The 72,089-nt window shown below is 43.3% G+C and overlaps 3 protein-coding genes and 1 long non-coding RNA gene across 4 annotated transcripts in view; all 4 read right to left on the bottom strand.

Annotated features, from left to right (window-relative positions):
• Positions 1-4,671, bottom strand: part of LOC308365968 (zinc-binding protein A33-like) — a gene marked incomplete at its 3' end in the record, with an annotated part of 9,529 nt that extends 4,858 nt beyond the window's left edge. The window contains exons 1-5 of the mRNA XM_080839603.1: positions 4,618-4,671; positions 3,494-3,579; positions 3,055-3,312; positions 2,525-2,587; positions 2,037-2,179 (exon numbers count right to left, since the gene is read on the bottom strand). Of these exons, the coding sequence (XP_080695729.1) occupies positions 2,037-2,179; positions 2,525-2,587; positions 3,055-3,307 (459 nt within the window). The 5' untranslated portion in view covers positions 3,308-3,312; positions 3,494-3,579; positions 4,618-4,671. The remainder of the gene's footprint in view (positions 1-2,036; positions 2,180-2,524; positions 2,588-3,054; positions 3,313-3,493; positions 3,580-4,617) is intronic.
• Positions 4,672-15,752: 11,081 nt separating this feature from the next.
• On the bottom strand, positions 15,753-45,119 carry LOC308365969 (E3 ubiquitin-protein ligase TRIM35-like; the record flags this gene model as incomplete). Its single annotated transcript, XM_080839604.1, has 6 exons — positions 15,753-16,291; positions 23,099-23,217; positions 23,303-23,325; positions 24,916-25,146; positions 44,154-44,249; positions 44,739-45,119. The coding sequence occupies 6 exons, from the start codon at positions 45,117-45,119 to the stop codon at positions 15,753-15,755; spliced, it is 1,389 nt and encodes a 462-aa protein (XP_080695730.1).
• On the bottom strand, positions 35,043-35,678 carry LOC308365520 (zinc-binding protein A33-like; the record flags this gene model as incomplete). The annotated part of the gene is made up of 2 exons (XM_080838987.1): positions 35,043-35,596; positions 35,669-35,678. 2 exons carry the CDS (start codon positions 35,676-35,678, stop codon positions 35,043-35,045), a joined length of 564 nt encoding a protein of 187 aa, XP_080695113.1.
• On the bottom strand, positions 43,086-43,887 carry LOC308365745. Its single transcript, XR_013968660.1, has 3 exons — positions 43,801-43,887; positions 43,213-43,235; positions 43,086-43,127 (listed from the first exon to the last, which is right to left on the bottom strand). It is a non-coding gene; the product is annotated as an uncharacterized lncRNA (long non-coding RNA).
• Positions 45,120-72,089: the final 26,970 nt, after the last annotated feature.

Genomic DNA, 72,089 nt, shown 5'->3' on the forward strand with positions numbered 1-72,089 from the left:
GTTGACGCCAAGTATCGATTATTAATTAAAAAAAAAAAAAAAAAAATTTTTTTTTTTTTTTTTTTTTTTAATTGCATGAATTTGGTTGGCGAACATCAAGCATTTCCGGCCGCGCGATACTGCATGTTTTGTTTATGAATGACTCATAAACAAAACATGCAGTGTATCCAGTAATAATAATATTTGTGTTAAGTAACCTCCAAAAGTCGTTTAAATAAATACAGCTATGTATGAACTGAGTTGCTTTGAGTTATCAATTGAACACACTATCCAGATCATACACAGCCAGTCAGCCACTGGTAATGGCTTCATTTTTTTCTAACAGTGTTCAGTGAAAATTCGCAATGCATCGCAATGCATCGCAATAATTCAAGTATCGCGATGCATCGTGATAGAATCGCATCGTGGCATGTGAATCGTGATACGAATCGAATCGTGACTTCTTTGGCAATACCCACCCCTAGACCTGGAGCAGTTGGCAAAAGAAGAGTGGTCCGAAATTCCAGTAGAGAGGAGTGAGACACCTCATTAATGGTTACAAGAAAGCAATTGATTTCAGATATTTGTATTTCTTTATTTTTAAGGGTGTTCTACTCATTAAAAAGTTGAGGGTGCCTATAAATTTGTCCGGCCCTTTTTTGAGTTTTATGTGGAATAAAGTCAGATTTGGCATTATTTCTCAGATTTTTTGTGTTTTTCCAATGCAATCTAAGTAAATAAACATTTAAATACAAAAACATTTGTAATTGCAACACTTTTCTGGGAGTAGTGGTGCATTATCTGACATAAGTGCAGGGGTGCCAATATTTTTGTCCATGACTGTAACTATCATATCACCAGCATATCACCCTTATAAAACCAGCAGATCGGCATCATATAGCCAGCATACAACCAGCACACAGACAGCATATAACCAGCATACAACCACCATATAGCCAGCATACAACCAGCATACAACCACCATATAGCCAGCATATAACCAGCATACAGACAGCATACAACCACCATATAGCCATCATATAACCAGCATTAAACCAGCATAGAGCCATCTTACAACCAGCATACAACCACCATATAGCCATCATATAACCAGCATATAACCAGCATATCACCATTATATAACCAGCATATAGCCAGCATATAACCAGCATATCACCATTATATAACTAGCATATAACCAGCATATAACCAGCATACAGACAGCATAAAACCAGCATACAGACAGCATATAACCAGCATACAGACAGCATAAAACCAGCATATAACCAGCATATAGCCAGCATATAGCCAACATATAACCAGCATATAGCCAGCATATAACCAGCATTAAACAAGCATAGAGCCATCTTACAACCAGCATATAGCCAGCATATACCAGCATGATCACTGGTGATCAATGATCAATTTGCAAATGATCATCTACAGAACAGCAGTTGTTCAGGACTAAGGGTTAGAGCTTGTCTGGGAATTCCCCGCCCCTTCACTGCATTTCATTTGCTCAGTTAGTCTGGCGAACTCCTCAATGGAGGTCCACTTCAGTCACGTAATTGGACACTCCCTTAACCAATCAGACCAACGATACTATATAACGATACAACGATCGGTAATAAAGCAAACACATCTTTTTTCTGTATGAATTGTTCCAGGGCAAGTTTCTGTTCTATTTTCAAAGAAAACTTGCCTTTGAAATCATCCAAGACAGCCGCGAGAGCAGTATCGAAGTTTTGCTGTGCTTTTCTCTTTAATTTCGCTTTTGTTACGTAGTCGTGGATAGTTTAAATCCGCCAATGGCGTGCCAGGTAGCCAAAAGCCAGTTTGTGATTGGCCCCAAGGATCCTGAGAATGCGGAAATGAACTTCTATAGAAAGTTTGCCAGACCCACTTCTGAGGCAAAATCAAATTGGCCGTAAGAAGAGGGGCGGGACTTCCCAGACAAGGTTAGAGCCGCTTTGAGACCCATAATAGAAATACTTTATCAGCATGGAACAGGTTAGAGCCCAAACAAATAAACAAGCTAAAAATTATGGGACACTTACCTTAAGGGCAAGCACTTGTGTACTGATGGGCCTGAAGTTGTGGTTCTTATGTATTTCTGAGGTCCGACAGTTAAAACAAATAAACTCTCCATCATCTTGACAGAAGAGTTTGACCTCTTGTCTGTGCAGACTGCAGAAGGCGTCTGGAAAAGTCATGTGAGCAAGTAATGAACATGTGTGTGCAACTTCTAGAACACTTGGCTATATAACTTAAATACACACTTGGATTCATGTCTGAACACATCTGTGTTCATCAGTGCTGCTAGAAACGAACAATACTGCAACTACTGTGTACATACAGTTAATTTGCTTTCTTGACAGTCTTAAGACTATCCACCGAAATTACATCTGTTTTGTGTTCACTTCTCTTGTACTGAATTATTGTAGGTGGCTGTTGGTGATTGGTTGGTATTATTCAGAGCTTACCAACGCACAAAACAAAAAGGTTGTACCTGTCAGAGACATCAAGAGGAGGTATGATGACTCACCAGACTCTTTCTTCCTCTTAGGTCCCTCCTCCTCCTCCTGACCAACCTCCTGTAATTGTGGTTCTACATCAAAAGACATTCATGGTTATAACACATACTGATATGCTGTGGCAGGTTAATGACCTGGATAAGGCAACTCTGTTCAGAATCATGTTAAAGATTCTTGTAAAGTTTTATCAACAATCACTAATGTGTGTGTCTTCACATATCTTAAGGTGTGCAACACTAACTGCCAGCTTGAAGTGATAAATATTTGAAGTAGACATCACATTAAGATGGATAAACACCATTAACAAAACTCTTACATTTTACAAACTAATCCTCAACTTCACTTGTTGAAATGTCTAGGGGGTGTGGATGTAGGCAAAGGAAAGGCACCATCCAACACTAAACACAGTCTCACATCAACCATGCTATGATGCTGATACAAGATGATCCTATGAGCTGTATTACACCAAAAGGTTGGATGACATAAGACGAAATATTACTTCAAAGCAGCCCATGAAGGTCTCATGAAGGCTCAAACGTACCCAGTTCCTTTTCCATGTCCGTGGCAAGCTGATTCAGGTTCATCTTCCTTAAGATTGACCTTACGATTCTGCCAGAACCTTTCAGGGTGTATGCTTCTACTATTAGGTCTACAGTGTCATAAGACTCACTTTCCGCCAGTTTGCCCCATGGGATTGTGCGCTCATCCCTCAAATGGTGCTTGAACTTCTTGAACTCAGTTTTTTCAAGGTTTTCCAGAGTTTTTCTCAGTATATTCTGGATGGAGTCCATCATGGAGTCTGGTGTTTCAAAAAGTACAAGTGTGGTCAAACTCAGCACAGAGACACCAGAGAGGCTATGACTTCAGTGCATTAAAGAGTCAAATGTTAATGTTTAGAGATGAGTGTTTGGGTACATGGCAATAACTCAGCTTCACAAAAAACCTAGAATTACCCACAGTATGAACCATGGAAGAGTCACCTGGAGATTTCTTCTTCTTTCTTTCTAACTGGAATAGGCTGAGCGAATTTACTTCTCCAGCTCCAACTTTTACCACAAGAGACAAACTAAAACAGGAAGAGATCATTATCTTACCTTTGTTATAGGCCATATCTGTACAGACATCATTACAGCCCTGAAACATCATAAAACCTCCCTGGATGGATTTGGATAGATTACAGGGACAGGGCATGTTAAACTGCTGAGTGGCATATGATCAGTATGGCCGGGTTAACAATGAATAACAGGCTGCTCTTAAAGAAGACAAAATATATATTTGTTTAAATGAATAGAATAATTTACATCTATAATCAAAGCAACAAGAATTAGAATTTAATTCAGAATTGAAATTGCCGTAGCACAAACCCTTCAGCCTGCATATGACGTAATACACACAAAAAACCCAGACACTTGCATTTAAATGGAATAGGAATTCTTACCATGCTGCTAGATAAATCTTTTTTAACCCCATATACTAACTGGTAGGATACACCAATACTGAGATCTGAAGACGTTGGTCATGATTATGAGTAGGCTATTACTAATTTAGTTTGGTGAAATCTCCCCGTACATGTTTCTGTCCATACTTAACAACCAAGTTCCGTGTTTTGGAGTTACTAAAGAAGCGGGGAAAACGTAGTAGATTAATCGGAAATAATGATAATGTGTTATACAATGGTCGCTAAACAAAGGCATCCACGCAACTTCCTTCACACCAGGGAGACTCGACACGACTCAGTGACTCCGACTGGACATTCCCTTGATATTTTGGTTTCCCAGAACTGCTGCAGACAGGCTTTATAGACACTGTGACTACTGACTACATAAGAGGAAAACTGTGTTTTTGAAGATCACAGCACACAGGACAGGAGAAATCGAAATCCTCTTCGGAGAAAGGTTTCGATGCCATAGTCTTGTTACCGTTACTCTTTAGCAATGACTGCTAACACAGTTTGCTTTCACTTTCACACACACGTTTACAGTTTGAAATCATGTCTCTCTGAACAGGAAAACACAACATACTAAAGCTTCATACCCATGAATTTGAAACCAGAATGGTTGGTTTGTTTGATGAGTTTAAAAGTACACTATATAACTCGTCGTACCAGTTCAAAGTTCGCTGAAAAAGTCACAGGAGTCCGTCCGTCTCAGTTCCCCACTTCCTTACCAATGTTGAGGCGAGTCAAAGGGAGGGACTTTGGTTGAAGAACATTCCGATTGGCCAGCTCAGTTACACCTTTAGAGAGAGAGAGAGAGAGGGGGAGAGAGAGAGAGAGAACCTTTTAGTATAGGAAATAAGTGGAACAATCGTTCATTTTGTGATACAACCATGACATTTGGCATAAACATTCTTCTGGGTTATCTCTTTAACTTTACAATGCATGGTCCAATATGGCGGTCATCTTTCAAGATGGCCATCAAATCATCAAGACATAACTATATTTCTTGAATATTTTGGGAAGTATTTCACCAATTGTGTACATATTTTTTAGTTATTTTGTCTTTTTGTAATTTTTTCTTTGTTTGTCATTTATGTTGTTTTTTTTTAATCAATTTTTATAAGCGATAACTTGGCTAGAATAAGTCTGAAAATGCAATTGTTTCAGTGACAAGTCAAAAGAACCTCCTTAGGCCTCAAACGTCTCAGTGACATTCACAGCTGCACAAGGCTATACAAGACATAGTCAGACGAAAACATGTGCACCTGCCATTAGTAGCCTACAGCTGTTTTTGCATGAGCATTGTTCCTGGCAACTTGCAGCAATTGGTGGAAGTGTTGTCCAGTTCACCAATCACCTTTGTCCTTGCAGTTTCCATCCCCATTTTGCAGGACTTGGTAAAACTGGTTGAGTGACAGTTGCTTGGCCCCAGACAGCTCTTGCTTGGCCGGCTGCACGTTTAATATGTTCCTTGAGGGCTGCACTTGTTGGTGGTATGCCATCATATGGCCTTTGCTTGAGGGCGAACAGATGCAGTCGTGCATCATTCACAGATGTGGCTGCACTTGATTGGTCATACATTATGACCATAAATCTCTCCAGCCTTTGGAGGTCATCATCATCAACGGTTGTGTGAGCCAGTGACTGAGCTTGGTAAATGTCCCTGACACTTCATTACACACATGCCATGTTTGCCATACAGATTTCTTAGCCTTGCCATGGAATGCAGACAGAACGTCACACCCACTGAATGCATGGCAAAATGGTTGGCCACTGGATCCTCCTGGCCCAATTGTTGAAACGATGTCATGGATTGGAATCCATCGTGAATGGCTCCCTGACCAGAAGCAGTCCACAGCTTCTCCAGACCTATTGCTTTGAAGGATTGGAAGCAGGGTATTGCTGTAATGTATTTTGCTTTGATTGTCACTGTGCTACTTCCATTTGCTGTTGCATGTCGCATATGAACGAATATTCTCGTATCTGCCTCTTCTTGGGAGCATGGAGCCAGGTTTGTATATGGAATGAGAACAGAGGGTAGTGCTACTCCTTTTTTAGTACCAGACAGCCAATCAAATTGTTCGTTCATTCTAGTCTTTTTTGATGTCTGAAAAAGCGACCAGCAAACAAATCTAGGGATCTAGCGGGTTTGGGTTTGAAATGTTGCATGCCACAATGCAGAAAAGAAGAAGAAGAAAAAAAGCAACTAGCCACAAATCTACTATGATGGTTGTAACTGGTGTTTGAAAATGTTCAAAAACATACTGTGACTGAGTCAGATATTATTGACATCAACAAAGTATAGGCAAGGATTATGCTGAAATGCAAAATCAGTCTAACCAGGGTGGACATCTTGAAATAAATGGCGGCCATTTTGTATTTAGATTTTTGAGTGGTCCCAATTCCTAAATCGAAGAGTGACCTTCAAAGATGATTTGGGCCAAATTTCACACTTGTACCATTTTAACTATTTCCCCCAAAATATTGCTGCTATTTCCTCCACTATTTTCATGAATCCTGTTGTGACATTTGACAAGGATAAATTACTTCATGACTTGTCATCTCATACAGTTTACTCACAGGAGGGATGAGTTTCTGAAAGGCCCTCCGTCTCTACTTCAAAGTGTTTGCCATGAACAAATGAGCACAGCACACATGAACATATTTAACATGTGGAAGTGCAACGTTATTGTTCAGTCTTTTCTCATGTTGTTGTATTATATCAAATATGTCTTTACACATTTAGTTTGAAGTGCAATACATTAAAATACATTATTTCTGGAAGGAACAGTACCACAGTACACAATGTGCGTGTGTGGTGCCGCGTTTCCTAGGCACGTCCTCATCACATTCTAATGGTGGATGCAACAGACTTTTGTCATACTTTTAACAGTCAATGGAGGCTTCTGCAGTCCTTATTGTACATCCCCACATAACATTCTGAACTGGTTTACCTTGCCTGTTGTGTGTGGAAGCAAAGGGCAGCACTCTTATCGCTAACACCACGCCAATCATTTCACTTTGTTTCATTTCACGTTCATTAATTTACCGTTGATCAAAATCGCCGTTTTATTGCCCAAATGTTGTTTGTCATGTTACTGTAAAGTTGCCTTTGCTTATAGCATGTGTATAAGAATGACACAATATACATACCATGTTTGTTCAATGGACAATGTTGAATAATCACCTTGCCACCATTACATCTTCTTTGTTTAATTATGAACTGCGTTCCAAATTGTTATTGGTACCATTCTAACTTTGTTTAAGGTGAATTTCTGGAACATGGTTTTGCACTCGCAAATCAATTAATTAAGTACTTAGTTTTTGAAAGGTGAACGTGACCTGTAACTATTGTTGTCATTATTTTGAAGGCCTGACTTTGTTCAAATTATTATTGGTACCATTTTAACTTTGTTTAAGAATAACTCCTCTGCCACATGACAACACCCCTGTGCCCTGGGCATGTGGTGGTATGGGCCATATAGAGGGTGTTCAGCTAAGGGTTAGCGTGATGGGAAGCTTCTGTGGTGAGAGTTTCTTTGATGAGAGTTTGGTTGGTGAGCTATCTATGCTCTTCTCTGGTTTCCTCAGGAGTGTAAGGATGATGCCTTTGTGCTGTCTCAGTTTAGGGACATTGTGTACCACACACTGTACTCTTGACTGTAGATATACAGTTTTTTGTAAATATTTTTTGTTACCATTTATTTTCTCAGTCTTTTTGTTTATATTTTTCACATTTTTTGATTATGCACCTGGTGGAGGACAAATACATTTCCAACCAGAGTTTGTCTCCCTGATGCCTTTTGTGCCGACTCTAAAAGACCCTTGACATGGTTACCCTTTGACCCTAAAAGACCCTTGACACGGTTACCCTTTGACCCTAAAAGACCCTTGACACGGATACCCTCTGACCCTTGACACGGTTACCCTCTGACCCTAAAATACCCTTGACACCGTTACCCTTTGACCCTAAAAGAACCTTGACATGGTTACCCTCTGACCCTAAAATACCCTTGACACGGTTACCCTTTGACCCTAAAAGAACCTTGACATGGTTACCCTTTGACCCTCAAAGACCCTTGACACAGTTCCCCCGGCACACAAGTGCCCCATATTGTACCTCTTAAGCAGTTTGTTCCACACAGTAGATGCATATATATCCATTTCACATCCTATCACCAGGTATGGATGGGGCACAATACAGATGTAACCAATGACATTAGATATGGGAGGGGATGGGTGTCACTGGGGGAAGGTATCAGTTTTGAGTGGATGACTGCTAATTAACCTGGTTAGGACTCTGACCCTGATTTAATCACATTGAATAAATGCAGAGTATGCCTTTCCCACACATGGCTTCATACAAAAGGTCTGGAGGCAAGCTTGAGTATATCAAACTCACTGAGATCTACCACAGTGTAAACCCTCCCTTAGTGTAACAATGTAAACCCTCCCTTAGTGTAACAATGTAAACCCTCCCTTAGTGTAACAGTGTAAACCCTCCCTTAGTGTAACAATGTAAACCCTCCCTTAGTGTAACAGTGTAAACCCTCCCTTAGTGTAACAGTGTAAACCTTCCCTTAGTGTAACAGTGCAAACCCTCCCTTAGTGTAACAGTGTAAACCTTCCCTTAGTGTAACAGTGCAAACCCTCCCTTAGTGTAACAGTGTAAACCTTCCCTTAGTGTAACAGTGTAAACCTTCCCTTAGTGTAACAGTGTAAACCTTCCCTTAGTGTAACAGTGTAAACCTTCCCTTAGTGTAACAGTGTAAAGCTTCAGGAGACTGAGGGATGCATGTTGAATCAGTATGTTGTGTGTGCAGGGCGGTGGACTGGGAGTTCTTCACAGTAGGGACCCAGAGCTTCCTGGTGGTGGCCAACTCCTACAACGGCACATCCTACTCCCTCAAGAGCGTCATCTACAGGTCAGTGGTGGTACTGCCTGCGCAGTAGACCTGATGAATGTTTGTTGACCCTGAATTCTCTCCTTAGTTCTTCATGAGAGAACAGGCAACATTTCACACCTAATGGTCCAAATGTATGCGTGTGTGTGTGTGTGTGTGTGTGTGTGTGTGTGTGTGTGTGTGTGTGTGTGTGTGTGTGTGTGTGTGTGTGTGTGTGTGTGGTGTGTGTGTGTGTGTGTGTGTGTGTGTGTGTGTGTGTGTGTGTGTGTGGTGTGTGTGTGTGTGTGTGTGGTGTGTGTGTGTGTGTGTGTGTGGTGTGAGTGAGTGTGTGTGTGAGTGTGTGTGTGTGTGTGTGTGTGTGTGTGTGTGTGTGTGTGTGTGTGTGTGTGTGTGTGTAGGAGTGTGTGTGTGTGTGTGTGTGTGTGTGTGTGTGTGTGTGTGTGTGTGTGTGTGTGTGTGTGTGTGTGTGTGTTCTCCTCAGGTGGCAGGGCTCTGAGGGGTTTGTCTCTGCTCATGAGCTGCTGACTGTGGGCTGCAGAGACTGGGAGTTCTTCCACACCAGTGAAGGTTCCTTCCTCATATCCTCCAGCGCCACCTCAGTGCTCTCCAAAGTCTTCAGGCTCAAGACCTACTGAACACCAGACTGACAGGCTCAAGACCTACTGAAGACCAGACTGACAGGCTCAAGACCTACTGAACACCAGACTGACACTTACAGGCTCAAGACCTACTGAAGACCAGACTGACAGGCTCAAGACCTACTGAAGACCAGACTGACAGGCTCAAGACCTACTGACAGGCTCAAGACCTACTGACGCGCTAATTGTATCCTAAAACTACCGTTTGAAAGCTTCAGTTAAGACTACTATGCATCGTTCGAGTAGCACATTTCAGATCAAACCGAGTCATTATAAACATATAAAAAGTTGTGTAGATAGCTTTATTCATGTAAAATATTCCTCGCTTCAAGCAGCCATGTTTTTTTGAAAATTCCCGAGCTGGTTTCGCGGTGTGCTCTTGGATAGCCCTTGGAGGAGTAAGGTAGCTCTCCGATCATCTCAAAAACGAGGGCCATACACCCCTTAAACTTACCCCTTAATCTTGATCAAGTTGGGTATTGAGACACCACTAGCTCTCACATGAACGCGCAATTTCAAGGGTAAGGGGTAAGATAAGGGGTAAGGGGAAGTATTGAGATTGGGCCTTATTATCACTCTGTAAAATGAATAGAAAGGACATTTTATAAATATGTGTAAATCATGTTTGTAAATATAATCACCAAAATATCAAACTGCAGTGCACTTTGTGAATATGCAGCCGCGGAAAAAATTAAGAGACCACTTCAAAATTATCAGTTTCTCTGGTTTTACTATTTATTGGTATGTGTTAAAGTAAAATGTACATTTTAGTTTTATTCTATAACCCACTGGCAACATTCCTACCAAATTTCAAATAAAAATATTGTCATTTAGATCATTTATTTGCAGAAAAATGACAATTGGTCAAAATAGCAAAAAAGATGCAGTGTCTTCAGATCTCGAATAATGCAAAGAAAACAAGCTCATATTCATTTTTAAACTACACAATACTAATGCTTTAACTTAGGAAGAGTTCAGAAATCAATATTTGGTGGAATAACCTTGATTTAAAATCACAACTTTCATGTGTCTTGGCATGCTCTCCACCAGTCTTTCACATTGCCGTTGGGTGACTTTATGCTACTCCTGGCGCAAGAATTCAAGCAGCTCGGCTTCTTTTCATGGCTTGTGACCATCCATCTTCCTCTTGATCACATTTCAGAGTTTTTTTTATGGGATTCAGGTCTCGAAATTGGGCTGGCCATGACAGGGTCCTGATCTGGTGATACTCCATCCACACCTTTACTGGCCTGGCTGTGTGGCATGGAGCATTGCCCTGCTGGAAAAAACACTTCTCAGAGTTGGGGAACATTGTCAGAGCAAAAGGAAGCAAGTTTTTCTTCCGGGACAACGTTGTACTTTGCCTGGCTGAGGTTTGTAAAAGACCATAAAGATTGAACCAAAGCCGACTGGAGGGTCTCCTAGTTCGTCTTCTCTGATGAGTCCAATTTCACAGTAGGTGCAAGACTCTGTGGCTTGTAGGCCTCTCCAGGTCTCCGTCTAACCATCAGATGACCATGTGTTGGGCAAAGCTGAAAATTGGACTCATCAGAGAAAACGAACTAGGAGACCCTCCAGTCCGCTTTGGTTCAATCCTTATGGTCTTTTACAAACCTCAGCCAGGCAAAGTACAACGTTGTCCCGGAAGAAAAACTTGCTTCCTTTTGCTCTGACAATGTTCACCAACTCTGAGAAGTGTTTTTTCCAGCAGGGCAATGCTCCATGCCCAGGGGCGGACTGGGACAAAAAATCGGCCCGGGCATTTTGAACCAGACCGGCCCACTAAATTCGATAACACACCTTTTTAATCTCGAATGTCTACACCAACCAGGCTTATAGCTAGCAGGGCGTCTGCCCTATAGTCTACTAAAAAATAAGAAAAAACGGGACGCCTATACTTTTAGGCAGGACGGCCTAAAGACGCCCTATTTTTCTCCCGTTTTACCTGTTAACTTCGCTGAATGTGATCAAAATTCACCGTTTCAGTCGCTTCAGTGCTTAGCGAAGTCTAGAATCATACCGCCAATTAGAAAATACAAATAACATTGCTGTATTCCCGCTACAACAACGTTACATCATGATTCCAACGAAACATTGATTCACGGGCTCGCAGAAGCTCCAGAAGACAGCTGTCTCACCGCACGTCACTGAACCTACTACTGTATGAGTTCAACAAGAGTTTGTGTGTTAAGGTGGTGGTCTTAATTAATCTAAATGCAATACATATCATACACTTTAAAGCTTTGTTCAGAATACGGAGGTATAAGATCGGTCGATATTTTCCATGAAAATAGCGACTGAAGAACCCCCTGTTCTCGTCTCCGAGAGGACAGGCTGTATTGCTCCCTTTTCTAGAAGGGAGTCTATTTCCTCCTGTAGGAAACGCGCTTGATGAGGTGCATTAACGTTTGAACTACGCCCCTGAACTTCAGGGGGGACGGGAAAACTGGAGCGTATAACGGGCTATCATAATTCGGTATCTGGACAAATTGGCATATTTTCGGAATACCAGGGTTTGGGAATACTGGGCTTTTCGGAACAATTGACATGGCACCGCGCACCACTCAAACACACAACATAGAGTGTAGGCTAACGGCTGGCTGTTTCAGAGTACAGTAGGCTGAGGGCTAGCAACAGCTACAGACTTGTCTTGTATTTAGCTATGCAAACGAACTTGGCCATAGAACATAGGTTCTAAGTCAAACATATTTTAGAGACGTTTTAATTCATGATCAGTAAGCTTACCGTAGGTCGTTGTATCGTATCTCCCTGGCTGTAGCCACCAGCACTGTCATCCACGGGAGCTGATGGCAAAGTTTAGCTAAAGGTAGAAGGTATTTGCTGATATGATTGGACGAGACCCTAGTCACTCAAGAAGACGGCCAATGGGCCGCAGACTAGCGTGCGCGTGTCACGCATGTCAAGGCCATGGGCCACGCTGTTTACCGTCCTAATGCATTATGTAGGCAGGTCCAAATCGAAAGGGGTTTGTGTTGGGTCAGCCCAGGGGATGTGATTGGGCCAGCCCAGTGTCAGTAGGGCCGCTGATGAACTAATTTCGTGACCATTATATGGGGAAAAAAATAAAAAAATAAAATTCGGGACCATCGGCCCATATTGCACCCCGGCCCAGCGGGCAAACGCCCGGTATGCCCGATGGCCAGTCCGTCCCTGTCCATGCCACACAGCCAGGCCAGTAAAGGTGTGGATGGAGTATCACCAGATCAGGACCCTGTCATGGCCAGCCCAATTTCGAGACCTGAATCCCAAAAAAAAACTCTGAAATGTGATCAAGAGGAAGATGGATGGTCACAAGCCATGAAAAGAAGCCGAGCTGCTTGAATTCTTGCGCCAGGAGTAGCATAAAGTCACCCAACGGCAATGTGAAAGACTGGTGGAGAGCATGCCAAGACACATGAAAGTTGTGATTTTAAATCAAGGTTATTCCACCAAATATTGATTTCTGAACTCTTCCTAAGTTAAAGCATTAGTATTGTGTAGTTTAAAAATGAATATGAGCTTGTTTTCTTTGCATTATTCGAGATCTGAAGACACTGCATCTTTTTTGCTATTTTGATCAATTGTCATTTTTCTGCAAATAAATGATCTAAATGACAATATTTTTATTTGAAATTTGGTAGGAATGTTGCCAGTAGGTTATAGAATAACACTAAAATGTACATTTTACTTTAACACATACCAATAAATAGTAAAACCAGAGAAACTGATAATTTTGAAGTGGTCTCTTAATTTTTTCCGCGGCTGTATCTTTTTGTAGTTATGCATATAATATTCATTTTCTAAATCCTTTTCTAATGTGCACGTGCAGTATCCATCTTCTGGGTGCTCTGCTTTGGCAGCTGTGTACTCTACAAAGACATGTTGTAGCATCTCCCATTCAAGCTATTCAATCAAGGCCAGGTCAATTCAGAACAAATTCTGTTTTGAATTTTGTAAGTTATTTTGTTATTCTGCTAGCCAAGGTCAAAAAGTAAATCACCTGTAGGTTCATATTTTAAGCTGTTGTGACGTCATGAACTTGTTCAGTGTTTTGACCTTTGACCTTCACTCGTGGACATCTGTGTTCCACCCAGCATAAGCTACTTCACATAGCATCACTGTTTTATTAAACTATTTATTAATAATTACACTGAGTGTATTCATTTCAAACTGTTGTATTTTACAATGTGTTATACAGATATAATATATTTATTTCAATTAATTTCAGTTTGCAGTCACTGCATGATCAATAAAACCATTGATAACTATTTAATGACTGCATACTGACATTCATTTAAATACATTTAATCTTAATTTAATAGGATATTCATACATGTACTCAAAACCTTAATATGTACATATTTGTGGATATTGATAAGACATAAATACAAATCAGTTACCATTTCTCTTTCAGTAAATAGCTTCAAGTCTCTCAGCGGTCCTGTGTAGGTTCATCCCATCATTTCCAAGGTCATACCTGCAGGCACTACACTGCACCTGCCAGTAGGGGCACTGTTGGCATTCAGCACTAAACCTGATGTGCTGGATAAATACCCAGACTAAAGCCTTATGCACAATTCTCCATGATGAATAAATAACCTCCTGGCTGAATTTAGGGCTCAGAACTAATCTATTGATTACCTGAGGACGCCATTTTCTGATCAGGATCTTTGGAAACTAAGCATCAGTATGCAGGAATGTGCTACTTTTTGTCGGTGGGGTTATGCTGGATGAGGTCAGTGGGGTTATGCTGGATGAGGTCAGTGGGGTTATGCTGGATGAGGTCGGTGGGGTTATGCTGGATGAGGTCAGTGGGGTTATGCTGGATGAAGTCAGTGGTGTTATGCTGGATGAGGTCAGTGTGGTTATGCTGGATGAGGACAGTGTGGTTATGCTGGATGAAGACAGTGGGGTTATGCTGGATGAGGTCAGTGGGGTTATGCTGGATGAAGACAGTGGGGTTATGCTGGATGAAGACTAAAGGAGATCGTGTTGAAGAGTTTTGCAACAGGATCCCATTTATCAGCATCAGTGACTATTAGCCACAGCTCTAAGCAGAAAACATAAAACACAAAAGACAAATTCAATTCAATTCAATTCAATTGTATTTTATTTTTGTACAGCACCAAAAAAAATGTTGCATCAATCAAAAACAAAATCATATAATTGACAAGCCCATTCACACAGCTTTTATTAGTTTTTTCTCATCAGTGTTTGTGTTTTCTACAGACCTCAGCAGGGACGTGCACAGGAATTTTGCTCTGCCCTGGAGAAAAGGGGCAACACAATATTTTTTTTCACCGCCGCTGCCACGCCCCTCCATGTAATCGCACATTTTCAAAATATCATTTTAACCTGTCATTTACCGCGAATGCCACGCCCCCTCCATGTAATCGCAAATATTATTATTATAAAATATTTCCTTAGGAGGGGCAACTTATTTCCTTCAGAGGGGCAACTTCAGTCGAAGAGGGCAAACGGGCAGTTTCCCAAGCAACCTTAGCACACTCCTGTGCACGTCCCTGGACCTCAGAGTCTGATCAGACTAATGAAACTGAAGCTGAGCTGCTCCACTGTTTCAGGACCTTAGAGTCTGATCAGACTAATGAAGCTGAAGCTGAGCTGCTCCACTGTTTCAGGACCTCAGAGTCTGATCAGACTAATGAAACTGAAGCTGAGCTGCTCCAGGACCTCAGTTATTCAAAAGGTTGTTGTTAAACTATGGATAAATTCACCAACTTCAGGTAATGTTTGAAAAAAAATACTATTCTCTATAGAAAAAACTGTACACTCAACACAACTCATGCGCTTCAATTGGTTACAGATTCTCTGTTCCATTTATAATCATGAACACCATATTTCTGTCCGGAGTATTTGCTGTCTTCAGATCATGCGATTCTTCATCTACCTATGGGTATTCTTAAGGCGGTAGCCACAGAACAGGTATTTCAGAAATCATAATGCATGAAGACATTTTAACACCATGAACAAGTCATTATTAACCTGGAAAAAAATAACAATAATGACAAAGCTCAAACTGTTCTGCTCCACTGTCTCATTGACCTCAGTTATTCAACAGATAAACAATTTAAAAACATGACTACATTTCACCAACTTCGCACAAAGTGTGGAAAATGAAAGCAAGTAATTATTATGTTTTGGCATATTATGAATATGTTTCTGTTAAGGAATTCATAATGAATGGGGACATATTAACAGCAAGTCATCATTAACCTGACAAAGGGAAATGACATTAGCTCTATCTGAACTGCTCTACTGTTACTGAGGTCTTGACTGGTAAGATCCTCAAAGGAGAGATCCTACCGCCATTAAAGTATGGAAACACTCTCTCAGTGAAAGTGTGTGTGAGAGTGCGTAGGTGTGTGTTATTATCAGGGTCAGAGAATGACAGCTTTCCTCTGTCCCAGTCCAGCTGCACTCTGATCCTCTGGAGTTTCTGCTTCACTGTGAGGGGAGTGGAGCATGGTGTAGACCATGCTCCATATTTACCATCTTCATACTCCACATACCACGCTCCACTCATGAAGGAATAGTTTCCCTTCCTCTGGAGAGACTCTGTCATCACACCCACATTCCAACAGGGGCTCTCTCCAACCTCCACATCCCAGCAGTGAGTCCCTGAGTTAAAGCCCTCATAGCCCAGGACACTGACACCCCAATCAAACCTCTCTGGGTTATCAGGAAGCTGCTGCCTCTCATCACCACGTCTCACACTGGTCAGATCCTCAGACAGGATGAGCCATGGGTGTGCAGTGTTGGGATCCAGAGTTACAGGAGCTGCAGAGTGAGAATCACAAATGGTTTAGGTGGAAAGATCACACAAAAAGAGATACATCCACATATACAAACAAGAGGACATTATCTGTATCTGTATTTGTATCTGTTAAACCAACAAAATTATCTGTCTTTGGGTCTGGATTCAGATAGAAGGCCAGAAGTGGGTGTGGCTTATGTGAGAAGTCATGTTAAATCAGGCACATGTTGTTTTTATTTAGCCTTATATTCTATGTATACTGTATATGCAATTGGTGTACTTTCAAAGCATTAAACTGACTTATTTATTATGTCATAAATTATTAAATATATTTTCACATCCACATACTGTACTTCTCATCTCTCTCTTTATTTTTTTTATTTTAATCTGAACTAAGTTTTATGAACCCCTCAGCTTGTCCAAATGTCTGTGGTACAGTGAACCACATCACCCTCCATGCTTAACAGGGATTTCCTCACCTTTGCTTTAACATCACAGTACAGGTTTGAACCCTCAGACAGTTAGGAGCTATGAAGTCGAGTAGGGGAGATGTGTGTGTTTGTTTGTATGTGCGCCTGTGCCTGTGCCTGTGCCTGAGTCTGTGTCTGTGTCTGTGTCTGTGCCTGTGCCTGTGCCTGTGCCTGTGCCTGTGCCTGTGCCTGTGCCTGTGCCTGAGTCTGTGTCTGTGTCTGTGTCTGTGCCTGTGCCTGTGCCTGTGCCTGTGCCTGTGCCTGTGCCTGTGCCTGTGCCTGTGTCTGTGCCTGAGCAGGGACAGCATAGTAGGGGAGATGTCTGTGTGTGTGTGTTTGTGTCTGTTAACGTGTGTCTGTGTATATGTGCATATATATATGTGTGTGTGTGTGTGTGTGTGTGTGTGTGTGTGTGTGTGTGTATGTGTGTGGTCTTATGAGAACAGAAATAGAGACGCTATGAGCTCTAGTAGGGAAGATCTGTGTGTTGTGTGTGTTGTGTGTGTATGTGTGTGTGTGCGTGTGTGTGCATATAATTGTGTGTGTGTCTGTGTGTGTGAAGGCTTATGAGAACAGAAGCAGAGACACTATGAGGGAGATGTGTGAGTGTGTATGTGTTTGTGAGTGTGTATGTGTTTGTGTGTACTCCATACCTTCTCAGCTTCTGCTTCTTTCACACACACTTTTGGCAAAAACTCCTACTCACCTACATACACACTTCATGCATCCACGCATCTATGAACACCCTTAGACTTTTACTTTTGGATCAACCTTTTGTCGTTAATAATAGCCTTTTTGTTACAAGCTACATTCTATTTCATCCTTACTGACCGCTAGACGGTGCTTTCAAGCACTGGATGATCCATCTCGCGCACACGCAGATCGAGGAAAAATACCAACATCGTCACCTCGTGACCCCGATGACCCCCGGATAGTCTATATCTTCCGGTGGGGTGAGGGAAACTGTTCCTTTCATCTTCTCGCTCGCAGGTAGTTGTGTGTAAGGAAACCAAAGCTTGAATTAAGTGCTTAATCCTGTTCCGTGCCGTTGGCCTTGCGACATAGTCGGAGCTGCAAGCATTTTTCGCCCTCCAAAGGCCCCACCGATCGTATTGGAGTACTTTGATCCTTTCTCAATTTCTTGCTGGTTGCAACTATTGGCATCGCCTGCACATGCCGATAGGTATGCGAGGCCGTAATTAATTATGCTGTGGTTTAGGTAGCGTACTCGCCCCTTCCCACCACTTAGGCTGTTAAATTACGTTGCCTAACCAGCTGATGCCGCTGAAAAGTGTTGATATCGTGGTGACAGCGGTGTGTTCGCCCCTCTCCCACCATCCGTTGTATAACGTATAACGAATGCCTACTATAATTCAAATAAGTGACCCATTGAGCTGACTTAGCCCGCTGGGTAAGTCGCCAGTTACTACGCAAGCGACCAGGGGTACGCATCCCGCCCACTGGCCCAGTCTAGCGGTGGATATGGCAGTAGATTGCTTTAGTGTGGCTGAAAAGAGACTTATTGTCATAGTGGTTGTCCCACACCCATAGCCGCTGGAAGGACGCGCTATCGCTTCTTCTTCCAGTGCTCAGAGGAAACGCAATTGCAATTCCGCTAGCTGAATTACTTGCACATGGTCAACGCCTATGTGACTACAGTTAACAATTCCTCAGTGGTGCTTATCCCGCTTGGAAAGCCGCTGGTTTATCACGCCAGCGATCAGGTAAATTATTCATTAATTCAATTCATTAAAAGAAGTTCTCCCTGCAATATTGTGGGGAAGCCCAGTATTATACTGTTTTTCAGTTCATTGTGTGTGGCCATCCACCCTCTCCTGGTGAAGGCAGTGTGCTCGCTCCCCGCTCCCAGCTCAGGTGTGGTCTGTGTCAACCAGCCGATCAATTCATTGTATAGTGCTTCTCTAAATACTCGAAGACACTTTACAGAGTAGTCTGGCCTAGGCCATACATTCAGACAAACATACCAGTGGTGGTAAGCTACATCAGTAGCCACAGATGCCCTAGGGCAGACTGACGGAAGCGTGGCAGCCAGTCGGCGCCAAACGGCCCCTCCGACCCACCACCAACGTTCATCCATACCATGTTATGCATGTATTTGTAGTTGTTGGCCTGCAAATATTTTGTCGATGAAGGCAGTGGTTCCTGCTTCCCTCTCCTGGCATCTATTCTGCGCTATAGCCCCATTAAGTGTGGCCATTCCCCTCTTCTGGTGAAGGTAGTGTTTTCGCTCCCCGCTCCCAGCACAGGTGTGGTGTGCAGTTTGGCCTGCAAATATTTTGTCGGTGAAGGCAGCGGTTCCTGCTTCCCTCTCCTGGCATCTATTCTGCGCTATAGCCCCATTAAGTGTGGCCATTCCACTCTTCTGGTGAAGGTAGTGCTTTCGCTCCCCGCTCCCAGCACAGGTGTGGTGTGCAGTTTGGCCTGCAAATATTTTGTCAGTGAAGGCAGCGGTTCCTGCTTCCCTCTCCTGGCATCTATTCTGCGCTATAGCCCCATTAAGTGTGGCCATTCCCCTCTTCTGGTGGCGGTAGTGCTTTCGCTTCCCGCTCCCAGCACATTGTGGTTGACTGTTGATCTTTAATATCTGTCGGTGAGGGCAGCGGTTCCTGCCTCCCTCTCCCGGCATCTATTCTGCATCTCTATCTATATTTATGCTGATTAACCCATTGAGTTGGCTATTCCCCTCTCCTGGCCATCCACCCTCTCCTGGTGAAGGTAGTGCTCTCGCTCCCCGCTCCCAGCACAGGTGTGGTTTGTAACTGCTGGCCTGTGAATATTGTCGGTGGAGGCAGCAGTTCCTGCCCCCCTCTCCTGGCACCTAGTCTGGTCTGATTGTCCCCATTATGTTGGGACCATTATCCACTACTGAGGCTAACTATTACGGTTCTCTCTCAGTGGTGCGTGGGTTGCAGACATGGTGGGCAACCACTCTGGCGCGGCCTGCATGGCCCTCTGCAGGTGGAGGGTGGCCGTGATCGGTGCCCCTCTTGTCTCGGTGTCGAGCACCTGAGGGCAGGGCTTCAGACGGCCCCTGCATGAATTGCAGGTACATGCGCAGGCAGTGAGGGCGGCTAGATTGGCTGGGGCGGAGCAGCTGTTGGGTCTGTCACCTGAACAGCTGACAAGAGGTTGCTAGTTGGTTCCCTGTCAAAGCGCCCTTGAACTGACACTGGACCCCTGATTGCTCCTGACGTGCAGTGTGCCATCAGTGTAAATGTAGAAATGTGTATACATTGTATGTCGCTTGGATAAAAGCGTCTGCTAAATGACTGAATGTAAATATAAATGACCCCGGCCCAGCGTTGCAGCCAAGCAGCGCGCAGTCGCAGATCCACCCAAGGGGTCACTACAGGGCCCACAGCTTGTTCAGCGGCAAGGGCGGGCCTTCAGAGTCCAGAGCGACAGCCCTCGGGCCAACCTCACGCTTCGTGCGCAGCCCATCGTCCCCCCAGAGCCCCTAGGGGCGGGGGGGCAAGGCGCTGAGGCCCAGGGTCCGGCCCATCGTCCCCCCAGAGCCCCTAGGGGCGGGGGGGCAAGGCGCTGAGGCCCAGGGTCCGGCCGTTAGCTGCAGCTAAGCTTCTGGGCTGCTTCTATCAGAGACCCGGGGTGCTTTCCACCTTAACCCACTGATGCCAACTTCAGTTCCGACGCCGCCCCCCAGCCTATGGCCGGGTCAAGATGACCATCATGAAGACCCGGCGAAAGCCCGGGCCCTTACCCAGGAGCTGTCCGCCCTCCTGGACAGGGGTGCCATCGAGCCGGCAGACCCCCCTGACACAACCCGGGGGGTTCTGCTCAACCTACTTTCTAGTATCGAAGAAAGATGGCGGACTCCGTCCCATCCTCGACCTGAGGGGCCCCAACAGGTTCCCGAAGGTCTTGAGGTTCTGCATGCTGAGCATGGCGAGAGGTTCTGTGTACAATAACCAGGGGGTAGTGGCTTACATCAGTAGACCTCAAGGATGCCTACTTTCATGTACCCATAGCCCCACACCACAGACGGTTCTGCGGTTGCATTTCAGGGACATCACTTTCAGTTCAGGGAGCTCCCAGTTGGCCTCTCCCTTCCCCACGTGCCTTCATCAGGTGTGTGGCGGCAGCCCTCTCACCCCTACAGTCGTAGGGCATGACTATCTTGCCGTACCTGGACGACTGGCCCCTTGTGCCCCGTCCCCAGATGGCCCTGGACACGACGCATCTCCTTCAACTTAACAAAGAGCTGCCTGCTCCAATCGCAGATCACAATCTTCTCAGGGTGACTCTCGATTCAGTCGCCATGAGAGCTTGTCCATCACCACGGCGATTGTACGACAGCCTACACCTTCTTCCCCATTTCAGGAAGGCAGGCAGTTGCGTTACGCGGAATTCTGCGCCTTCTAGGGAAGCTGACAGCAGCTGCTACTGTGGTTCCTCTAGGCCTGCTGTCGCTACGCCCCCTCCAGTGGTGGCTTCACATTTTTCAGCTGGACGCCGAGCAGCACCGGCACAGGAGACTCAGGGTGTCACCTTGTTGATGTTCTGGGGCTGCGGGCTGTGCACAGGGCATTGCAGGCTTCTGCCCTTCTTGGAAGGCCGACACGTGCTTGTGCGGTCAGACAAGGTTTCGACCGTCTCCCATATCAATCACCAGGGAGTTGCGTTTCCGCCAATCCCGTTGATTTTTCCAACTCTACAGGGAGTTCTCCAGCAGGGCCACAGACTGCTGCTAGTAGCCCCTTCTGGCCAGGGAGGACGTGGTTCCCACTTCTGTGCAGGATGCAGCGGGATGCCGCTGCGCCTCCCCGACGGGAAGGATTTCCTGTCTCAGTTACAGGGTCGGATATGGCATCCCGACCCTCATCGGTTGCAGCTGTCGGTCTGGCTGCCGCAGGGCCCAGCCAACTGCTAACAGATGTTCGAACGTTGTCCGTAATACCATACTGAATGCCCGGGCACCCTCTACCCGGGCGCAGTATGAGAACAGGGGGCAGCTGTTTGCCGCATGGCGAGGGCCCCGTGCATTGCATGGTCCCTAGCGCCTTAGAGTTCCTCCAGTCACTCCTGGATGGGGGCCGGTCCCCGGCTACCCTGGGGGTGTATGTGCAGCTATCCTCCCGACATGCTCTGGTGGATAATGACACGGTTGGGAGCCACAGGTTGGTGTCCCCTTTTTTCTGTGGGGGGCATTACGGCTGCGCCCCCCACAAGCACGGCGCGCCCCAGCATGGAATCTGCACCTTGTGCTTGAGGCCTTGTGTTTCTCCTTTTGAACCCCTGGCTCAGGCAGCGCTAAAGTGGGTCTCTAACAAAATGGCTTTCTCGTCGCTGTCGCATTGGCGAAGCACGTTGGGAAGCTCCATGCACTGTCCATGAGCGGCCCCTGTTTAGGTGGAGCCTGGATGGCCCAGGGGTTACCCTGTGGCCGAATTCAGTTTCTTCTGAAGGTTTACACATAAAAGGTTTACTCAACCTCAATCGACCTATCCACCTGCCGCAACTTATTTCCCCTGAGGGGGAAGACAGTTGAAGTTACTGTGCCCTGTGCGGGCCCTGAGGGCATATGTGGCTGTGACCACAGGTATTCGGCGGTCGAATCAGCTTTCCTCTGCTATGGTGACCCTAAGAGGGGCTTTGCTTTTTCCAAGCAGCGACTGTCCCACTGGGTGGTGGAGGCCATCACACAGGCGTATAAAGGAAGTGGGCACCCCCTGCCATCCGGGATGAGGTGCCACTCCACCAGTGCTGTCTCGACATCCTGGGCAGCCTCGCGGGGCATTCCCCTGGAAGATGTCTGCGAGGCAGCGTCATGTACATCACCTAGTACCTTCTCCAGGTTCTACCGGGTGTATGTTGCCACTCCCCAGCCGTTGGCTGTGGTCCTGTTGCGTGACTCTGCTGCTTCCTCTCAGTAAGACAAGTGCCAGAGTTCTTCGTGACTTTGTTGGTATATGTCATCCAGTGCTTGAAAGCACTGTCTAGTGGTCAGTAAGGATGAAATAGAACGAAAGTTACGTATGTAACTACGGTTCTATGAATCACTGGATGACCGCTAGACCGTTCCGTCACTCAGAATCCTCGTGCTCTCGCGAGAAGATTGTGTAGGAACAGTTTCCCTGACCCCACCGGAAGATATAGACTATCCGGGGGTCATCGGGGTCACGAGGTGACGATGTTGGTATTTTTCCTCGACCTGCGCGTGCGCGAGATGGATTATCCAGTGCTTAGAAGCACCGTCTAGCAGTCATCCAGTGATTCATAAAACCGTAGTTACATACGTAACTTTCGTTTTATGTTGTGACCCCCAAGCCGGTCGTTACGTTGTCTGTGTAGGTGTATGTGTCTGTTTCAGTCAGTACTTACAGTTTTGGACAATCTCCTGCATCTTCTCCCAGACTCTGAACTTCAGGTTGCCCAGGTGTTTTGCCACATTGATCAGAGCTCCTGAAACCCTCTCTGGATGCTGCAGTGTGCACTGGGCTCTGGAATAACATTCAGGAGTCAGTGCTGTTGTGGGTTTGGGTTCAGAATCACAGAGAAAAGAGAGACAGGAGGCAGATCACTCACCTCTTCACTGTGCTCTTGTAGTTCTGGACAAACACCAAAAAACAAAATATGTAAACATTGCATTTACACTTGACATTAAATTATCCTACATTAACCACTTAAAGCAGCAATAAGGAGTTATTTTCCAAAACTAGCAAGCTAACTACCTAAAGGCATGCAAAAACCTTGAAAACACTACCTATAGCCCAGTTGATACTGCAAGAAGCTTGCCAACACACTAACTTGTGTCTTTTGGAAGTAAAGCTGGCAATGTCATGCTGTGAAAGTTTTTTTTTGTTTTTTTTAAAACATTTTTTTGCAGGGTGTACCAGCCCGTTACACAAAACTACAGAGGGCATATCCTGGATGGCTAGTGGGAAAGACACAGGTGTTTATCTGTCCTTTCCATGATCATATGCTACCAAAATCAATGTGAGGATGATACCAAAAATTGTTACATAGTGCTACTTTAAAGGAAACTTCAGCAAACTATTAATGCCAGTAATGCTCCCAGGATCTCAACACTATCATTAATTAATATATTAAGTAATTAAGAACTTCTAATCAGTATTACTTGCCGTCTTTATGGTTAACACTCTAAGGTCCAAGGCCTTTTAGACTTTTCTAAGTTGTCTGACATGCCTTGATGTTTTTGTACATTTTGCTTAACTCAAAACATTGATGCACAAATGGAATATATGATTCTATTCTAGAAGACCTCAGCAATAATATCATGTAAGTAAAAGGAATGTAGTAAAAAAAAGTTTAATTTAAATCAAATGTAAACATACCCTTGGAAAAACCTTGTTTCAGAGGTGCTCAGACTTTGTACAAAAACACATTGTAAAGATTTATTCAGAAGACTTTTTATTTCTGAGCCTTGTAAACATAGGTGTTGGCTAAACACATGTTAGTTTAGCATTCAGAAAGGATGTCTTGTTTCACTACCACATATTTATAATTTCAGAGTGTCCTGTGCCATTCCTAAATCTGTGCCCCTACAAATGCATATTGATGAGTTGGTGTGAACAAACCTGTGACACCTCTTGCAAAGACAAAGGCAATTTCCTAATGGCCCTAGAATGTCTTTGTGACCCAAAACCCCCGGAGTGAATCTTGCCACACCATGAACCAATGGAGATCACTGAATCACCATCCCCTTATCATATGAATAGCTGTCATTTGCTAATGGGTGGGTCCTTAGCAGCAGAAACCCCACTCAGATACTAGAAAGTGCAACACATCAGTTCTATTCCCCTGACAAAGTGCTTATTTATTTTAAAATTATGAACTGTATATATTATAAAAGAAAAGGGTTCAATGTTTCCGTGGTTGTTCTTTTTATGTCTCTAAGACGAAAACTTGCGGAGCTTAAAACAGTTTTTGACAAAAAAATAAAAATATCCCGGACGAGGGATATAGACCTTTTAGTGTTAAGTATAGAACATGTAATCCTGAATGGGTTGTTTACATAACGCATAGCTTTTTAGCAACTGACCCATCCATGGAACCCTATATTATTATCATTTCCATAGATATAGGGTATAAACATGTTCTCTTTGTGGAATCAGAAATGATTTACTCCTGTTAATGACACTGGTTTAGGAAAAAAGAAAAACAGGATTGGTTCTTACCTGCAGAACTGTGACGTCATCAGCTCTCATCTTCTCTTCTATGGCTCTGATTGTGTCTGAAAGAGATGAGATCTCTCTGCTCATCTTCTCAATCTCCTCCTTCATCATCTGACTCTTCTGCTCCTCTTCCTTCCTCAGTGCAGCTATCCTGGCTGTCTCTTCATCTCGTAGAAACTGGTGAAGCTTCTCAAACTCCTGTTTGATCATCTTCTCTGTGTGCTGGGCCTGAGTCTGGATAAGGTCAATAACAGAGAAAGTGTCTACCAGGGAATTCCTCTGGATTAACATACTTCATAAAAGCTCCTTCCAACGTCTGTAGATATTCTATTCATGCTTGTGTCCTGACTCTCACCTTAATGTGTTTTGCTGTTCCATCATAGTTGAGTTTTACTTTTTCAAAAGCCTTTAGTTTTTCCTTTAAGGGATCCACTTTGACCTTGAGCTCCTCCTGGAAGAGAGAGATAGAGTGACAGAGAGAGAGAGAGAGAGAGAGAGAGAGAGAGAGAGAGAGAGATAGAGAGGCAAAGTTGTCTTTTACATACAAATCAATTTGTGACGACCCTCAGATGTCTTGGTGACTATTACAACATTTGCCGGCACATTTATGAAAATCCTGAATGTAAAATAATGAAGACAACTTAAATCCTACATGTCAGCTATTCTTAAATGTGACTTTGGCAGAGCATGGATTGCCACCCCTAAAGCAACAAATGGATGCATTTCAGTTGGATGATTGTGAACCACTGATCTCATAAAGAAACTGGATAGCGCATTCCATGGTATCAAAGTGAGTCATTGTGGCGGCCATTTTGTAGGGACCACTTTCCTGCTTGAGACCAATGATTATGTCGGGCGATGAATATTAGATATAAGATATTTAATGAATTTGCATATTAGGCCTTATAGTAATTTCAAGTTTTCATAAACCTTGTTATATAGCTTGTGTTTGCTTGATATATATAAATATTTCAAATATTGAAACTTGTTCCTCTATCGTATTGTATTAGTGTTGATGATTAGAACCTGGCCAATTACTATAACGCTTACTATGCACATTCATTAAATAGCTTATATATAATATTCATCCCCCGTCATAATCATTGGTCTCAAGCAAGAAAGTGGTCCCTACAAAATGGCCGCCACGATTTTTCGTGTGGCCTCACTTTGAAACTGTCAGAAACCATGGGATGCGCTATCCAGTGTTGTGAACGCATTCTTGAGGGAGCAGAGGAGTGAATTGATGGTGCTGCCACCAAGTGTTGAGTTACAGTAATAACAGCAACTACAGGGGTTTTTAATTTTGTGATTATTATTTTTTATAATGAATGACTAAATATTAGGCTGTAGCTTGTTGTTAATTAGCCAATACAAAATCTTTTTCATAAATTTGTATCAAACTTACCTTACGGTCAACTGCTGCTTCAGCAATGGGACTGAACTGGTGGTTCCTGTGGAGTTTTGAGTCTCTGCACACCAGACACACAAGCTGCTGATCATCATGACAAAACAGCTTGAGTTTGTCGCCATGGAGACTACAGAGTGCTCCTCTCTGACCTCTCTCCTGTAAAAATGTCTCACACAGGTTTTTTAATGCACGGTTGGTTGGTGGCTCAGCCTTCGAGGACCTCCTCCTGCAGACTGGACATTCCCTGAATCCTTTGGTTTCCCAGAACTGCTGCAGACAGGCTTTACAGAAGCTGTGACTACATGACAGAACAACTGGGTCCTTGAAGATGTCAGTGCACACAGGACAGCAGAAATCCTCCTCTAGCTTCGAAGCCATTTTCCAAGAGTAAATATAAATCTCATGCAAGCTTCCGTCTCGTTGTAACTTTTCCCCAAACTTTACTTTCACTTTCAGGAGTTTGCCAAATCCAGTCAGTTTCTGAGTCCTCTTGTTGTTTTAACCTATGTATGCAAGCATGGCAACCTCTCCAATGTCTTTATGAAAACAATTATGTCAAGTTTGATTGTTTTTAAATTAGTCTCTCACCTGGTAGAACATTTGTAGAGGTGTAACGTGGAACAAAGCTGCCGTCTGTCTTCACTTCACTTCCTCATAGCCAGTTTCCTCTATAAAGCTGTCAGTGTTGGCTCCTCCTATCTTCTCCCACACACTCTGCTCAACCCCGCCCCCTCTCTCCCTCTGTCTGCTGTTTGGGTGTTTTTAGTAGATTCTCACCTGACCTGCTGGAGCAGTTTTGTGACGGTGTGACGGGGAACACAGCAGCCGCCCTCCACTGAGCTTCACCTCCTCCTTCAGGAAAGGAGAGTCAGAGGGAGGAATCTGGAGGAGCAGGGAGCTGATTGGTCAGGCTCACAACAGTCCTCCAATGAACAGCTCTTAAGTGCCTCCTTGTCTTGAGGATCAGAGGTCAAAGTACCTGGATGAGTGAGCTCTAACTTACTGTCATAAATAGGCTTCATGTCAGTGTTTTTCCTCCACTATCCACAGAAATGTTGTTCTGATCTTATTCCTACTGCAGAACTGTTCCTGCACAGACACACAGAGAGCTGTCTGTAATGTGAATGACACCTCCAGTGCACACACTCTCAGCACATCCACTGTGTCTGATTTTCAGTAACATCATCAAAGGAAAACATCTGTATTCTTTAACCTGGGCCCTACTAAAAGCTGACATTATTACTAAGTCATTACATTATTGCTCATGTGAAGTTTCCAATGACTGGATATACAGTATACGTATATCTATATATAGGTTTATACTGTATATGCAGTCATCGGAAGGTACTTGTACTAGGGGTTACATATCACAGAGAGGAGATCAAATACTCTCTGTGAATCCATGCTAGTGTCCTTATTGCAGTCATATTATCCTGTATGCTCGGCTCTGTTATATATTAACCCATAGATACGGACAAGCCTAGGCTGGAGCCATAAACATCGATTTCAGAGTCTTCTCTACCACAGGCAGTGACTGGTAGTCAGATAGCATAAGGATTTGCAGAAGTTGTGTGTAAACATTTGAAAGCTTGTGTTATGTCTGTTGTGGTCCTGTTCATGAATCTGTGGTGGTTTCTGCTGAAAGTGGGTCTCTGTTGGTCTCAGTCAGAGAAGTAACATAGGACAGAGTTTCAGCTTCAATTTCTGATAACACACCTGACTTTTGAAACAACATCAGAGCTCATGGCATGTGTTTTATAGCAGGGTTGGGCAAGTGTGTGTGTGTTTGTGTGTGTGTGTGTGTGTGCACGTGTGTGTTCGCGCATTTGCGTATGCACATTCTTACAACCCTGGCTCGTAGGGAAGTAACATAATGAAATCGCAAAACCCCAAAACTTAATACATATAATTCTAAATTATTACATAAAGGAAAAAGAGTGAATGGAGTGAATATAATTCTAAATTATTACACAGGGGGAAAAGGGTATGTTGGAGTGAATATAATTCTAAATTATTACACAGGGGGAAAGGATAGTTGGAGTGCCACCCGGTAAGCAGGAGCTTCACTTCTTCCTTCAGGATAGGAGAGTCTGGGAGGGATCTGGAAGAGCAGGGAGCTGATTGGTCGAAACTAAAGCTTTTTTCCTCTTCTATCCTGAGAAATGTTCCTACTGCAGAACTGATCCTTCACAGAAACACAGAGAGCTGTCTGTGCTGTGTACACACTGTCATCATACACTGTGTGTTTGAGTGCATTTGGTCTAATTGGCATCCAACCTCTTTATTCAGTTATTATTCATAGCTGTACTTATTCATTTGGGTTTTACATGACATTTGGTTTGACTAACTCTTGTAACATTTAAAGGGACGTAGATCCCATGTAATTATAGGGATCTAAAAATGCTTTCACAAGAGCAAGCATAAACTGCTAAATACCAAATTCTGATACCACATGTACAAACAGAAATTCGAAGTGCCTTCTGAATTATCTAAACGGCATTAAATGCACTAACAAGAAATATCTACTCACAGACAAATAATGTCCAAAGTTCAAGAGAACTTGATGCTCAAAAGTTCCATAACAGCTCAAGGATCATACAGGGAATAGAATTAGCAACCTTCTATTTACTATACGACCTCTCTACCTCTTTTACCACTATCGCAACATGTCCTTAATACCAGCATTGTTCAAGTACCGGAGAAAAAATGACATTCATTTAACTTCAGTTAATTTAACTAATCTGGAGAGGCACTGAGATGTAGACCTACGTTTATTAACTAGCATTAACCTGCCCCTGACAGGACAGTGTCCTAACTGTCTAGCTAGCTATCGTTAATACATGCATGCATGCGGGTGTTATCGGCAAACGTTCACATTGAAGGTTAATTAAAGGTGCATTAAGGATTAATAGCTATTTGCTAAAGGTATGCTAGCAGCTAAAACTAACGAAATCTCTTGAAATGTGCTGACTTTGACATTATGACAAACTAGTTACTCAACGACTGTCCTTACACAGTCAAACATCAATCAAGTGCAAGACAAGACTTTAGAAGAAATTAGCTACTTACTAGATCGGCAGAAGGTAATCAAAGTCAGGTCAGCGGGCTGCGGCAGGCAAAACTACAGAACGCAGTTATATGCCTATCGACCCTGCTATGCCATTGGCACGGACGCAATTCTCCATATTAAAAGTCATTGTAGCGCCCCAATTTTTTTTAAACTGTTATTTTAAGTTTAAACTGCTTATCCTAACCCTAATTCTGAAGCATAATTGTTGCATATTGCACCTTTAAACGTATACTTGTGCATATTGATTGGAACTTTGTAAATGGAGTTTAGAAAAATGTCTTCTTTACACGTTCTTACTGCGTTCGAGAATGAGATAAATCTCTTTACATTTCTTTTATCATAACGGTAGTGTTGAAGAGGACTTAACAATCTCACAACCTGACCGTATACTGGGTAGATTGACTGAAAGACGGAGCTGTCGGTATTATTTTACGTTAATAATAAGCACCGCTTGTGTCGTCGTCTGTTTATTTCATATTACTTGATTTTTCCCCCCAAAAAAATGGGGGGGGAAACCAACTTCCCGTCCCCCCCGGGATCTCCGCCTATGTTGTGAGTGTGTGATCTGTGTGCTTAAAGGCAACTCATCCACTATGCTTGTGTGTAAGAGGGCTTTTTGTGTGTTTCTGTGTATGTGTTGTGAGAGAGTGTGTGTTGTTTATATATGTGTGGAGGAGGAAGTGGCTTTTTGTGGTCACCACACAGACAAGACAAAGCCAAACAGAACTATTCACCGGAAATAAAATCTAGTTTCCAGTCACAGCGCAAGAGCAGACTGTCAGAGCTCTCTGCCAAACTCAGCCCAACCTCATTCTTCAGCCAGGGCGAGGCTTGCTCTCTCTCTCTCTCTCTCTCTCTCTCTCTCTCTTGCACCTGATTGGCCGCCTGCATTACCAGGAGGAACAATCTTTGCAGAACTGGTTATCATGTGTTTACCAGCACAGAGGGAGGGAGAGAGAGAGAAAGAGGAGAGAGAGAGAAAGAGAGAGTGGAAGGGAGAGAGAAAACTGACTGTCATTTGCTTTGCTGGAACTCAGGGCTTGTGTCATTTCCATCTTTTGAACATGTCTTAGGGGCACAGAAGTAGTTCCTCAAAACTCAAAAGCTTCCCTCTTTTTGTAACTTTTCCCCCGAACTTTAATTTTACCTTCAGGAGTTTGAGAAATGAAGTCTTGTTGGTTTAACCTATGTCTGCAAGCATAGTTACCTCTCCTACGTCTGTTTGAAAACAACTTTGTGCTGTTTTAGTGTTTTTCATTTGATTCTCACCTGACCTGCTGGAGCAGTTTTGTGACGGTGTGACGGGGAAAACAGCGGCCGCCCTTCACTGAGCTTCACCTCCTCCTTCAAGAAAGGAGAGTCAGAGGGAGGGATCTGGAGGAGCAGGGAGCTGATTGGTCAGTCTCACTGTTGTCCAATAAAAAGTTCTTTAATGCCAGAGAGAGGCACCTGATTGGCTGACCGCATTACCAGGAGGAGCAGTCTTTGCAGAACCGTGAGGGAGGGATATAGAGGACATCCAATATAGACATACTATAAGATCCACATGTATGACATCCTCAGATTGAAAAGACCTCAGTGAGACAGCCTGCATTCCTAGAAGTCTGGTGGTTGTGTGTGTATGGTGTTTTTGAATTGAACACAGCCGTTATTGGTGGTTGTGGCTGTGTATTATCCACTGCTGGGGGACCTGGGCAGACATGGTCACAAAGGGATGTTTGAGATGCATATGGTTATGCATTACCGATGTTACTAGGTGTTTCACATCCTTGCCTTATCATTGTGGGATTTGTTAACCGCTCCTGCTCTGTCACTGACCGTAGTCATTACAGGGGAGACTTTTGTTTACTGCTTCAGGGCCGATGAGTTCTATATTCTAAACGCCGTGGTTAACTCTAAAGACTAAACTCTCTTTCCCTTCCGTCTGCAGTTGATGAGTAAATAAATGGCATCTTGATTTGGTCAGAGGATTTATTATCCACACTAGTTGTACAGAGTTCAACATTACACCAACATAACTTTGCTCCGGTCGCTACAGCCTAGCTCTCCGTATGCATCACCGCTCTCTCTCTCACTCTACCACACCCACCCTGTCAAGCTGCTCTTAAAGAAGCCGCACCATTATACAACACAATGTACAATTTGCAGTTAACTTTAGTCTTATCAGCTGGGCTGCAAAGTGCTCCCAGATAGCACTTGTGGTTCGAGGGGTGCTGTATAATCAATTGCTAGGTCCTAAAATAGTGTGTGTATATATATGTGTGTGTGTGTGTGTGTGAATGTGTGTGTGTGTGTGTTTTTAGGCCTACTATTATTATAATGATATGCTATTATTCATTGGCTAGATAAGTTGTTTTTTAATCAATGACATGGTGTGAAACCTTAGCTAGCCTACTAAGGATTTTCCGGTGATGATCTTCTCCTTGAACTGATGCAGACAGTCTTTACACAGACTGTGACTGCATGAGAGGATGACAAGGTCCTTAAAGATGTCACAGCAAACTGGACAAGAGTTATCCTCTTCTGCCACTTGATGCCATTTTTTCTTTGGTGTTTATTTCCTCCTTACAATGGCTGATTATACAGTTGGCTTTTACTTTTTAAGTCACAGTTTGAAAATTATGTCAGTCTCTAAATATGAAAATGAAAATCTAGACTAAATGACTGCCTTGCTTGTTCAACATAGACATGTTACACACCAGAGAACTCTAATCACTTGGACCTCAAAGAAAAGAAAAACTGGCGCAGCTCAGTTCCACACCTCCTTGTCCAATGAGCTAGAGGGCGTGAAGAAGATTCTGATTGGTCAGTTCAACCCCTCCTTGCCCAGTCAAGGTGAACCAGAGGAAGGAAAGAAGATTCTGATTGGTCAGTGTACATAAAGTGTGTGTAAAGTTGAATGCACATTGCCATCTACTGGTGAAATGTGAGTATTGAATTTGCTACAGTAATGTGATCTGGTTGCAGAGTACACATTTAACACCAAACCATGCCCTTTCTTACGTCTGCAATAGGTTATTTCATAACTAGAGCCATTTTTTTGTGCATCTTTGAAAATGTATTCACAAATCACCCAAGCCTTTCGATCATATTCACTGTGGAACCTGAGGTCCTTATTGTCCACAGTGCAGGGAATGGATGATTGAACAAAATTAATGTTCTGCTCTGATTTTTGTCACCGTTGCTGCCACACCCCCGTCCCCTGGACGCATATTTTGCCAATATCATTTTAAACTCTCACTAACCGCCGCTGCCACTCCCCCGTCCCCTGAACGCCAATATCATTTTAAACTCTCACTAACCGCCGCTGCCACGCCCCCGTCCCATGTCCCCTGGACGCTTATTCCGTTCATTTTATATAGGCATACATGAAGTTCTGCAGCCGTAAAACTATTCTAAAAATATATATATTTCCTTCGGAGGGACAGCTTCAGTCGAGGACGGCGAACGGGCAGTTGCCCGAACAACCTTAGCCCGCTCCTGTGCACGTCCATGCTAAGAGCAATAAAAACCTGATGTAACACTAAATACTTCTTTACGTAAGAAATAGAAAAACAACATAGAAAAGAAAAAGAATTGCAAGAATGAAACTGCTGTAAGTGAAAGGTAAGCACTAGTCAAGGTGCAAGTTAGAAAGGGAGGTGCTCTCTGAAGAGTCTTCAAAAGCTTCTTGAAGTAGAGAGGGAAGCCCCTGCTCTTGTTGTACTAGGCAGTTTGTTTCACCAAGGTGAAACTACAAATGAGAATAATCTGATTTGCCGTACTTGCACAGACGGCAGTGCCAAACGACGCTCACTAGATGAGCGTAGCATCCTGGGTGTAACATTTGCCCTTACAAGAGCATTAAGGTAGGTGGGAGCAGAACCAGCAAGCCCTCTGTAGGCTAGTATAAGTGACTTGAACTTAATGCGAGCAGCTACAGGCAGCTAGTGGAGGTCAATGAGTAGCGGGGTAACGTGTGCCCTCTAAATAAGTAAATAATGAATAAATATAGATATACATAAAATTAAATCCAGTTACCATATTTTACCATATCGTAATTTATTCAGCAGTCCTGCGTAGGTTTATCTTTAATTTCCAAGCCCATACCAGCAGGCACTACACTGCACCTGCCAATAGGGGGCAGTGTTCGCATTCAGCACTAAACCTGATGTGCTGGATAAATACCCAAAATAAAGCCTTTCTAGCACAATTCTCCATGATGAAACCACCACAAATAAACACCTGGCTGAACTCAGTACTCAGAACTCATCTATTGATTACCTGAGGACGCCATCTTTTGATCAGGAGCTTTGGAAAGCATCAGTATGCAGGAAGTTGCTTCTTTTTGACAGTGTGGTTGTGCTGGATGAAGACAGTGGGGTTATGCTGGATGAGGTCAGTGGGGTTATGCTGGATGAGGTCAGTGGGGTTATGCTAGATGAGGTCAGTGTAGTTATGCTGGATGAGGTCAGTGGGGTTATGCTGGATGAGGTCAGTGGGGTTATGCTGGATGAGGTCAGTGGGGTTATGCTGGATGAGGTCAGTGGGGTTATGCTGGATGAGGTCAGTGGGGTTATGCTGGATGATGATAGTGTGAATATGATGGATGAGGTCAGTGGGGTTATGCTGGATGATGATAGTGTGAATATGATGGATGAGGTCAGTGGGGTTATGCTGGATGATGATAGTGTGAATATGATGGATGAGGTCAGTGAGGTTATGCTGGATGAGGTCAGTGGGGTTATGCTGGATGAGGTCAGTGAGGTTATGCTGGATGAGGTCAGTGGGGTTATGCTGGATGAAGACAGTGTGGTTATGCTAGATGAGGTCAGTGGGGTTATGCTGGATGAGGTCAGTGTGGTTATGCTGGATGAGGTCAGTGGGGTTATGCTGGATGAGGTCAGTGGGGTTATGCTGGATGAGGTCAGTGTGGTTATGCTGGATGAAGATTAAAGGAGATTGTGTTGAAGAGTTTTGCCACAGGATCCCATTTGTCAGCATTAGTGTATTTTAGCCACATTCTCTAACCAGATGTCATAAAACACGAAAGACAATATTGGCCTTTTCAAATCATTTCAATTTTATTTTATTTTTGTACAGTGCAGAAACAATAAAATTGTCTCAAGGCGCCACATTCAAGATAACAACAAAGAAAATCATCATATAAATGACAAACCCATTTAAACTGTTTTTCTTTTTCTTTTTCTAATACAGTCCTGAAGCTGAGCTGCTCCACTGTTTCAGGAGGGACCTCAGTTATTCAAAAGTTTGTTAGTAAACTATGGCTACATTTACCAACTTCAGTTACTGTTTAGAAAATAAAGTACAATATTATTCCCTTTAGAAAACCATGATGAATTAAACTACTCTCAACACAACCCATGGATTATGGCAGTTGGCGTACCACATCAGATTCTCCATTCCATTTTTAATTAAGAAAAATAATAATATTATTTATATAATATTTCTGTCTGGAATATTTACACACTTCAGATAATGTGATTATTCATCTACTTATGGATATGCTTAAGGCACAGAACAGGTCATCAGAAATCATAATGCATGCAGACATTTTGCTGTATGCAAATAAAATGACAATAAAGGCTTTTCTACTCTATTTCTATCGATTCTAGTTTAAAGTCATAATTAACCTGCCAAAAGGAAGTGACATCATCTCTTGCTATGCTGCTTTACTTTCACTGAAGCTCTCACTGGTAACATCCTCAAAGGAGACAGTTTACAGCCAACATAAAAGTATGGAAACACTCTCTCAGTGAAAGTGTGTTTGAAAGTGTGTATATGTGTGTTATTATCAGGGTCAGAGAATGACAGCTTTCCTCTGTCCCAGTCCAGCTCCACTCTGATCCTCTGGAGTTTCTGCTTCACTGTGAGGGGAGTGGAGGGCTGTGGTGGAGACCATGCTCCATATGTACCATTACTATGCCAAACATACCACAGTCCACTCATGGACATAATGTCTCCCTTCCTATGGAGAGACTCTGTCATCACACCCACACAACACAATGAGTTCTTTCCAACCTCCACATCCCAGCAGTGTGTCCCTGATTTAAATCCCTCAGAGCCCAGGACACTGACAAACTGTCCCTCAAATCTCTTTGGGTTATCAGGAAGCTGCTGTCTCTCATCACTGTATCTCACACTGGTCAGATCCTCAGACACGATGAGTTGTAGGTGTGCAGTTTTGGGATCCAGAGTCACAGGAGCTGCAGAGTGAGACACACAAATCGTTAAGGTAGAAAGAGCACACAAAAAGAGATGTATACAAATATACAAACCTGAGGCCATTATCTGTATCTGGATTTGTATCTGTTAAACCAACAAAATGGTCTGTCTTTGGGTCTGGATTCAGATAGAAGGCCATAAGTGGGCGTGGTCTATATCAGAAGTCAGGCCATTTCATTTTTTAGCCTTAATTCATTTGTAATATAATTGGTGTGCTTTTAAAGATTCATTGCATGTGTGTGTGTGTGTATTCGTGTGCTTGCTGGCCTTATGAGAAAAGGAGCAGAGACGCTATGAGCTCAAGTAGGGGATACGTGTGTGTGTGTGTGTGTATGTATGTCTTGTGGATGCACCCGGTTTTCTCTACGTGCCTAGGGGTGAAACACACCCAGGCAGCGCTGGATAACACCGGTTCATGCGAACACTGTGTCCGGTTCACGGCAAAAACCCTGCACCGTAGGCTAGCCCGCCAGGCTAGTCTATCAGGCAACGAGCCTCTTCTGTCAACGGCTACCTATGCCCAGATTACCGCCCAGCAGACAGCAATGTCTCAGCAGCAGCAGCCCGCCACGGCTGCCCCGAGCTGGAGCGAGCAGGTGGATGCCTACGACCCCCTGTCGCAAGACGTGGAGGAAGTGGCGTGGGAGGATGGTGACGACTACGAAGGAAACTCGGACCTACTCGTCTCCGACGATGAGGACGATTTCGATGACGTACCTTTCCTACCGAGCGCACAGGCGCTTCATCCCTCATCTACCCAGGCTTCAGAGAAGGAGGCACCATCCTCCCCATTGCTCAGTCTAGTGCAGGACGTGTGCAAATGCCCAGCAGACAAGCTGGCAATTCCGTGGCCGACGGTTACCGCAGAGGCTGTGAAGTCGCGGTATGAGGGGAAGAGGCTGCCTACGGCGAAACGTTCGGCGAGACAGCTCCTACCGATTTTCCCGGAACTATTGGAGGAGCTCTCGGTAACGTGGACGCAGTGCATTTTCACCCGCGACGCCCTTCCACGGCTACCCCAACGCTGCCCTCCAAAGCAGAACGCCTGCAGTCAAGCCTGTCTGAGAGGGCGTACAAGGCTGTGGCGCTGTCTGCAAGAGCCCTGAATGTCATCTCGATCCTGACAGCCTACCAGGCGGAGATGCAAGAAGAGATGACTGCGAGCCCAGGGCATGTGTTATCACGGACCTATCTCTGCTGGAAGAGCCATGGCCACGATGGTGGTTCAAGAGCGTGCCCGCTGGCTGAACCTTGCCAACCTCTCTGACCGGGAGAAGGAGGCCATAATGGACGCACCTATCGTCTCCGACGGCGTTTTTGGCACGGCCCTGGCACACATGCAAAAACGATGCGAAGATAAGAAAAGAGACGACGAGGCCCTGCAACTGTGTCTTCCGAGAATGCCACAGCCAGCCCCCTCTGCGTTCCCTCGCCAGAACTTCGCTCAGGAGGCTGCACGCCCGGCCCCAGGCTATCGTTACCAGAAACGACCCAGGCCACAGGTAGCGACCCCCACCCAGGGCACCCCGCAAGAGGTGAAGCAGGCTTGGAGAAAGAAGCCCGCTCCACAAGCAGCCCTGCCAGCTGGCCAGTCTTCCCCCCCACCCCAACCCCGGGGCTAGGAGGAAGAAGAAACCTGCCTGACCTCGCCAGGGCTCAGGGAGGAAACGGGAGCCCCCGTGTTCACTGTCCCCCGTCCTCCATCCCACGTTCAGCCTGGGATTTTATGTGGCAAACCCCAATGTTCAAAATGGCTAACAGGGCAAGTGCTGTCCGAGGAACCCGGTCCTGTAAAAAGAAAAATTGTTTGTACTCCTTTAATAAAAAAATGTACTTATTTTTCTTGTGCCCAAAACAAAATAAAAGCACCCAATGTTGCAAAACAAAACATAAAGCACCCAATGTTGCAAAACAAAACATAACTCTGCATGAAAATGTGGGATTTAGGACAGTCTTCGACCCTGTGAATTGCCGTAGAAGCCCACATCGATTTTGTCTAAAGCAACTGCCTTTCTATTAGGCCTACTATGATTATGATTATTTAAAGGATTAATAAGAAATTAATTAATTTCATATATAACCATTATCATAATATTATTAAACATAAATTATTAATTTCGTTTTTATGAGGCAATAGCTGTTAATGGGAGGGGCTACGATTTTGTCAGTTGAAAGTTGACCAATAGGGAAGAATCTCTTTCCCAAATCACAAGACGGTTACATTTTAAATCATGGTCATTTTCAACCAATGGCTGCATTGTGTGTGAGGCTACAGTCAATATGCTAATAAGAGCCTTTCACACCTCTGTCAGCGGGAGGTGAGAAGTTAACACATCGCCCCCCTCTCCCCTCTTGGTCTGTATGCGGGAAATTCCGTGAATTTGCGGCAGACGGAAATTTCGGGGGAATGTCCGATATCAACCAGGAATGCTTATCATTCGCGGCAGTATCACAGCGCTTACGCGCCCGATAATATTGCTTTTCGTGCAGTGTAAAGCACCCAATGTTGAAAAACAAAACGTGCACAGACATAACATCTCCTCCAAGAGATGGGTCACATAAGTGCCAGCTGGGCGCAATGGCACCGGGTGGCGACAGAGCCAAGCACATGAAAGCCTGGGAGGCGTGCGTGAGGTCAAAATGGGTCCTACGCACAATCCAACAGGGCTACAGGCTGCAGTTTCGCACCACTCCTCCCATGTTCAGGGGAATAATTTATTCACATGCCCGGGGAGAAGCAGCCAAAATATTACAAGGGGAAATTGCCACACTGCTAATGAAAGGCGCTGTCAGAATAGTTCCGCCAGACCAAAGTCATGCGGGTTTCTATTCAAAATATTTCCTGGTCCCGAAGAACACAAGCGCTTAGACCAATATTGGATCTCAGAGTTCTGAACAAATACTTCAGAAAGTTTACGTTCCGAATGCTAACGTATCCAACCCTACTGCGATTCGCCAGGAGACTGGTTCACTACCGTGGATCTCACCGACGCGTACTATCACATCAAAATATACCCACCCCACAGCAAATACCTGAGATTCGCATTTCAGGGGTTGGCATACGAATTTCTGAAACTCCCGTTCGGTTTATCACTAAGCCCACGGACGTTTGTAAAATGCACGGAAGCGGCCCTGGCTCCCCTGAGGGAGAAAGGGATCCGTATAGTTACTTTCGTGGACGACTTGGCTGTGGCATGCCAATCGGAAACACTAGCGAAAGAGCATACAGCAGCGCTCGTAGAACATCTCACTGCGTTGGGATTCAGTCTCAATTACAAAAAGAGTGTGTTGAGCCCTACTCAAATTATCTCTTATCTGGGTTTGTCACTGAACTCAATCACAGAGCGTATCTGTCACGCGAAAGAATAGACCAGTTCAACACATTTCCAAAGGGACAAAGTTATTCCCTTCTGAGTATGCCTCAGACTGCTGGGGCTGATGGCCTCAGCGCTGGTGGTAGTTCGACTGGGCCGCCTATACATGAGGGACTTCCAACGTTGGGTAGCATCTCTCAAGCTAGACCCAGCACGTCACGCTCGTCGAAAAGTGAGAGTGACGACGGAAGCGTGCATGGCATTAATTCCATGGCGGAACCCGAACATTCTGACAGAGGGGGTGCCTATGGGCACAGTGCAAGTCAGGAAAGTTGTTACAACAGATGCATCCCTCCTCGGTTGGGGAGGGACACATGAGGGTTGGGCAATAAACGGAAAGTGGGACCAGAATCTCCGATTGTGTCACATAAATTATCTGGAGTTACAAGCAGTTTGGCTAACGCTAAATTATTTTCTTCCCCTGTTAAAGGGGCACCATGTCTTAGTTTGCACGGACAACACAACTGTTGTAGCATACGTGAACAGACAAGGGGGACTGAGATCCCGTCCGTTACACACGCTTGCACGCAAACTGATTTTGTGGAGCAACAATCATTTGGTGCTGGAGGTGATTTCAGCTCCTCCTTTTGAGCCGTTGATGGACGTTGATCCTAAAACACTTTCTTTTAAGACAGCATTGTTATTAGCTCTGGCGTCAACAAAGCGTGTCAGTGAACTACAAGCTTTATCGGTACATCCTTCATGTCTACAATTTGCGCCTGGCGATTGCAGAGTGTCATTACGACCGAATCCGGCGTTTGTGCCTAAGGTTATTCAGCCATGCATTCTATTGGAGCTGACAGCCTTTCGGCCTCCACCTTTCGATTCTCCGGAGCAGCAACGTCTACATGCACTGTGCCCGGTCCGAGCCCTCCGGATCTATGTGGATAGGACGGCAACTCTTAGGCAGAGTGATCAGCTTTTCGTGTCATGGGCAAAGCCCTATACCGGTAAGCCTATTTCTACGCAGCGGCTTTCACATTGGATTGTGGATGCTATTTGTTTAGCATATTCCAGCAAGGGCCTGTCGGCACCGGCTGGTTTGCGTGCACATTCTACAAGGGGTCTAGCAACATCGTGGGCCTTGTTTGAGGGTGTGTCTATGGACGTTGTATGTAGGTTGGCAGGATGGTCTTCCTACCAAACCATCGTCAGATTTTACAAACTTGATGACACTGGGGCTACAGAGAAGTTCGTAGCTGAATGCGTTCTTCTGTTTTCCAAACCAGCACGGGAGAATGTGTTCTAATTCGGGGCATGGGAATGCAAACCATGTCTGTTCCCCTGCATAAGATCGTTCTGGGTTTGGATCTTGTGCAGGGGGAAGTTATTGTTTTATCCGGCGTTACCTGTGCCAGGAATCCACTGTCCCTCTTAGACTGATTTTTCAGGCCCTGGAATTGCTGAGGGGAAATGGGTTGCGTGACTGGTGAGCTGGACGAATGCTGAGCATGTGAGTGAATAGGTGCATAGGTGAATTAGATGGTTTAGGTAAATGGGGATGTGTGTCTGTGTGTGTCACCCCTTGTCAAACACATGGTGTCTTTTAGAAGACAGGTTCATATTGTTTTTAAAAGTGGGCAGGAGGACCTCGACCTTTCGTTAAAGTTTAAAGTGGATGGGTTTGATTATACTGTGTTTGCGACATCAGATTCCATGATGAAATGTTTTAGGTGTGGGAATAGGGCATCTAGCGAGAGCTTGCCCCGGAAAAAGAGAGGAAGATCGGGATCAGGATGCCGAGTCGACTGCAGCTGGATCTACGGATACCCCTGCTGACTCTCCCACATCTGTTCCACCTGCACCTGATTCCCTTGTGACAGACGTCCCGGTGTCTGGCCGGGTCGTGTCGGACTGCCCAGCGCCTCCGGCTGGTGAGCCGGCAGCGGGTGGGTCTACTGTGACTGAGACGGTCGATACCGAACCTGTGGTGTGTGACCTGGCGGTGAATGAGGCTGCTGTGGCGGGTTGTTAGGTGGCTGAGCTCATTTCACTTGAGTCAGTCACAGAATCTTCTGGTCCTCGTGAAGGAAAGACTGAAAGTTCAATGTCGGGTGTGGGGTCAGAGATGGCAACGGAGACAACTTTCAAACTACCCACAGCTTTAACCCATTTAGGCCTAAAGCGCCTGGAAAAAATGCCTGTAAAACCTATAGGCATTTTCAGAAAAGCCCCCAAAACCTGAAGTTTTTCTAGAAATTCAGCAATTGTGTCAACGCCTACTACATTACTGATTTCTCAGCCCCTGTAACAGATAGGAACACAATTCAAAGAGTATTTGAGAGCTTACACCTGTGGCTTTCATGGCAATTTGAATTTGTATTTACAAATATTTACAATATTTACATACACCTTCTCAAAAGTAAACAAAATATGTAAAAGTGCAGGATCAGCACAAAACAGTAGAAAAAAATTAAATAAGCTATATGACAAAGTATATAACAAAGTGAAATAAAGTATATAACTATATAATTATAAATATATAATTCTTATAGGGAAAGTTTTAACTTTTGAGTTGTTTACTTGTTTTATTATGAGCAGAAGGGAATACGATTAACATCTATTTTGTTGTCCGGATATTTAATGCTCATTTGGACACTATGGATGGAGAATGGACCTGACAGTGTCAACCTCTGAGTTGTTTACTTGTTGTATTATGAGCAGAAGGGAAAAAGATTTTGATCAACAATTATAACTATTTTGTTGTCCATGTAGTTTTTACATACCAGTGATATTTTTATGCTCATTTGGATACTATCACTGAGATACAGATGAACTAGTTTAGTGTCAAATATTCCATTCAAAGGGAAAAAACAGGAATAATTCAAATAAAAAACAAAACAAATTTCAAGTACATCTTATTTATCAACTGATAAATACTGTATGCTGGGCTGAAATGGAAGGCAACCAAAGCATTCACTATAATAAAGTCAAACGAGGATTCAGTAGCATTAACTGATTATAAACAACATTCTATAGGGACTGATTATTGTTTTGAAATACTAGAATATATAGTAATGCAAAGAATAGAGAGATGTCGATATAATTCGCTCGTTCACACCCTTGCTCACTGGAGAAAGTTTTAACAACATAGCAAGCTAGCTTAGTGTTAATATAGCCCTCTATGATACCATATTCCCTTTCATTTACCTCGAGTAAACCTACATTTAAGCAAGTTACAATCGTTAACAACTACAGATAACCATATTCTGTAACTACCAGTACTCACAACTCACTCTTTGCCTAATTTACTTTGAGCTATAATCCTGGCTGTCGCGGAGGAGACGTTACTTAGCAAAGCGAGAAAGCCAACGTTTTTTTTTTTAAGCTACTATTGGCAAAACATTTGAGGCACTATCACATGTCTATTCTGATGCATTTCATTGGCCCAGAGGCTGACAATTTGGGCAAAAACCCCCCTTATACCGGAAAATGACATAAACGCTTTCCCGTCCTTAAAGGTAGAATGACGCAACAGCGCTCCCGGCTTTAATGGTAGAACAGCGGTAATGCTTTCCCGGCTTAAATGGTTTAAAGAGAAAATTGCCGAACAGGGAGAAAATGATTACAATTAAGAGAGCTGGTTGGTCTCCATCTGATGAGGAGTACTCATCTGATTCCAGCCTGTCAGGGCATTTGTCCGATTCCAACTGGTCTGATTGTTCGCAGACGGATAGCAGGTCCGTTGTCTACAAAGCGGAAGAAATTAGTAAATTTCTACAGGACACATATGGGAAGAAGGGGGTACTGGTGGAAGATTATTTCAAGGATAAGGTGCAGTTTATAAAATATGTTAACTGTTTAATTAAAGCTGGAGCCTTTGAGCCTTTTATGTTATTTTTGTTGTTTCATGAAGAACTGAGTATCAAAGGTTCTTGATTATGGTATCAATAAAGTTTTTCATAAAATCAAAAAAAATCTCTCTCTCTCTCTCTCTCTCTCTCTCTCTCTCTCTCTCTCTCTCTGAGTGTGGTGTGTGTGTTGTGCTTCAAAGGGATATATACACTTACTGTATAGAACAATCTGCATCTTCTCCTGCATCTTCTCCAAGACTCTGAAGCTCAGGTTGTCCAGGTGTTTTGCAACATTGATCAGAGCTCCTGAAAACTTCTCTGGATCCTGCAGTTTGCACTGGGCTCTGGAATAACATTCAGGAGTCAGTGCTGCTGTGGGTTTGGGTTCAGAACCACAGAGAAGAGAGAGACAGGGGGCAGATCACTCACCTTTTCATTGTACTCTTGTAGTTCTGTAAAATGATGAAGAAAAAAAATAATTTTTAACATGATTGGTATTAAAATGTCTCATAATAAACCTGTATTTACTCATGGACCCAATGGTGGTTGATAAGCTAAAACACACACACACACACACACACACACACACACACACACACACGCAGCACATCTCCTGCATGAGTCTCTACAGACTCACACTGTTCTCTCTACTTTCCTGTAAGCTGACACACCTAGTCTACTCTACCCCCCCCCCCCCCCCAACACACACACCCACACCCACACACTCACTCTCTCACCTTCAGCACGTGAAACATGTCATCATCATGTAAATCATCAGAGTTATTTTTTTTGTGTGTCAATGACCATTTTACATTTTACACACAGAGAACATAGGAAGACACAGATAAACACATTTCCAGTCAACTGTGGATGAGTATGAGTGTGTCTAAGTGTAAGTGAGTGTGATTGAGTGTGGCTGTATGTGAAGGAAACACACAATCACACACTCACACACTCACAAACTCACACACTCACACACACTCACACACAATGATAAAGACAGTAGATGGTTCTTACTTGTAGAAATGTGATGTCATCAGCTCCAACCTTTTCTTCTATGGCTCTTATTGTGTCTGAAAGAGATGAGATCTCTCTGCTAATCTTCTCAATCTTCTCCCTCATCATCTGACTCTTCTGCTCCTCTTCCTCCCTCAGTGAAGCTGTCCTGGCTGCCTCTTCATCTCGTAGAAACTGGTGAAGCTTCTCAAACTCCTCCTTGATCATCTTCTCTGTGTGCTGGGCCTGAGTCTGGAATAAGGTCAATAACAGAGAAAGTGTCTACTAGGGAATTCCTCTGGATTTACACACTTCATAAAAGCTTCTTCCAAAGTCTGTAGATATTAAATTCATGCTTGAGTCCTGACTCTCACCTTAATGTGTTTTGCTGTTTTATCATAGGTGAGTTTGTCTTTTTCAAAAGCCTTTAGCTTCTCCTTTAAGGGATCCACTTTGACCTTGAGCTCCTCCTGGAAAGGAGAGAGAGAGAGAGAGAGAGAGAGATTAACAAGGTAGTATTTTACATACAAAGCAATTTGTGACGCCCCTCAGATGTCTTGGTGACTATCGCAACATTTGCTGGCATTTTTATGAAAAGTCAAATCAAGTCTCACATGTCAGTGAGCCTCTTGACAACAGCAATACTGAGTCTTGAAATATTGAATATGACTTCGGAAGAACAAAGATTGTCACCACTTAAGCAACAAATGGATACATTTCAGTTGAATGTTTTGTGAACACGTTTGGATGGCCTTCTTGAGGGGCAAAGGATTGAAATGATATTGCTGCCGCCTAGTGTTGAGTTACAGTAATAACAGCAACTACAGGGATAGAATAATTCGACGATTAGCAAATCATTGTAAATCAATCTTTATAATTATCAATTCAATATTAGGCTGTAGCTTTCTTTTCATTATCCAATACATCCAATACATTTCATCAGTGATAATGAAACTTACCTTACGGTCAACTGCTGCTTCGGCAATGGGACTGAACTGGTGATTCCTGTGGAGTTTTGAGTCTCGGCACACCAGACACACAAGCTGCTGATCATCATGACAAAACAGCTTCAGTTTGTCACCATGGAGACTACAGAGTGCTCCTCTCTCACCTCTCTCCTGTAAAAATGTCTCACACAGGTTTTTTAATGCAAGGTTGGTTAGTGGGACCTCCTTTGATGACCTCCTCCTGCAGACTGGACATTCTCTAAATCCTTTGGTTTCCCAGAACTGCTGCAGACAGGCTTTACAGAAGCTGTGACTACATGACAGAAGAACGGGGTCCTTGAAGATGTCAGTGCACACAGGACAAGATATATCCTCCTCTAGCTTCGAAGCCATTTTCCAAGAATTCATATAAATCCGGCACAAGCTACCCTCCCGTTTTAACTTTTACCCCCAACTTTACTTTCGCTTTCAGGAGTTTGAAAAGTCCAGTCAGTTTCTGGGTCCTCTTGTCGTTTTAACCCATGTATGCAAGCATTGCAACCTTCCCAACGTCTTTTTGAAAGCAACTATATCCAGTTTGAGTGTTTTTAAAATAGATTCTCACCGCTAGACATTTGAGAGGAGTAACGTGGACCAAAGCTGCCGTCTTGCACTGAGTTCACTTCCTCTTAACGAGTGTTGGCTCCTCCCATCCTCTCTCACACTCTCTGCTCAATTCCCGCCCCCTCTCTCCCTCTGCGTCTGCAGACGTCCTCTAGAGCGTTACCGTGACACCTACCGTGACACCAGGCATGATAGTGTGTAGCAGACACACATCAAAGCTGTACGACGTGGGTTTAAAGCATTCAGCCATGTGTCGATCTTCAATCTTCATTGCGGCAGGAGTACCTTCATATTGTCTTTCATACACTTTTCCAAAGGTACCAATTCCTATGAAGCTTTCGCTGCATGCAGTTATTTTGCTTGCATCCATAAAAGGATTTTTTTTAAAGGGCTGAAATAAACAGAATGGACTGTGATCTAAGAGATCATTTGCGTAAACCTAATCGAAATTATCGTATAAGCTGAATACAATTTGAACAGAAGTGGTGTGTTAGAGTGGAAATACAGGCAGCAGTTAATGTAGACAGCAAAGAAGACTCAGATAACACTAACTTAAATAACACTATATGTATAGACATGAATGAGATTTCAAGAGAGTCTGTTGAAAATTCACTTAAGTTACCTCAGGACTCTGGAGTTGCATGTAAGTATATTTATTAAACAACAACAACAAGCTCATTGGGCTCATGCAAGGATGTCAGTTTTACACAAGGTCGAAAGAAGAACAGCCCATGATTCATACAAGGTAACTATTAATACACAGCACTTGATTAATATATCCTTAAGTCATTAACAGTGTTTAGAAATGATCTCTATCAAAGTCAGTGTTTGTTATGTGTACTGATGGTGAACGTTTAAACAAGACCAAATCCATGCTGCCATGTCCCAATGCACGCCTGCAAATCTTCTGCAAATGCACCGTATTCAGTGTAGTGTGCAGGTAGCTTTAAGGTCTCAGAACATGTTATAGCTGTTGGAAGTCTTTGACCTCTAACAACAACAAGATTCAGTTCTCTGGGGAGAACCTCCCATCCGATCCAAAACTTGAGTAGGTCCATGATCTGCTGTGAAGAGGCTAAAAAAATGCAATAGACAATAGAAAAATGAAATGGGACGAGAATAGTTCTTATTCAAGTTCTGACTGAAAAGGTTTGCATCACCATTCACATGTCCACCCAACTCTGCAGAACCTCAGTCAGTGGGTGGGTGAAGACAGAAGCTGCAAGCTGTGTATAAGTGTTGGTTAGGGATAGGGTTAGATTTGGGTGTTGGTTCGTAACAACATATCCCACCTCATTGTAAAACTAAACTTATCCAGGGACCATATCTTAACATATGAAGACATTATCAGGTTAGTTTGACTGTTTTTTAAGATGGTTTACCACGATACCAGGGATGTGCATGTGAAATCTATTGACATGTGCCCTAATCCATCATGAGTATGGAGGGGGGTGGGTTTGCGATGCTAGACAACACTGTTGAGCCTCTTGGAGGTTTTGTGGACTTAATTCAACAAACACCAATGAAAGGAGATGGCTACTTGACAACACTTATGAAATACTCATTGGTGCACAATACTGAACTCCACAGCCCACGTGTAAGTCCCATAGGAAGACACATACCAACCAATCCTAATGCCCTACATTTGGCTTGAAGCTGTTTGGTTCTGAATGGGCCTTATTGTTGTTGAGTATTAATGACAGTGAGAGGTAATGCAGCTGTGAGTCCCCAACCAGTAGCAAAAGGAATTTAACATTGTTTCCTGTGTACAATGAAAAAAAAGGACTGAATAAATTACCTGTTTCGATGAATTTTTTCAAGTAACCTGCAATTCGGCACTTGATCTCCTTATTACAGTCCTCCTCATCATCACTGTCCTCTTCATTGTCAACAGGCCAATGTATTCTTTCAAGTATCACCTGGAATCACAAAAACAAGCAGAGAGTCAGAACAGCAGACCAAAGGAATGTGCTTGAATCCATGACTTTTCTCATCCAGCCCACTGATCCACAAGTTCTAGGACATGCTACCCTACAAGCTAACAACCAGCAGCATATGTGGATCTCATCTTCTTAGGTGTCTCATCTTTACTAGTAATACACAACTTGTAGGACAGGCGCACACACACACACACACACGCACACACGCATGCACGCACGCACGCACGCACGCACACACATAAACACGCACACACACACACACACACACACACACACACACACACACACACACACACACACATAAACACACAACCTCACCCTCACACACACACACACAAACACACACACACACACACACACACACACACACACACACAGTTCTAGACAGACTGGTTGCAGCCAAGTCTCTATTGGAGTGCACTGTACCTGTGCAGTATACACCTTTGCGGTTGCTGGTGGGAAGATCACACTACCTACATCAGCCCTTTCTGCAATAAGTGGCCAGACCTTGGCTTCCTTCAAGCCCTTGCGCAGCTGTTTCACCTGCAAGCGTGTTCTGCCCAGCACCTGGTATAAAGCAACTGAAAATGATCAATCAGTTCTGCATTACATACATCAACATAACCCAGGTCATAAAAAAGAGATAGCTAGAACTAGCTACACACTTACAGCATGAACAAGAAGTTTGTTCACAAGCCACTTCCTGTTTTCTTGTGTTGGACCAGGGAGATCCCATGAGGTTGCAAGACCAGTCACTGCCCTCCTCTCCTTCTCAGTCAGATCAGCAGTGCCCTGCAACTGAAATGAGAAGTCATTTTCTCTTTTTTATCAGTCCTTTTGTAAGGATTGTGCAGCTTTAATTGATTCTGTGTGAATTCTGTCTGCTTTTTGCACTACTTGACTTGATCATTAGTTCACAAGGTCAGCATTCATGTACAAACCGATGAGGTCACACCATTCACCATCTCAATTATAAATCTAACGTCTATGTCTGCAAAATCGGACCATTTACCATCTCAATTATTTCTCTAACGTCTGTGTCGGCACAGTCGTTTAGAGTCAAGGTGGCCGTCTCTGGTAGATTTCCTAGTAGCACATGAAGGACTGCTGGGCTAAGACCTGCTAGCCTGGGGCCGTCGTGGAGGAAACTATGGGCAATCATCCTCCCTGCCATCTGAAAAAGGTTGTTCTCTAATAGAATCTGGGCAGTTGAAGGAGTGAGATGACCAGGCTCCCCTTCAAAGAGCAATGTTCTCCCAGTGTTCCCTAAGCACAAAAGAAACAAAAGGTATTTGCTTTCAGAGACTGTTTCAGAGACTGCCGAACAAGCAGAGTACTAAAACCCTGAACAGTGATGGTCTTCTCAAATCACTCGTAATGGGCCTATTCAAAGCACAAACATACCAAGATTGAGCTCCAAACCATCCTGAAGTTTTGCCATCATAATGGACAAAAAGTGCCGGTTCACACCATCCCCCACAGCGCTGTCACCTGTCACAGAGGGATGTTAAGATACAAGCACTATGATAGTATCAATAATAAAGAAACTGATAATGTAATTAAAGTACGTACCGATTAGAGTGCACTTCAGAGGACACGCCCATTCTGTTTTGGGTGTCTTGTAAAAACACAGCAGCGTCTTCTCACGGTCGACAACACTCTCTGTAAGGTCCATATGGATATGCAGAGGTTTTCTAGTCTCATGCTCTCTTAGTCGATTTATCCTGTACATATTTGCTGCGCTCTCTGGATCTGGTATACATTTCCAATCTAAAAGCAAAGCACACATAGAAAAAGAGGAGGTCACTTCTCAAATGTCTGTCTGAAGAAAAAAAAGAGTGAAAAACGACCTCAGTGGTCAAAACACGAGAAGAAGAAATGAAACAGGGAGAACTAATCTGAGGCGCCGGGACTCCAACTGAACGCTTAAACCAGTATGAGGTAGCAACAATAATTACCGTAAATCCTCAAATAAAGACTGGGATTCAATTAGAAGCCGGTCTCCAGATAGTAGCCGGGGTCGTGGTTCATACGGACAAGTAAAGGCCGGGCCCCGAATACAAGCCGGGGGTAAAATAAAGTAGCCATATTACTGTAGCCTACCAGCATAAGTCCATCGGCTCAAAGTAGACATCACATTTAAATTGAATGCATTACACAAAAACATGTTCTCCTTATGTTTAATATTATATTATATAATATTGTTGGCTAATTTCATGGGCTGTTTGCAATAAAAAAAGAAATTTCCCACGTAGGACTACAAGGCGAATTTTGTTATTGTTCATGAAGGCGCGTCTGGCAATTTGCTATGGTTTAGCCTAAATGCACGTATCGTATAGCCTACTGTTGATTATCTGTAATGTTTTAGTTGGCTAGGTTACTTTTTCCAGAAGGGATCATAAAGCAGTAGTAGACTTACGTAACTTTGATATTAAATTCAAAGAGATGGTGTATGCCGATTGCTGAAGAACATTCAAGAGAAGAGGCAGCAAAGAAATGAGATAGCTTAATAACTTACTCATTATGGACTGGGTCTAAGGGGGACCCTGAACTCAAAGTTGATTCCCTCACTCTGCTAATGCTACCATTAGCGCTGGCTCTAATGTCATCAACTATCAAAAAAAGGAGCAATTTTGATCTTTTTGCTCTATTCACCACTCCACTGCCCTCCTACAGTCCAATCAGAACAGCCCTAATTTGCATTTTAAAACCTTCAATCTATGTAGCTACATTTAATCTATCCTTCAATCTATCTTTCAATGGATCCTTCATTTAATGTGTTAATAAATCATAAACTATGAATTAAAATTGCAAACATTGAAAGATGTATGTATGTATGATGTATTTATTTCTTGATGTAGTTATTGGCCGATATATTCATGGATTTTTGATGGATAAATTGACAAACAAAATTAAAGATATCAACAACAAATCCTCCATAGCAGGATTATATGCTAACCATTGTCTGTTTTATCATTGGTGTGTCTTCTTTGGTCCTCTGCAGGCTTCAGTGTTGGCTCCTCTCCAGGTTTTGGCTGACCCCCATCCGCACCAGGTTCTGGACCTACATCTGCTTTGGTGTTTGGTCTTTGTTCACTCACTGTGGGGAAGGGAGGGAAGGACAGGGGGGTCATGAAAAATGGTTGTTTAATGATTCAACAATATTCCCATCTGATGTTATTTAGTGTTCAAATATTGTACACCTCAGCATAATTACAATGTGCTGGATATCTAAAAGATAAGTAGATAAGGGTTATATGAGAAACAAAAGCTGTAAGAAAGGATAAATACTGTCAGGTTGTATACAATCCATACTTTTCTCAGTCCTGAAATGGAGGTCGTTGTTTCCTGTCACCATTTCCGCCACCTTCTCCAGTAGCTCTGTGACCTGGGTCCGATTTTGCGGTTTCAGATTGTTGACAGTATGATACCGGTTCCCACATTTTTCCACAACCCACTTCAAAGCCTCTCCCCCACTCTCAATGTGTTGCTCAATGGTTGTGTCGCCCAGCCAGTCCCCTCTGGTGAACAGCACCAGTGTGTGATCCCAGATGTCGTCTCCAAGAAGCTGCAGGTGTTCCTGGGCCGCTATTCTGTAGTCCTCCCTGAATGAGAGGCTCACACTGATGACTAGGAGTAGAGCCTGGGATCCGGGAGGACAGAGGGACACACTGCGGACAAGCTCCTGTTGATCTCGAGCAGGGGTATGGTCTACAGAGAGACTTAACACCCATCCTGGAGCCTCTACCAAGGTGACCTTCCTCCCTGCTATTTGACCTTGTTTCTTGACACACTTAGCTGTTCTCATGGAGGTGGTGAACTCCTGCCTGCCCAGGATGGTGTTTCCTAAAGAACTCTTTCCAGCTCCTCTGTATCCCAGCAGGATAATCCTTAAATCTGACATGTTTGGTATACCCCCTGTATAAAATCGATACAGATCATATGACTGCATTAAGACAAGACCTGTGATATCACAGCAAGCCCTACAACACACTCTTTCTGGACGTCATTTACATCAATGTTAAAGGCTTTGTAAAAATAGGTTTCTGCCTAAATGGCCATGATTTTATGATTCTCACAAATTTAACCAATGTACTGAAACAGAAGTGCTTCTCACCTGCTAGTGAATTGACAGTCTCTTTCTGCTTCTGTACCTTCATCCTCCTCTCTTCTGCTCTTCTCTCATCTTCCATTTTCTTCTCTTTCAATTTCTGCAAGATCTCTATGTCAAAGTGAAAATGATTGCCAGAGTTTCCTGCAACCATCTCCTCTATCTTCTCAAGCAGCTCAGTGACTTGAACATCCTCTTGTCTATACTTATCCAGAACATGGTACCGGTCCCCACATTTCTCAACAAGCCACTGCAGACCCTTCTCACTTTCAATGTACCTCTCCATGGCTGTGTTTCCAAGCCAGCCCCCTTTTGTAAACACCACTATTGTGTGACTCCATACTTTCACACCGAGAAGCTCCAGATGTTGTTGAAGCGCATTTCTGTATTCTGCCACTAATGGATCGGTAACATCAACAACCAGAAGCAGTGCATGGGGTCCTGGAGGACACAGAGACACACTGAGGACAATCTCACGCTTATCACGGTCTGGAGTGTCCTCTATGGGGTAGCCTTTCCACCAGCCTGGTGCTTCTACCAGGGTCACCTTCCTCTGGAAAGCTTCTCCCTCTTTCTTCACACACCGAGCTGTCCTCTTTGAGGTGTCAAACTCCTGTTTCCCCAAAATGAGGTTCCCCACTGTACTCTTCCCACCTACTCTGTATCCCAGAAGAACAATCTGCAGGTGTGGGATGTGAAGAACTCTTCCTGGACAACAAAGGAAATGCCAATTTTTACTAATTTGAACACACAAATCAACAGGGTCATGAGACATTTTTCCCAAAAAGTAAACACTGGCTTTATTAAAATTGTAAAAATAAAATGAGAAGAGCACAGATGGAAACACACCACAACCCTTAGAATATGTATATATAAGATAATGTATTGTCTGGCGGTCATTATCGAAAACGGGACGAACGGAACCCCGGACAATACATTATCCCGCTTATTGTACGATTACTTTACCAAAACGATAGCAGACATTCCTCCAAAATACCTATTTTTAATGAGATTTAAAAGATTTTTTTTTTTCTTCAGGCTAATAGAACTTTGAAGTTACAGGTGTTGCCATGTGGAGTATTCAGGACAAACAATAGATGACAAGTACGTAAGAAGTCAAAGAGAACTGGTGTGTTGTCAAGTTGAGAAGATATCTTACCTTCTGATGTTTTCAGGTTCTCTCTCCGAGCCTGTATCCTCATGAACCTTTCTCTTGCTCTTGTCTCATCTTCCTTTTTCCTCTCCTTCAGTTCATGCAAAATCCCTTTGTCAAACTCAAAATGTTGGCTCCCTTCCTCTAATGAGCTCCCTGCCTTCATCTTCTCTATCTTCTCCAACAACTCCCTCACCTGACTATCATCCTGCCGGTTCACATTGTTGAGAGCATGGTATCTTCCGCCACATTTCTCTACCAGCCATTGCAAGGCTTTCCCCTCACTCTCAATGTGCTCCTCAATGGTAGTGTTCCCCAACCAGTCGCCATGTGTGAACAGCAATATAGTGTGACTCCAGACCCTGTCCCCAAAAAGCTTCATGTGCTCTTGCACGGATCTTCTATGTTTTTCTATGAATGAGTGATTCCCACAAATGACGAGGAGTACAACCTGGGGCCCTGGAGGACAGAGAGACACACTGAGGATGATCTCCCTTTTGTCAAATTCTAGGATTCGCTCATAGTTCATCCACCAGCCTGGTGCTTCCACCAGGGTGACCTTCCTCCCTGCTACTAGTCCCTGTCCCTTCACACACTGAGCTGTTCTCACTCTTGTGTTAAACTCCTCTCTGCCCAGGATGGTGTTCCCAGATGAACTCTTTCCAGCTCCTCTAGATCCCAGCAGGAGTATCCCCAGGTCAAGGATAGGTGGTGGACCAACTGGTGGACACATAAATCATAAAACTCCATCAAGCATATTTTTTAATGAACAGACAAAAAAGCAACACAGAGTAATAACTAGTAGCACTTAAGGAACCAATACGTTTCTCAGAATGAGTATTTTGACATTACAAAGGCCAGGCATAAATAATAAATGGCTATAGCTTGAGGCGATTAGGTTATTTTGCATAAATATGAATGGACATTTGGTTATGTATTAACTGAGACGTTCTGATAAACTCGTTATTCTATGGAGGGATGTAGATGACTGATTCTCTTACAAATAGATTAAGGCAATTTAATCTGAAGTAATCTTGGTAAAATATTGTATTATAGAGTTTTTATTCATGTCAGGAACCATAATCCCATAATTTTAATGTGAATACTTAATCTGAAGTAATCTTCAATTTTTTCATATGGGATTCGTTCCGAATTCAGACCACAATTTAAGAGTACTAAAATAGCAGTGGTTAATCGCTCACAGTTTTCTTAAGGGCTGCACTCGTGAGAAATCGTTGGTTATTGCGTTCACACCAGTTCCTCAGACATTGTCGGATTTAAATAATTATCTATCTATAAATCCAGGAACTCTGTGTGTCTGTCTGTCTAGGGCGTATCTCCCTGACGGTAGTTCCGTTAGTTATGAGATTTCGCATGTAGCTTACGCATGTCATGAACCTGTGCATCCTTGATTTTGAAGATTTTTGAATTTATAGTTCGCGAGATATTTGTATTTTACCGTTTCCCATAGGAAACAATGGGTTATCGTTTCCCGTCCCGTCGGCACTATGGGTAGTGACGTCACAATCAAATGCGTAGCGTTATTAAACTATCCTGCCTTCACTCAAAGTTCAGAATAGCGTTGGATATGATAAGGAGGTCCGCATTCAAATTCTTCTTGGTGAACAGATACAGACTTTTGCTCAGGTAATCTTAAGACAGTGATTGATTTGATCTATTCGTTTATTTTTAAGCTTCTTTATATTAAGTTTCAAAGTAATGTAGCTTACGCATGTCATGAACCTGTGCATCCTTGATTTTGAAGATTTTTGAATTCATAGTTCGCAAGATATTTGTATTTTACCGTAGCCTACGGTGCAAACCCATGTCACCGTTGTAGCGGTGTAGTACTCAACTCTTGCAATGCATTGTGATTTTGATTGGCACCCAGCCTTTTATTCACAGGTTTAATGAACACAGAGCAAAGGCGATCACACACAGTATCTTCCGAATGACAGCCTCTCCCAGCCAGGGTAAATGCAGACTGAGGTTTATAATATTGCAATAATGAGAAAACAAAGTAAACGAATTACAACAGATACATCGGGACACTTTTTTGTGAATTATGTCATAGTCATAGAACAGTCGTCGTCATAGATGTTACCCCCTACGGGCACTGCACTAGTCTATCTATAAATCCAGGAACTCTGTGTGTCTGTCTGTCTAGGGCGTATCTCCCTGACGGTAGTTCCGTTAGTTATGAGATTTTGCATGTAGCTTACGCATGTCATGAACCTGTGCGTCCTTGATTTTGAAGATTTTTGAATTTATAGTTTGCGAGATATTTGTATTTTACCGTTTCCCGTAGGAAACAATGGGTTATCGTTTCCCGTCCCGTCGGCACTATGGGTAGTGACGTCACAATCAAACAATATACGCGTAGTAACTATCCTGCCTTCACTCAAAGTTCAGAATACCGTTGGATACGAGGAGGTCCGCATTCAAATTCTTCTTGGTGAACAGGTACAGACTTTTGCTCAGGTAATCTTAAGACAGTGATTGATTTGATCTATTCGTTTATTTTTAAGCTTCTTTATATTAAGTTTCAAAGTAATGTAGCTTACACATGTCATGAACCTGTGCATCCTTGATTTTGAAGATTTTTGAATTCATAGTTCGCGAGATATTTGTATTTTACCGTTTGCCGTAGCCTACGGTGCAAACCCATGTCACCGTTGTATCGATGTAGTACTCCACTCTTGTGTTGTGATTTTGATTGGCACCCAGCCTTTTAAATACACTCTGACAGGTTTAATGAACACAGAGCAAAGGCGATCACACACAGTATCTTCCGAATGACAGCCTCTCCCAGCCAGGGTAAATGCAGACTGAGGTTTATAATATTGCAATAATGAGAAAAGAAAGTACAAACGAATTACAACAGATACATCGGGACACTTTTTTGTGAATTATGTCATAGTCATAGAACAGTCGTCGTCATAGATGTTACCCCCTACGGGCACTGCACTAGTCTATCTATAAATCCAGGAACTCTGTGTGTCTGTCTGTCTAGGGCGTATCTCCCTGACGGTAGTTCCGTTAGTTATGAGATTTTGCATGTAGCTTACGCATGTCATGAACCTGTGCGTCCTTGATTTTGAAGATTTTTGAATTAATAGTTTGCGAGATATTTGTATTTTACCGTTTCCCGTAGGAAACAATGGGTTATCGTTTCCCGTCCCGTCGGCACTATGGGTAGTGACGTCACAATCAAACAATATACGCGTAGTAACTCTCCTGCCTTCACTCAAAGTTCAGAATACCGTTGGATACGAGGAGGTCCGCATTCAAATTCTTCTTTGTGAACAGATACAGACTTTTGCTCAGGTAATCTTAAGACAGTGATTGATTTGATCTATTCGTTTATTTTTAAGCTTCTTTATATTAAGTTTCAAAATAATGTAGCTTACACATGTCATGAACCTGTGCATCCTTGATTTTGAAGATTTTTGAATTCATAGTTTGCGAGATATTTGTATTTTACCGTTTGCCGTAGCCTACGGTGCAAACCCATGTCACCGTTGTATCGATGTAGTACTCCACTCTTGTGTTGTGATTTTGATTGGCACCCAGCCTTTTAAATACACTCTGACAGGTTTAATGAACACAGAGCAAAGGCGATCACACACAGTATCTTCCGAATGACAGCCTCTCCCAGCCAGGGTAAATGCAGACTGAGGTTTATAATATTGCAATAATGAGAAAACAAAGTACAAACGAATTACAACAGATACATCGGGACACTTTTTTGTGAATGATGTCATAGTCATAGAACAGTCGTTGTCATAGATGTTACCCCCTACGGGCACTGCACTAGTTATAATAAATACAGGAATATTTGTATCATTAACACTTATGTTTCACATTTATAGTCATCATTATATGAGGAATTGTGATGTCCTAAAATAGATAAAAGCACTACACAGTACTGCAAATGTTAGTGAATAAATAAATAAATAAACAAGGACTAAACTCAAGCGGAAATTATAGTGTTCCATTTTCTCTGAGACCCTCTCTTATGCCTGTCATTCATCTCCAAATTTCCTGAAGAGCTCTCTGAGAACAGAGGGCTGTGATTGGTCCCCTAACTAAATCATTTCCGGAAGCTCACATTTCCTGTTTAATTCCCTATCATCACAATACCTTGTTGGTAGTAGCATGCTAACATTATATAGCTTGCTCAGACACCTCGCAAATCCCCTCAGACGTATTTTTCAGTTACAATAACAGGGTTTTTTACATTGCACAGTGTCTATTTCTTGGTAACTTTTGAAAATTCTAAGCAAAACAACAATAACGACCGTCTTTTTTTGTTATTATTGCTTTGCAACAACACCAACAACCGTCGGAGAACCATCTATTTAAAAAAGTCTGCCGAATCCCTCCGTCCAGTATGTCCGAAATGCAGTCATAGAAGTATATCTCTGCCTTCAATCGCGTAGATATATAACCCTAGGTGAATAGAATGGACATATCTACATTCTACAACAGTACCTCGCCTCTGCACCAGTGAAGGTAGGTCTTCATTTACTGGCTGTTTGTTATGAAGTTACCAATTGAATATGTGATCAAAATAGCTTAGGACCCGCAGTGCGCTTCTATTTAATTAGGGCCCATGACCTTTGTGTATGAGTTCATGAAAACATGTCTTACAGCAGGTGTGTATATGTGTGTGTGTGTGTGTGTGTGTGTGTGTGTGTGTGTGTGTGTGTGTGTGTGTGTGTGTGTGTGTGTGTGTGTGTGTGTGTGTTGTGTGTGTGTAGAGTGAGATAACACATTTCTGACAAAATGATCAAATGCCTCCCAGTACAGAGATACCATCATGGCAGCACTGAGATGCCACCCCATGTGATTAGACATGTTTGTCTTGTGTAAATGTGTGTTTGGTCTTCACTGTGCTATCCAACACACTCATCAGTACACTCTGAGTCTTACCTTTGTGAGGGGAGAGAGGGTCAGTGCTGTCACTGCTGCTGCTACTGCAGCTCCGCCTACTTTCCCCTGATAAAGAAACACAAGGTGGATGAAAGGCCAATTCTCTTATTTGTGAGAGGAAGACGATGAGCAAGGGAAGGGAATAACGAGAGAGGAAGAATTATATTTCTGCTGTCTTAATATGGCAACGTGTGGTATATTATGGCGTGTTAGATTCCGGTGTATTTCTCATGTACAGATCTCTTGTGTCTGTCCCTCCATCTCTACCAGGCCTTCCCTAGGGAACATGAAGGCCCAAATTTCAGTAAGGTTAACAGGTTAATACTTTGCCATCTGCCGATCCACTGGGAGACATCTTCTCTCTGCCTGCTTAGGCTCCTCTCTAGGATGTGTGTGTGCTGTGCAGCATACCTCCTGGCGCCTGGTTTTCAAGCTGAATGACATTGATTGACTGTCATGGTCATATCTGTGTGTGTGTGTTAACTACAGAGATGTTATGCATTGTATTTGGTTTACGTAATGCCACCGGCTAAATTGGAGTGCAACCCGCACTTCGGTGATCAGATCATACTGTCATACTGTCAATGGTTGATCAATACAACTACTTATCCCATGATGCATTTGATCAATACAACTACTTCTCCCATGATGCATTTGATCAATACAACTACTTCTCCCATGATGCATTTGATCAATACAACTACTTCTCCCATTGTACATTTGTTGCAAAATGTAACCCTTTGCAAAATTGAAGGAGCGTGTGTAGGGCAAGTTGAGCGCACATAAAGAGGAGACAGCAAGCGAGCGAGAAATACGTTGTGGGAGACAGTGAACATTGGAAGCTGAGTGCACATGGAATAGATTTATGTGCACTCTTTGCAGGGAAAAAAATCCCAGCAAAATACAAAGTTCTATGCTCAGAGTTGCCAATTGTGTGATCAGTAAGAATAAAAACGCCAGATTTAAACCTTACTAATTTGTGTGTGTGTGTGTGTGTGTGTGTGTGTGTGCTTGTATGAAGTGCATTTCCTCAAAGTCGACAATGAACCACTGATTCCAACCTGTGCTGAAAGATTCCAATCCAGTGTTTTCTCCAGTTAGATCCTTCTCCAGGTCTTTGGCAATCTTTTTCAGGTTCATCTTCTTTAAGATTTCCAACACTATGTGTCCAGAACGTTCCTTAGTAAATGTTTGCACTATTAAATCTATTGTAGCGACCCGCTCCGCTTTCTCAAGCTTTGTCCAAGGAATCTGGTCCGTGTCCTTCAAATTGAACTTGAGAGTCTTGAAATCATCCATGCTGAGTTTGGCTATTGCGATTCTCAGTGTGTCCTGAACAGAGATCATGGTGGAGTCTGCCATGTGACTGACTGAACAAAGTCTGTAAAAAAAACATGAAGGAATCACAGTCATTATAGTACTTGTAAGATAAATGTATGGTAAAGAGCTTGGATATACACTTCATACTACAATGGCAATATCACTGGCAAATTACCCTACACATGCACGGTAGGTCTTCTCACATAAATATTTAGTTCTGTATTTTATATCAAGGGGGGCATAATACATATAAAAATGAACATATATGCATTTTACAGAGGAGTACACACTACCGGTAGGCAAGTAGTAAATAAGCAGGGATGTTATAGGACTTTGGTATTCGTACTGATCAGAAGTAGAGAAAGAGAGAGAGGTGTGCCGGGCAGTGCCAGCGGGAAGAGAGAGAGAGGTGTGCCGGGCAGCGCCAGGGGGAGTTGAGAGAGAGAGAGAGAGAGAGAGAGGTGTGCCGGGCAGTGCCAGCGGGACGAGAGAGAGAGGTGTGCCGGGCAGCGCCAGGGGGAAGAGAGAGAGAGAGATAGAGAGAGAGAGGTGTGCCGGGCAAGAATGAGGGAAGAGAGAGAGAGAGATAGAGAGAGAGAGGTGTGCCGGGCAGGAATGAGGGAAGAGAGAGAGAGAGAGAGAGAGAGATAGAGAGAGAGAGGTGTGCCGGGCAGGAATGAGGGAAGAGAGAGAGAGAGAGAGATAGAGAGAGAGAGGTGTGCCGGGCAGTGCCAGCGGGAAGAGAGAGAGAGATAGAGAGAGAGAGGTGTGCCGGGCAGGACCAGCGAGAAGAGAGAGAGAGGTGTGTCGGGCAGCGCTAGAGGGAAGAGAGAGAGAGAGATAGAAAGATAGAGGTGTGCCGAGAAATCGTAGAAAATCTGATAGAAAGATAGAGGTGTGCCTGGCAGGACCAGCGAGAATAGAGAGAGAGCACATCTGTAAAGACGTAACTTTTCTCCAAACTTAAGGGTTGTGGTTAAAGTTGCATCAGGTTGCAGTTTTACAGTGGGCTGAAGATTTCAAGTTTCTGATTACAGTCAAACACAATGGATATTCCAGGTGTACCTTCAGTACATGTACGCTTTATAAAAATAAACGTATATGAATTTTAGAGAGGAGTAAACACTACTGGTAGACAAGTGCTATGTTAGCAGAGACATTATAGGACTTTGGCATTCGTACTGATCAGTAGTGCAAAATCAAAGGAGATGATCATGTCAAGATGTGACGCACTAGGTGAGTTCAAAGTCTTGTGAACATTGAGCCTTTTAATGCACTTTAATTATCCCACAGATCCATACTGAAAGACTTTACATTGTAGTGTTATAACTTCCTGATCAATAACATCAATAAGAGATTTGTACAAGAGAAGAGACTGACCTGAGGGCTCTGTGTCTTTTGATCTGATCCCCACAGAGCAGCAAAGAGTTCAGTCCTGCTGATGAGACTGACCTGAGGGCTCTGTGTCTTTGGATTTGATCCCCATAGAGCAGCAAAGAGTTTAGTCCTGCCTTCTGTTCACTCTTGTGTCTTAAGAGAGGCAAATGACAAACCTTCACTTTAACTAGCTCATCCAGTTGGGGTGAGTCAGGGAGGCAATCATTCTGCAAGTGAAGCCTCTTGTGGTAAATGAGACGAGGAGTTTGTCTAACTAGTCCAACCTGTTGCTTAGCTGCATCATAAACACCTGTGGCTTCTGGCAGAAGGGGAGGGAGGAAAGGTAGTGACGACAGGCCCTCGTGCATGCTATTATCAAGGGCCCTAGTGCACGCTATTTACTAGTTAAGAGGCGCGCGCGCACACACACACACCATTAGGCGTGTATATATAATAGTTCAACTTTCCTATGTTGTAATTATGTATAATCCATTGTGTCATCTCTCCGTCACTGATGGATTGTCCTCTTTTTCACAAACTCAAATCTGGACACCCTATATTAACTACTGTTAATTGTTTACCTAAATTAATCTGCTTATCTGTTTTCAAACTTTCCCTCCTAGTCTAGACTGTCTCCGCTGTCGGACGCTACTGTAGTCTCTCCATTTGCAGAGACCCTCGGCCTACACGTACCCACCCCCACCACACTGTCATGCACACCATAGCCTGTGCTAATCTTTACCTCAAATGACAACAAACTTACCTCAACATCTAACACGATCACACATGCACGCACATCCGCCCGCCCTCCAGCACGCACGCACGCACGCACGCACGCGCACACACACACACACACACACACACACACACACACACACACACACACACACACACACACACACACACACACACACACACACACACACACACACACACACACACACACACACACACACACACACACACACACACACACACACACAAACAAATACCGGACCCACAGACTTCAGCACAGACATGACACCAACATACTGCAACTCCAGGGATAATGATAGTCCCACTGTCAGACTGAGTTGATTGATATATCACTTCTCCATTCTTCACTAGCCATCCTCAGCTGATATGTCATCCACAGTAATTGCAGATAATTATCAGGATGATTGTTCCGGTAAGGAACTTTTTACACCCCCAACACGAACACACACACGTGAGCATGAGTTAACACAGTACCTCAGTAGAACAGACTCAGGAAAGGAATGATTACCAGTTGAACCAGTCTGCAGGCCGCTGGTCTGAGTCCCTATTCTGTGTGTGGGTGGAGGCTACAAACTCATTAAAAAGAGGTATTTTGGAGAATCGCATTTATCCTTTTGGTAAGTAACCGTACAATAAGTATTTGGAGTAGTGTTCCTCTGGTCGGGATTTATTTTCCTTATTATACTGACCAGCGGACTATACATATTCTTTACTTACTAAACATGACACACACACACACACAGATGTCAGCTGACACACACACACTCACACAAACACACTCACACAAACACACACACACACACACAGACACACACACACACACACACACACACACACACACACACACACACACACACACACAAACACACACACACACTCACACACACTCACACACACAAATACCGGACCCACAGACTTCAGCACAGACATGACACCAACATACTGCAACCCCAGGGATAATGATAGTCCCACTGTCAGACTGAGTTGATTGATATATCACTTCTCCATTCTTCACTAGCCATCCTCAGCTGATGTGTCATCCACAGTCATTGCAGATAATTATCAGGATGATTGTTCATCACCATATACACATACCATGCAGTCGAGCTCTGCCGACTCACTTTGTCTCTTTCTTCCCCTCCTAATCTAGACTGTCTCCGCTGTGGGATGCTGCTGTAGTCTCTCCATTTGCAGAGACCCTCGGCCTACACGTACCCACCCCCACCACACTGTCATGCACACCATAGCCTGTGCTAATCTTAACCTCCAATGAACATAGTTGCCACCATCAAAAGAGTTTTCTGTTCCATTACTCTACTTGCCTTTGTAATAGTAACCGTACGAGCACACTGTATACCCACTAAGCTGTCCTGCAATAGTTGAATGCTCCCTTATCCACTATCAAATGTGTATGTATCATGTATCATACCTTGTTATGTTTTTATGTATTGTGTACATTTACCACATATATGCTAGCATGCTCCTGATATGTACAAATGGATCTGCCATGTTTCTGAATGTCTCCCCTTCTCCTCCCTCCCCTTTGACCACAAGTCACGCATGTTTATAATGCAGCTAGAGAACAGGTTGGACTAGTTAGACAAACTCTTCGTCTGATTCCCCGAAAGAGGCTTCACTTACGAGATTTGAAAGATGATTTCCTCCCTGACTCCCTCTGACTGGATGAGCTAGTCAAAGTTAAGGTGTGTCATTCGCCCCTTTTAAGACACAGGAGCGAACAGAAGACAGGACTGAACTCTTCGCTGCTCGGTGGGGATCAGATCCAAATACAGGGAGCACTCAGGTCAGTGTCTTCTTCTTCTCTTCTATGAATCTCTTATTGATGTTATTGATCAAATGTTATAACACTACAATGTCAAGTGTTTCAGTATGAATCTGTGACCAATGTTCCCTCTAAGCTGCGCGCTGTGCGCGATCGCGCAGGCCAGTCGAAGATGCCGCGCAATATATATTTCAGACCGCGCACATTTTTCAGACCGCATAAACAAAAAATGTTTACGGTTAAAAAATCTGAGCATCAAAGTGGATGTAGGCTAGGTAATAATCATTTAAAATACTATGGAGTTAGATTTGTCTCAAAAATAACTGCAAATGCACAGAGGGTGATCTACAAATATGCCTTGAGTTGCACACGTGTTTTGCAATCCACAAATACAAATTTCCGATTTGTAACTTGTGTATTGGTTTTTACAAATATATGTGTATTTTTAAATATATCATTTTACATTTGTAAAACAAAAAGCCATTTGTGAAACTGAAAATTCAGTTTGTGAAAAAAAAAGCCATTTGTGAAACTGAAAATTCAGTTTGTGAATCGTGACTCAGCATTTGTGAATCAACAATCACACGTTCGTATTTTTGAGACATTCGTTCCGCAAATCCACACACATCCACAAACTCGTGAGCTCTTGATTCACAAGCACCATCCAGCAGATGGCGCTGTTGTTCACTGATGTATCCTTACCTCGCCTTTTAGGCCATAAGGTGAACCCTGTTTCGTTTCAACCCGCTCCAATGTCTGGCATCTACACAATCTTTAGCTAATAAAAAAGAACGAGTCGTGCTAACATACCAAAAAAAAGTTCATCGCTGAATTTTCAGTCAATACTACCATCTGCTTTATTTTATTCAGAACTAGTTTCTTCAGAGCGTAATAGGATCTTGGTCGCGAATGGTGGCACGGTTCGACAAGTGATCGTTCTAATCTACACTGCGCCCGTGGTTAGATTCAACATTACTGATAGAGAGGAAAACAACCGAACATCCTCAAAAGTGGACTAAATTGATTCTAAATAGTGCTGTAAACATTGCCGCGTCCAAGAAGAACAATGCGGCAAAATATACGATAATGTCATGTTTATGTTAAGTCATTTAGATCAAGTTTGACAAACCTGGGAATACACCTTACTGACGGTCTAACATGGACTGTGAAAACTGAACACCCTCAAATCTTCTCGCCTCACGATTTTGTCTCATAAAGGCTACCTTTAGGAAAAAATACACCATAATTACTATATTTATTGTAAAGCACTGCATTAGCATTTTTCTTTCAATGAAGTTCTACTTAAATGTTGTACCTGCTGAGAAATGACTAAACACCTTGGATACTTTTATTTTGTGTATATATATCATTATCATTCATAACCAGTGAACCAGTCATAACCTCCCTAAACCTTATTTATTTTCAACCAAAGATCCTTTAAGTTCAACTAAACTGACTGGTAAAACACCATCATTAAAATGTTCCAAAGTCCAGCCATTATAAAGGATATTGAATAAATATCAACCTTGTTGATGCATTTGCTGTCATCTCTTTGGAAACCTATGGCTAACCAAGGCTCTTGGTCATTTCCGTAAGGTCGCGTGGTTTACGAATTGCTCACAGTGCTGAAATGTGCGCTCAGAATCAAAAATATTTGCTCAGTGCTGAAAAAAATTAGAGGGAACATTGTCTGTGACCACCACTATTTGTGAGATAATCTGAAGTGCATTAAAAGTCTAAATGTTCTCATGACTTTGAACTCACCTAGTGCTTCACATGATCATCTCTTTTGATTTTGCACTACTGATCAGTATGAATGCCAAAGTCCTATAATGTCTCTGCTAACATAGCACTTGTCTACCAGTAGTGTTTACTCCTCTGTAAAATTCATATATGTTCATTTTTATAAAGCGAACATGTACTGTAGGTACACCTGGAATATCCATTGTGTTTGACTGTAATCAGAAACTTGAAATCTTCAGCCCACTGTAAAACTGCCACCTGATGCAACTTTAACCCGGCCCCTTGAGTTTGGACAAAAGCCCCGTCTTTACAGATGTGCTCTCTCTCTCTCTCTCTTCCAGCTGGCACTGCCCGGCACACCTCTCTCTCTCTCTCTCTCTCTCTCTCTCTCTTCCAGCTGGCACTGCCCGGCACACCTCTCTCTCTCTCTCTCTCTCTCTCTCTCTCTCTCTCTCTCTCTCTCTCTCTCTCTTCCAGCTGGCACTGCCCGGCACACCTCTCTCTCTCTCTCTCTCTCTCTCTCTCTCTCTCTTCCAGCTGGCACTGCCCGGCACACCTCTCTCTCTCTCTCTCTCTCTCTCTCTCTCTCTCTCTCTTCCAGCTGGCACTGCCCGGCACACCTCTCTCTCTCTCTCTCTCTCTCTCTCTCTCTCTCTCTCTCTCTCTCTCTCTCTTCCAGCTGGCACTGCCCGGCACACCTCTCTCTCTCTCTCTCTCTCTCTCTCTCTCTCTCTCTCTTCCAGCTGGCCCTGCCCGGCACACCTCTCTCTCTCTCTCTCTCTCTCTCTCTCTTCCCGCTGGCACTGCCCGGCACTCCCCTCTCTCTCTTCCCGCTGGCACTGCCCGGCACTCCCCTCTCTCTCTCTTCCCGCTGGCACTGCCCGGCACTCCCCTCTCTCTCTCTTCCCGCTGGCGTTACCTGACACACCTCTCTCTCTCTCTCTCTCTCTTCCCGCTGGCGTTACCTGACACACCTCTCTCTCTCTCTCTCTCTCCTCCCGCTGGCGTTACCTGACACATCTCTTTCTCTTTCTCTCTTCCCGCTGGCGCCTCCCGACACACATTTTCTCTTTCTCTACAGGCTGGCGCTGCCCGGCCCATCTCTCTCTCCTCAGGCATTTGATTTTGCACTACTGATCAGGACGAATACCAAAGTCCTATAACATCTCTGCTTATATACCACTTGCCTATACCGCTAGTGTGTATTCCTCAGTAAAGTTAATTTATGTTCATGTTTATATATTATATTCCCACCATATATTCATATAAAATAAGGTAACTAATATTTATGTATATAGAGCTCCCTTTCATTTGTAGGGTCATTTGCCAGTGATATTGACATTGTAGCATGAAGTGTAGTATATCCAAGCTCTTTACCATACATTTATTATACAAGTACTATACATGACTGTGATACCTCCATATCTTTTGCAGACTTTGTTATTGTGGTCGCATGGCAGACTCCACCATGACCTCTGTTAAGGACATACTGAGAATCACAATGGCCAAACTCAGCCTGGATAACTTCAAGACTCTCAAGCACCATTTGAAGGACACAGAGATTCCGTGGATAACGCTCGAGGAAGCGGACCAGGACACTACTATAGATTTAATAGTGCAAACATTTACTAGAGAACATTCTGGACACATATTGTTGGAAATCTTAAAGAAGATGAGACTGAACCAGATTGCCAAAGACTTGGAGAAGGATCTAACAGGAGAAAACACTGGACAGGAATCTTTCAGAAAAGGTTGGAATCAGTGGAACATTGTCGACTTTCGAGGAAATACACTAGCTACTTAACACACACACACACACACACACACACACACACACACACACAGACACAAACACACACATGAATCAGTAAGATTTAAATGTGGCGTTTTTATTCTTCCTGATCACACAGTGGGCAGTTCTCATATATCCAGGGACGTGCACAGGAGTGGGCTAAGGTTGCTCGGGCAACTGCCCTCCTCAACTGAACTTGCACCTTAGAAGGAAATATATTTTCGATCAGGGGACGGGGCGTGGCAGCAACAGTTAGTGGGAGTTTAAAATTATATTGGCAAAATGTACGATCAGATGACGGAGACGTGGCAGCAGCGGTTAGTGAGAGCTTAAAATGATATTGGCAAAATTTCCGATCAGGGTTGGGGGTGTGGCAGCTGCGGTGATAAAAATTAATGTGTTGCCCTTTTTTTCCAGGGCAGAGCAACTGCCCTTCAAAATTCCTGTGCACGTGAAGAAGTTGTATTGGTCAAATGCGTCATGGGAGAAGTAGTTGTATTGATCAAATGCATCATGGGAGAAGTAGTTGTATGGATCAAATGCATCATGGGAGAAGTAGCTGTGTTGATTAAATGCATCATGGGAGAAGTAGTTTTATTGATCAAATGCATCATGGGAGAAGTAGTTGTATTGATCAAATGCATCATGGGAGAAGTAGTTGTATGGATCAAATGCATCATGGGAGAAGTAGCTGTGTTGATTAAATGCATCATAGGAGAAGTAGTTTTATTGATCAAATGCATCATGGGAGAAATAGTTGTGTTGATCAAATGCATCATGGGAGAAGTAGTTGTTTTGATCAAATGCATCATGGGAGAAGTAGCTGTGTTGATTAAATGCATCATGGGAGAAGTAGTTTTATTGATCAAATGCATCATGGGAGAAGTAGTTGTATTGATCAAATGCATCATGGGAGAAGTAGTTGTACTGATCAACCATTGACAGAATAATATTGACGCCATAATATACCACACATTGTCATATAAGACACCAGAAATATAATTCTTCCTCTCATTCTCTTTCCTTGTTCATCGTCCTCCTCTCACAAAGACCAGACTGACCTTCCATCCACCTTGTGTTTCTTTATCAGGGGAAAGTAGACGGAGCTGCAGTAGCAGCAGCAGTGACAGCACTGACCCTCTCCCCCCTCACACAGGTAAGAGACAGAGTGTACTGATGAGTGTGTTTGATAGCACAGTGAAGACCAAACACACATTTACACAAGACAAACATGTCTAATCACATGGGGTGGCATGTCATTGCTGCCATGATGGTATCTCTATACTGGGAGGCATTTGATCATTGTGTCAGAGGTGTTATCTCACTCCACACACACACACACAAACACACACACACACACACACACACACACACACACACACACACACACACACACACACACACACACACACACACACACACACACACTGTTAGGGAAAAACCCTAAACACTACTAAGTTCTCTTAGAATAAAAAGACACCACAAACCAGAGCAAAGTTTTAACAGAACTATTACGCTCAGGCCTCGAGCGGAGAAGAATGAGTGTCACCAATCGTATCACTTCTGAGCTCTCATCCTGGCTACATAGATCTTTTATTTTGGAAATCAGTGGTTACATTGGTTTCACAACATTAGTTTCTCAGCCTAGAGTAGAAGGAGTCGCACCTGCAAATATCTAACTAGACAGTGCTAGTCTCAGGTAACATCAAGTGACCCACTTTCTTACCAGGTCGTGAGCTTTCTGTTGAGGTGATTAGGTTTCACAATCTTTGCTGAGTTTCTGTCTCTGGAAAAATACTGCTCTAAACCAAATCAGAGCACAAAACAGAACACAGAACACAATAGAAAATAGCAGTTCAAAGAATTCCCTTGATAATATTCCCATGATAATATTTAATAATTTATTTCACACACACACACACACACACACACACACACACACACACACACACATACACACACACACAAGTTACCATAATCATCATTCAGGTGGGTCAATCAGCAGTAACACATTAAAAATAGGCCAAAAGCAGGTTTTTGGAAACATGAGACCCCACTAAACCAAATAGGGGCATACTCCTGAGAACAAAACCAGCTAGTTGTAGGAATCACTGTAGTGGGTTAAGAGAAAAGCTCATACTCAAAGTCACTCAACATAAACTGTGAATTTCCAAATACAGTGCCCTCCACAATTATTGGCACCCTTGGCTGTTCTGCCCTCTGCTTATTCAGGTCTGCAAATGTATATTGCTTGTATTGTTGTTATGGAAACGAACACAATATAGTATTGGACTTTTACTTTGACATCATTCAAACGCCTCTCGTGGAAATGGCAACAGCTGTTATCCAGAAAAGTATGCGATGTAATGCTAAACACGTAGTGAGAACAGTACATAGGCTTTACTCCACGAAGTGTCTGTTGGCATTACAAAAGGACAACCAGTAAGACTGAATTAAATGTTATAAATATCTCAACCTTCACATTTAATGAGAAAAAACAGCCTGTCACTGTGATCTGACGTCCTGCCTTTCTGCCGTTCTGATTCTATGCTTATACATCGGTTTTGCTATCCTTGTTAATTTATCTGTAGTATGACTGTTTATGTTGTTCAATTGGACACATAGTGCATTTAACACGCAGATTTTTGTCCTTTCGAGCAACAAAGTTAAAGTAATGAGAATATCGCTTGTAACTGTTTAGATTTTGTTTTGTTTATTTTTGTTCAAGTTTTGTTTGTGGTGATTATTTTCGTTTTGATAAGTTTGTTTTACCTTTTGTCTGTCTCATGATTGGGTTTAGTTACATAGGAAGTGAGGTCATGGGGGTCAGGGGTCACACACACACCTTTTATTATGGTAGCAAAAGTGTACCTGACTAGGAGACCTAAGACGCCGGCTCGCAGCCATGGTAGTATACCGCTGAGTCCAAGCTGATGAGTGTGATTTACGTTTACCTTGCCTCATTTCCCCTCTCAATCGTTATGCAGCCAACGAGGTATGTTTGTCTATTTATGATGCTTTATTTCTTTGATTTCTTTGGGTTTGAATGTTTGGTTTGATTGTCTGTTAATTTGTGTTTTTACTGCTTTTAACCAGTTCGACGTTGGATTACAATGAATTAAAGAGAGAAATAAATCCATCAGTAAATTAAGAACTTTGGCCTAGCGTGTTTCCTGGAAAGGAGTGGAGGGGAGTGATAGTCGAACTCGAGGCGAACTCGGAGCAGAACTCTGCATCGGCTCACGGGTTATCTATCCTCAACCTGAAGATTCGTCAGTTTGCCGGGGATTAATGAAAGTTTCTCGGATTAAAGCCACGTTTTCGCTGAAGAAGCAAGCGAATTGGACTCGTTGCCTAAAGTGACTTCACGCATGAACTGTGTTCGGATTTACAACGCGCTTCAGCGATTGAAGACGCGTGGAGGAACGGCATGAAACAGATAAGCAGCTTTTAGCATTCATGTTTTCTTTTAGACGGTTTGAAGCTTTAATCAATGCACAATGAAAGTGGGTTGTCTTTATTAGCCTAATGGCCACATTTAAGGACATTTAAAACTGATATTGGGGGCTTTGACAAATGCAACCGAATTAAAAATGTTTGCACGTGTATCACCAGGTTGCTGAATTGTATGTTGATGTACGTTTGTATTGTTATTGCCGACTATGTTCAAGTGTAGCTGAAGCTGTCATCAAGTTGTTTTATGAACCCTTCAAGTTTAGTAGGTAGTAATTGTTTGAAGACAGCGACTCAGTGTTACAGTTAATAGGCAATACACAATCCACTATGTCTCAGATTGGTAGAGATGAAGGCCTGCCTTTAGTTGAGTCTCAGCATCCAGAAAATTCAGCAGAGCTTCAAAAGGCAAATGAGTGTGATGTTGTTGAGCAACAGCCTTTAGGCGCATTGGAACTACAGAATGAGCCTCGTAGAAGTGGCCGATCACGTACATTGACAGAGAAGGGCAAAACCCTACACATGGACCAGTTAAACTTACTGCTGCTTCGTTTTGACAATGTCTATGAATGTTGGAAAGTCATGACTAAAGTGGCTAAAAGAGCTGTGCAGCAAAACCTTCCAAGTGACATTCTTCAAGAACATGAAACCCGCATTGAAAAGGAATTAACTGAACTTAATGATATTTACGATGCTTATAGAAAACTTGACGTTCCAACTCAAGACATGCGCCGCAAATTTGACAAAAGCGCCTCTATTACTAAGGTTATGTTTAAGAATGTTAAGTCTCAGATTCAAGGAGCCGAGGAAGAGCTGCTTTGGCCTGATGACGAATCTGTATTTGCATCCTCTGCCTCTAGTATTTTACTTTCTGTTAATAAGGGCCGTGGAAGCAGTTAAATTTGTTCCAATGAGTCTCTAGCAAAAAGACAAGAAGCTGCTGCAGAGTATGCCTCTACAAGAGCAGTGCTCAAGATCATGAGTGTACAGGAGCGCAGGCAAGAAGAATTGGAAGCACTTGAAGTCAAGGATAAGCAGATAACTGCAGCCCAAGAAGCAGCAGCATTATCCCGTCGTCTCCAGGAAGAAAGGGAAGAAGTTGAACGAAAAATTAAAAGACAAACCCAAGAAGCTGCCCTGTTGAGAACACAACAAGAAGAGAATTCCGCCAGAAGACAGTCTGTCGAAAACTTAAAGAGGGAGGTGGAGCGTTTGGAAAGATTGAAGAAATTGAATGCTGCCCAGGCAAAGCTACAAGTGTACGAAGAAACCAATATTGACGTGAACCAAGATCTCGCTATTCAGAAGCCTGATGTCTCCATGATTATGAAGGTAGCTAAACAAGCTGATCCTGTGTGTGACGTACAACCAAGAAGTGTGCCATCAAGGGGTGGTTGCTCAAATGACATTCAAGATCTTGTCAAGGCCTTGGCTGAGGCCATAGCAGCAAATAGGCTGCCAGTTCCAGAACCAACCATCTTCTGTGGCAACCCACTGCAGTTCAATCACTGGAAGTTATCCTTTCAAACCTTAATTGAGAGGAAGAATATCCCAGATATAGAGAAGATTTTCTTCCTCCAGAGATATGTTGGGGGCACAGCAAAGGAGGCCTTAGAAGGTCATTTTCTGCTTGCGTCAGAAGATTCATACAGCTTAGCTTGGAATATGCTTGATGAAAGGTATGGCCAGTCATTTGTCATTGCAAAGGCTTTCCGAGATAAATTGTACGCCTGGCCCTGTATAGCTACTAAAGATGGTGCTGCATTGAGACGGTATGTAGACTTCCTGCGTAGTTGTGAATGTGCTATGACCCGTAACGAGAATTTGCATGTTCTCAATGATCCAATGGAGAATCAAAAACTTGTTGCTAAGCTGCCTGAGCTTTTAAGCCATGGATGGAACAGAAGCGCTACACTTTACCAACTAGAGCATGAACGTTTTCCAAACTTCAGTTATTTTGTAACATTCTTGTCCATGGAGGCTAGTATTGCTTGCAACCCAATAACCTCGCAGCAAGCTATATGGGCAAGTGAGCCAGAAGAGTCCAAAACCAAGAGTCAAGGTGCAGCTGCCTCTGCCAAGAGCCTTCACACCAACATCACTGACAATTGGGCCTCTTGTATGTTTTGTAAGAAAGCTGCACATAGCCTCCAGAAGTGTCACAGATTTCTCGAGCGACCACTTGCTGAGAGAGTTCAATTCATTCACCGTGAGCATCTGTGTTTTGGCTGCTTGAACCCGGGCCATCAGTCAAGAAGCTGTAAGAGGCGGTTGATTTGTGATTCCTGTTCCAGACCTCATCCCACTTGTTTACATGAGGGCCGCTCAGAACGGGAATCCAAGCAGAATCAAGTTGGCTCTGCATCACTAGACATTACTGCAGAAACTATGTCTAAC

This window comes from Sprattus sprattus (genome assembly GCF_963457725.1).
Source record: "Sprattus sprattus genome assembly, chromosome: 5".
NCBI lineage: Eukaryota > Metazoa > Chordata > Actinopteri > Clupeiformes > Clupeidae > Sprattus > Sprattus sprattus.